General features: G+C 29.5%; 8 protein-coding genes across 8 annotated transcripts in view; 2 read left to right on the forward strand and 6 right to left on the reverse strand.

Moving 5' to 3' along the window:
* Window positions 1-11,070, reverse strand: part of LOC112682175 — an 85,535-nt gene extending 74,465 nt beyond the window's left edge. Inside the window, exon 1 of the mRNA XM_025552695.1 lies at window positions 10,121-11,070. Coding sequence (XP_025408480.1) covers window positions 10,121-10,494 — 374 coding nt within the window. The 5' untranslated portion in view covers window positions 10,495-11,070. The remainder of the gene's footprint in view (window positions 1-10,120) is intronic.
* Window positions 11,071-38,852: 27,782 nt separating this feature from the next.
* Window positions 38,853-39,573, forward strand: LOC112682034. Its single transcript, XM_025552488.1, has 2 exons — window positions 38,853-39,293; window positions 39,374-39,573. The coding sequence occupies exons 1-2, from the start codon at window positions 38,853-38,855 to the stop codon at window positions 39,515-39,517; spliced, it is 585 nt and encodes a 194-aa protein (XP_025408273.1). The 3' UTR covers window positions 39,518-39,573.
* Window positions 39,574-41,982: 2,409 nt separating this feature from the next.
* On the reverse strand, window positions 41,983-48,522 carry LOC112681948 (ubiquitin carboxyl-terminal hydrolase 1). Its single transcript, XM_025552332.1, has 8 exons — window positions 47,988-48,522; window positions 47,130-47,279; window positions 45,066-45,310; window positions 44,793-44,998; window positions 44,412-44,719; window positions 44,083-44,343; window positions 42,957-43,137; window positions 41,983-42,901 (listed from the first exon to the last, which is right to left on the reverse strand). The coding sequence occupies exons 2-8, from the start codon at window positions 47,266-47,268 to the stop codon at window positions 42,286-42,288; spliced, it is 1,956 nt and encodes a 651-aa protein (XP_025408117.1). The 5' UTR covers window positions 47,269-47,279; window positions 47,988-48,522; the 3' UTR covers window positions 41,983-42,285.
* Window positions 46,534-47,223, reverse strand: LOC112681952. Its single transcript, XM_025552335.1, has one exon. It carries the CDS (start codon window positions 46,944-46,946, stop codon window positions 46,656-46,658), a length of 291 nt encoding a protein of 96 aa, XP_025408120.1. The 5' UTR covers window positions 46,947-47,223; the 3' UTR covers window positions 46,534-46,655.
* A 99-nt stretch (window positions 48,523-48,621) lies between the features above and the next one.
* On the forward strand, window positions 48,622-50,037 carry LOC112681950 (60S ribosomal protein L35a). The gene is made up of 4 exons (XM_025552334.1): window positions 48,622-48,724; window positions 48,877-49,155; window positions 49,394-49,552; window positions 49,937-50,037. The coding sequence occupies exons 2-4, from the start codon at window positions 48,877-48,879 to the stop codon at window positions 49,958-49,960; spliced, it is 462 nt and encodes a 153-aa protein (XP_025408119.1). The 5' UTR covers window positions 48,622-48,724; the 3' UTR covers window positions 49,961-50,037.
* LOC112681949 lies at window positions 50,016-51,052 on the reverse strand. Its single transcript, XM_025552333.1, has 3 exons — window positions 50,687-51,052; window positions 50,394-50,622; window positions 50,016-50,317 (listed from the first exon to the last, which is right to left on the reverse strand). The coding sequence occupies exons 1-3, from the start codon at window positions 50,816-50,818 to the stop codon at window positions 50,079-50,081; spliced, it is 600 nt and encodes a 199-aa protein (XP_025408118.1). The 5' UTR covers window positions 50,819-51,052; the 3' UTR covers window positions 50,016-50,078.
* Window positions 51,053-53,361: 2,309 nt separating this feature from the next.
* LOC112682065 (V-type proton ATPase subunit F) lies at window positions 53,362-54,294 on the reverse strand. Its single transcript, XM_025552528.1, has 5 exons — window positions 54,132-54,294; window positions 53,883-53,964; window positions 53,738-53,820; window positions 53,549-53,671; window positions 53,362-53,474 (listed from the first exon to the last, which is right to left on the reverse strand). Exons 1-5 carry the CDS (start codon window positions 54,183-54,185, stop codon window positions 53,448-53,450), a joined length of 369 nt encoding a protein of 122 aa, XP_025408313.1. The 5' UTR covers window positions 54,186-54,294; the 3' UTR covers window positions 53,362-53,447.
* A 2,817-nt stretch (window positions 54,295-57,111) lies between these two features.
* LOC112681966 (pinin) lies at window positions 57,112-58,474 on the reverse strand. The gene has a single exon (XM_025552361.1). The coding sequence runs from the start codon at window positions 58,238-58,240 to the stop codon at window positions 57,170-57,172; it is 1,071 nt and encodes a 356-aa protein (XP_025408146.1). The 5' UTR covers window positions 58,241-58,474; the 3' UTR covers window positions 57,112-57,169.
* Between the last annotated feature and the right edge of the window lie 2,998 nt (window positions 58,475-61,472).

Consider the following 61,472-nt stretch of genomic DNA (forward strand, 5'->3'; position numbering starts at 1 on the left):
TTGTTGACCTTGGTTTTTCTTTAAGCACATCTTCGTGTAATAATATTCCAACACGTATTTTTTTTTTTTTTATTTATTCATCTCGTCCTTAGTATTTGTACGAGCATCTTCTAGCATTGTTATTCTATGCAAAACATGACATATGAATGTATATATATATATATATATTTTATCTTTTTTTTTCCGGTGACCATCCTAATGAAACCATTTCATACCTTAGTCACGTACATTGACACTCTCTATTTCTCGAACATTATTCCCCGTATATAAGCAATATTCCGTTTTATGAGTATAATATACTTTGCAGTTTACTTGGATACTTATGGCAAAAGCGGTTGTAAAAACTATCCGGCGGTAACATTATTATACTGTTAAACTAACTAATCAAAAAGTAAATATGCAAACAAATTGTTTTTAGGATCGTAATAAAAACACGGTATAATCAAGAATCGTAATAGTCCAAATGGCAAATATATTTGAATTAATATTATTTTTCTCTAACCCAACTGCCTATTTGCAAGCGCTTACATAAAAATATCTACGTTAAGTTAAAAAAAATCACACCACATTTCATATTTTTCATTTTATTTTTCATTAAACTCGAATATTTTAAGCTATAATCACCAAAAAATTTCTATTCAAAAATTATTTTATAATATAATTCGTTTCTTTGTTCATTTTAACTTGAACCGTTAACGGAACTTCGTGGGAATAATAATTACCATTGAATATTTTGCTTGTTATACTTTCCATTTCATCATATTATATCCTATTGTTGCTTAATGATTATTGTATTTGTTCACAACAAAATATAATAATACTAAACTATTATGTAGTGAGTATTTGTAAACCAGATCTAATATATCGGTTATTATACAAGTGCGTGTGTGAGGTCGTTAAGACTAGGAACAGGAAGATAATATTATTTTTTTTTCCTTCACTTATACACATAGATTTGCAGGTATTGCACACCATTAGAATTTAATGGGTAACAGCATTCAGCTATATACATTAAGCACTAGTCTGACCCCCTTCCTGTTTGAATTAGTTTTCAGTTTGATTAATTATACTTTAAAAACTCACGATTGAAACCTGATTACAGCGGACAATATTACCTAACGGGTCTCAAAAGCATAATGGTAAGTTTTTTATTTCTCATTCACTCAATCCTACAAACGCGGTTATTGGTTTTTAAATATATAGGTACAAACAAAATCGGCACATTTATAGTGTTTAAGCAGAAATGCGATTATAAAATAAATGGATCACAGGATTCGCATGGAGGAGTGCCGTATCGAAAATAGAAAACGCCCAATAACTCATCTACAATTGTCTGTAAACTTTTCAGTTCCAAATGAAAAGTAATGTATTTAAAGCGAGTAAAATAATGTACTACAATAATTGGCAAGAAAAATGGCAATCCCAAAACGTGTAGAATAATAATAAACCTAACTGGTCGATCAGAACATGATAAATAAAATCGAATTATAACAATTCCAAATACAAGAAGCAATTTTATGTAATTGCTTTATAAAATTTTAAAATTTTACTCGTCTTAGTCCTTGTTATTTATACTGGGTGTTTCTGGAATGGATGAGAACACTAGTATACGTAACTGTGATGACCCAAAGTAGATTTTTTTGAAATTTTTTTCAATCTCCAAAATCTTGGCTTATTCAATTTATTTTTAGTATATAAAGCTGTTTTAATTACTTATGTGTCTTAACTGACAAAAAACTACTATCACCACTGTTTATTTTTAAGTGTTTTCATACGAAACGATGTGTCACACGACTTTTTTTTTTTTTTGTAATGTCTCGATTCGTATGAGAATTTTGCAAAAAATACAACTTAAGAGTTTATTTTTATATTTAAGGTAATGTACTAAAAATAAACTGAATAAACCAAGATTTTAAAGATTGAAAACAATTTTCAAAAAATCTACTTTGGGCCATCACAGCGAGTATACGTATTCTAGTGTCCTCATCCATTTCAGAAACACTTTATATAATTCATTACTAGGTATCGACAGATGTATATTTGGAAACTTGACAATGTTGTCCGACAATTACAGCAAAATATTCCGATATTATTTATTATTTACCCGTTTTATAAAGACAAATTACACACCTAGTTAATCAGTCCAGTAATTTTGTGTTTTATATTTTTTTTTTTCTAAAACCCAAGGTTTTCTTGCCATCGTCCTCGACGGATAATTTTACTTCCCCAATGATTGATTATAAAGAATTGCAATGTAAACTGTTATTTATTTTTACTGGTTTTTAGTTATTAGATCTGGGTCACTGATGCAAATAAATGCATTTTATTAATTGAGCTTACACCTAGTTTTGATGGTTAATATTATATAACCATAACCTTTTCAATCAACCGAGAATTTTTCCACGTACTTTCATATACGTTTTACCATAAAATTAAGCGCAAATTTCAAGATATTTGTCAACTACCGCAAATAATTTTTATATAAAAACAAATTATGTAAATACTTTATATTATACCCGATATTTTACTGCATTCGAAAACGTTTGCATGTACATAACGCACGCGTTTCATTGAACGAACTGTTTGTGAAATTTAAAAAAATAAAAACAAGCTTATCATATAATATACGTAAACACGAGGACTTCCTCGTACTTTTCCAGAACCAATGATCTATTTGTTGTTCCCCAAATATTGTATTAATTTTCGTTCAAATTCCAAAATTTTAAAACTTTTCTATTATTCTAAATTAAATGTTCAGTATTTGTTTATTTGTGAAATAATTAATTTTACCAACAATCTCTGTATTTGAAATTATTTTCATTGCATTTAAATCGCGTTTATCGGTCTTCGACCTGCAAAATCAATCAATAAATAAATAACGTATTACACAACCGTGGATATTATTTTTCACCGATCTCGCGGTGTACCCATACCGTTCGGATTATTTTTATTTTCTTTCATGCAGACGGTTATTGTTATAATACTACATTAGGACGGCGTCCTATCGACGAATGAACTGTAATTCGTACGGTTCGATCGTACTACGCGGATCATGATTATTTTCTCGCCCCGAACAACGCCTGTATTCGTACGGTTTCTTCACGTCCTGCCGACCACCGGTAAATGTAATCGTATTCGTTACGAGACGTGCGAGAACGGAAACCAAAATAAATCTTATTCGCAATCACACATCAATCGGACCTGTGAGTTTATTAATACTGTAACACACTACGGCGTAACCGCGTTCAACGCACTCGGTTGCGCGGTCCGGTACAACACAATACGTACGCGGCCCGCAGTCGTAATCCACCTGTCTACGTCGGCAGCGACGTTATGTAAACCGCGTGCATTAAAACATCTATTATCGCGTGTGCGCTATTAATCGGCACTCTTCTGAAGCCACCGCGGGTCGGTGCATTATTCCGCTGCCCGGGTCGACGTGTCGGTCGTGTGACCGCCGGGAACGAAACGAACGTCTGTTGGTGCTGCGGTTCTCAAACTGCGGTCCGCGGAGCAGCCTCGGGGCTTCGCGGGACGGAGGGCTCCGCGCGGACACGGCCGAATCCGATCGAACCGGGACACAACCGTAAGTCACGTTTGTACGACATGAACAGTACGGAGGATTGTTGTTGTTACGGTAATATCGGAGAAGACCCTGACGGGTGTGATAAAATATCGGACTACGTCAACGTTCTACGACGTATCGGTTGAAATTGGCGTTTCCGGTTTTCGGTGTTCCGCGGGTTGTCGAGCGTCTCCGCACGGGCTCGGCGAACGGAAACGAATCCGCGGTCCGTCGGGTATGCCGTAATGAACGCGAGACGTGCGCGCCCGACCAGTATGTGCGCACCGGCCGGTAATGATATCCAACTCGGCCCGCGGCGCGCCCGTCACGCGAGACCCGCGATGCCATCGTGTTTGGCACGCGACAAACTTTCGACCGGAATATAAAACATACGCGTACCGGTTGGGTTTATTTATTTTTTTTTTTTTTTTTCGAAACACCGAACACGATAAAAACTTTTTATCCGTTTGCTATTCAGCTCCGCGAATCGATGTATCGGAGGAAAAATACTAGGACGAAACGCAAAAGTTTTTCCGAAAATTTTGTTTAAATCGAAGAGTTCAATCCAATGCCTAAGGTCTTATTCGAATATTTTCGTCTTCAGACTTTTAGGGTTTGAGGATTTGCGCCCATTATTTTAATACTGGCTGTCGGTACGAAGACGAATTTGTACCTACTGAATTACTGATGAGAACAAATAAAAATGTTGGACAACACTGGACTGTACAAACGTTTAGCATATATAATACGTTGTATATTATACACGTCGATGGAGTTCATTATACGTGTGTACTGTGTAACTGTTACGCAACTTTTTTTTTTTTAACCGACCAAGTATATCCTTAGCTGTAAAGACAATAAATAATTTAAAATATAAATATATTTTGTAGCTTAATACAGTTGAACATATTGTTAGTTTGGTTTTGAAACTAATCTTATTGATGTTATTATCTGAATTCGAGTTCAATCTCAAAACTATAAAACGATACCGACAGCAAATCAGTGAATTCGTGAAATTTCTTTGGATTCGCGCAAAGGAGTTTCGTTTTTCGACATCGGAAATCTCTAAGTCAGTCCGTCAAACACTCCGATGCAAAAAAACGATTTAGAACACTGATTCAGGGTTTTAATTTAAACTTGGTGTTCTTTTGTTTTTCTTTTCGTCTCTCAAAAGTTCGATGTTAAGCTGTTATGTCATTATTACCATTACATTAACAATTAATCGTTTCGATTTTCGGCATCAATACTCTAATATTATAACATAATGTAATACATAATATTATACCGCAACGTTGGTTCACACCTCTTTGTAGATCAAGGTGAGATAAGACTAGAACGAAAAATATACGTAGTAGAAGTATAAATGTGTGTGTGTATGTATGTATGTATTTATGTATATATATATAGCATATACATGACTTCGTCTCCATCACGGACTTAAGACACCGAGGTGATTTATTATGTTTTAATAACAACTCGACGTAGAACACGGTTATCCGATGACCCGATTGAACCTGAGCCAACAGTGCGCGCGCGCGTTATGTGTACCGGCGGAGAGCATGTGTTTTGTTGCAAAAACTGGACAGACAGGTAGACGCCAACAGCGATGCCGCCGTCGCCACCGCCGTGTCGCGTTACAAGTGCACCGCGCACTGTATTCAATCGCGAAGATCCCGAGCATTCGACGACCAACATTAATGTTATTATAACGACGTAATACCTTTTTTCTCGTCCCTTGTGTTTCCTGGTCCACCTCGAGCCCTGTGGAAAATCAATCGCTTTCGAATAACGTCGTACAAAACACTCAGCGCATCAACTTTCCGAACGGTTAAACAATCCGGAGGAAAAAATCCCATCGGAACATGTACACGTATCGGCCTGATTCAATAAAATATATTTGCTAGTACATTTTTTTTTTTTTTTTTTTGTTCACTCTTTAGAAAGCTTAAGTAAAAAATTTAATTTATTTTGTCACAGTTTTTAATTTATTATAAAACGACCGACTGATATACAAACTATTCGCTATAATTTAAAGGCGAGAGCGGAGAAAAATATTTGAGTACGATAAATAATCTGTATACAAACGCAATGATTTGTGTAGGATATTACATATATTGATTTGTTTTTATTTATTACGAAATTAATATTTTTGAAGAGGCCCAGTTAATCTAGAAATCGGCATTTAGTTCTAATTTATCACTTGGCTTTCACCAACAATCGGGCTAATGTAATAAAAACAAAATTAAAATGTACGTATTACATGTGTATCATCTTGTTTTACCATTTTCTCATTCAGCATATAATACTATGGGCAACCGGTTAAACTGGTCGTGGATAGAGGTTAGATATATATGTCTAAAACATTTTTTTTTGTTTTTTGGAAAAATGACTAATGCTCCAGCAGCTAAAAGTTTCAAAACAAAACATAATTTATTAAATTTGTATCATTAAGAACTTAATTTGCACATATTTATTTATTACAATGAATACATTTTTTTTTCTTCAAATTTTAGGATGTTTGAATTATATCGCGTTGAATTATAATACTACACACAAATATTAATACGTTTAATATTCTCACATAGTTATTCAAAACCAAGTATCTCCAAAGGTACATAAGGTTCATTTGTTAAAAAAATAGAACTGAAATATCTGATTTAATAACTATTAATGTCAGTCGATCGATATAATATACACAATACGATCCAAAGATGCATTAATTATACTCGGATAACGAGATATTAATATTTTACACACCGTGTATGACATAATCTAACTGACGTGTCGGTAGATTATACTCACTACGCATTATAGGAAGGTCAATAGTTTAATTACATATACAACCAATACTTTTTCTGTGCACAACATAAGCTCGAATAAATAATTATTATAACCTACATTTAAAAAAAAAATAATAATAAACCATGACTTATAAATACGTACCGTATGAATATTTTACGAATGTAAATCAAAATTTACAAGAGAACATCTAACACGCAAATAGCAAACTTTAACTAAGATACATTATTATAATTGTACACGACTACATATATACCTATAAGATATTGAGTTTTTAGTTAGTCATAAAAAATACGCCTTAAAAACACTTCATTGGATTTTTATTATTTCGCTATTCTAATAATGATTTTTTCTTATACATTTGCTCGCAGATAACTAAAATGAATAAAACTGTTGTTTAAAAGTTCAGTCAACGTCAGATAATTAAGGAAATGTTTCATGCCCTGTGGGCGTACTTTAATTAACACAGGTGGCATTTAAAACTAGAAGGGAACAATAATCAACAAGCTAATAGTGAAAGGTTAAATATATATATATAAATATATAATTTCCAAAAGTGTTTTTGAAACAGATTTTCGAAATCATAAACGTAGATATACACCGAGTTTGACAAATTATTAATAGTTCCTACATAACCGCACCACTGTATTTACACACAGTTTCATAACACACAACGGTATAATACGTGTATATAGATTATATAGTTGCTGATGATACTCGAATGCTCGCTCGCTATAAATCTTTAAACGGATTTAAAGTTGATCAAGTATTATTTTTTTTTCATACTTCAATCACGTGTGCCTACCAAATATATGCGAATATTTCCCCATCCGAAAGATCAATGTCAGATGAATTAAATATACGAGAGAAATCGATGTTTTTATATAAAATAAATCAATTTATTGAGTTATAACGTATAGTGGCGACCCGAACGGTTGTATATTTAAACATATTTATTTATGTGTTCAGATGGATTGAAAGTTAAAAAAAAAAGACAAACATATTACTCCCCAGGCGTTAGAAATATTTATTAATTATGTCCAAGGTGAAAAAATCACGGTTTTCGCGCCGGAGACGAATGTCCTACGTCTTTGGTTAGGAGGTTCCAAAACGGTCGTTTGCTCATTACCCGACGGCACGCGGAACGTGTAACCATATGGTGCTGCAACAGCAGCATCTGACACCTTGGGCTTCACTAACGATTCATTATGCGTTACAATATGGATTGCATCGGATGTTATTTACATTTTCTCGGCACCACATTGCAGTGATGTACGCACGCCCCAACAATGATCCGTAGTCGTGTTCGCCTCATGACGAAAACCGTTCGAATTAAGGGATTACGCCACCGTATTTGTATCGTGTATTCACATAGTACGATCAATATGTATTTTTTCTAAATTAATTTTCACTTCTAAACTTCGTGCTGCGTACGACGCATATGCCTCTCTCCATCGGTTCACTAAACTACCGTTTGCACACATCTGTCGGGATTTCTTGTCGATTATATTTATTAAAAAATACCATTATATTAACTGCTGTATGAGCGATGATAATACTAATCCCGGTTTTAGATTTTAGTTTTTGTATTATATATTTACATTATGACTACTTAATATAATGTTTAACGAAATTTTAGAAAATACTCGTATATTATTGAAAATATTTTTTTTTTTAAATTGTTTCAAATAAAACCGTATAAAAGACTAAAAAAATTTTAACTCATATTATTTCGTAGAATCTTTAAATGCATAAAATAAAAAAAAATCATGTGACATATAGTTCTTTTATTTGAAATTTGAACATTAGTAATTGTTTCTTTTGGAAAACTCTTACATGTTAATAATGGGTACTTTGATGGATTAAAAATACAAACTTAAAACTAATAAGAACGATGCCCGATTCTTTTAGAATCATTTAAGTATTTAAATATTTATATTGTATAAAAAAAATACGTTTTAAACTATCAAAACATTAAATCAGTTATATTGATATGTAAAATATATTAAAAACAATACCTAAAAATGTTTATAATATATATTTATTCATGATATAAATACATGTTTTCAATTAAATTTAAACATGTTTATCAATTCGTTCATTTTTGAACACATATTTTAAAAATATAATACTAACTATATGCTTAATATATATTTATATAGTATTTTTCATTGATATTTTATTTTTAATCTAATAACATTTTTAGTAAAAATAGGATAGACTTGAACATAGTTGTACTGAAAGTTTTAGAACAAAATCATACCAAGTAAATACATTATTCATAGTATATTTTTTCTATTGTACCGCATTAAAATGTTGACGCGTTCGAAAGCATATACTTCGTTATAATGTTCGTAACTATAATGCCCATAAAGAAAAGTATGTGTAATGGAATTTCATCTCATATAATATATTGTTATATTGTATGTCGAATTTTTTTCATTGGTCAAAGAAACTACTATTTTTTTCTTCTTTACTTCCGGCAAAGTCTGATCAAGAACTTAACGCTTTGAAACCCTCTCTCCTCTGTGCCTGACTACACGAATACAGCAGAGTACGTTTTAAATATACCTGACCTATCCTAAATCACTTTTAAAGATCTATTAGATAGGTGCTATTTGTTTGGACCGTTTATAACTCGTCGTCAGCGATATGTACCGTCGTTAACAACATAAATATACTCCAGTTTCAAATTGCCAACAAAAACATTTCTAGTCTCAAAAAAACAAAATTTTAAATTATAGTATTTACTATTTTCGCATTAAATTAATTAAATATAATATAACAAAAAGCATTAATTATTTTATTTTTATATCACTCATGTGCCTACTTAATTCAATAATTTTTGTTTTACTTATCCTTTACTTAATTCTAAAATCAACGTTTATAGACTTTTTTGATTCGTTATTAGGGTAAATAATTAAAACTATACCAAATTAATTGTATAAAATACTTTCAATATTTCAAATCTTATTAAATATACGAGTATTTATTATATTAGCGTAATATAAATAGTCAGCTAATAAATGTATGCAACTTAAAAAAAAAAAACTGTAAAATTAATAAAAGTTAAATATTTTTTATCAAATATCGTATAGTTCATATTATAGAACCAGTAAAAATAATTTGAACATAACTAGAAGATCTACGCGTATACTTAAACATATGATTGCGGTAACGCAATTAGTGACGGACAATGGAAACAAGCGAAACATCCAATGAGTCAAACATTTATTTCTGATATTTACCCGATTTCTTATCTTTCCAAAATGAATTTTTGTTCAATTACTATGAAGATTGCAGTATTAAAATATAATATAATACAAATTTCAATTAATTTTTTTTAGGTAAAGAATTATAATTATAAATCTCTTTTCTTGTAAAAACAAACTGCATTTAAATAATATGGTTATGGCTTTTCAAAAATCTGCACCTGTGCTTTTTTTTTTTTTTAATTACTACACATGACACTAAGTAAAAGTATATGCTTCATAGTAAATATATAAATAAAATATATGAGTATCAGTACGGTACAGACCGATTTATTTATTTATACATTTTTTTTATTTTTTACTCTAATCACGAATTCTAATTGAAACAAAAATGTGTCAGATGGAAACTATCGGGTACAAGGGGCCTATGGTCGTATGCGTTCCGTTGTAAAATAAATGCTAGACGTTTGGCCGCCGGTCGTCCGTCACTGGACGCGGTTACGTCCGGTACACATGATATTGTCGCACGTAATGTCTGACTCACCTGGCTCTGAGTCGTTCGGATCTCGTCTGGTTTCGGGCCGCGGTGTGGTTGGATGCCGAGCTGCTGGTCGAGAACGACGTGAACCCAGCGGCCGCGGCTGCAGCGGCGTTGGCGGCGGAGGTCGGGACCGCCGCAGGGGTCGGCGACGCCTGCACGGACGCCGGGAAGACCACTGCACCGCCGGTAGTCCTGTTGGCGGCCGGGCCACCAGCGACCACGCCACCGGCCCGGACATGCACGGTCACCGGCAGAGGGCCGGAAGTGCGCACCGCCCTGTAACCGGACGCGGTCGGCACGGCGGCCAACAGCAGCGGCACCAGCAACAGAAGCAGCGACCGCGGTGGCCGTGTCGTCGTCGTTTTGATCGCGTTCATCGCAGAGGTCGGCGTCGCAGTCGCAGCTGCGGTAGCGGTCGCGGTCGCGGTCGTCGTCGTCGTCGTCGTCGTCGTCGTCGTCAGTCAACGAGATTCAGTGGCGGCGGTTGCCCGACGCGTGCATAATAACGGCGCAAGACCGGGCGGAAAATCGAGAGACGACCGGAGACGACAGCGGTTGTACGAGTAGGGCACGGGAGACGAACGCGAGACGAAGAAAGGAAAGGAAAAAAAAAAAAAAAACCAACGAAAAAATCCTCGCGGGCAACGACGGTCGTACGGTCGGCGGTCGAGAACGAACGAACGAAACAACGATTACGACCGGCAGAACGAGAAAAACAAAATAATATCACAGAACGAGCGAAAAACCACCGGCGGGTTCGGGTAATGGCGGTGTTTAAAAAAAAAAAAAAAAAAAAAAACGATATCATATACGATTCGGTTTATCGGCGCGCGATAACGCACGGTTGCGGATCGATGATAAGTGGCCGCGTGTGTTCGGCGCGTGTTCCGTGTGGATATCGTGTATGACGATTGTCCGGCGCGCGACTGACGGGTGCCTTCACGCGCGGACTGCGCGCACACACGCGCCCGGCCGCCGCCGAGCGTACACGCGGCCCGCCGCCAGTGGATACGGTTTTACTTTCACCGTGCGTTAGGCTAGAAAAATCGCGTCGCCCGTCTCGTACCGGTAACAATAAGAAATGATAAAAAAAAAAAAACTGTTTACCACCGTAACGCGTGCGACTGCGGGAACCCCTCGACGGCGGCTGCCGCGGACGACCTCGGGTCCCGGTGAGCCGGGGTGCGACTGCACCGATCGGCCGCCTCTCCGGGGTGAAAAAAAAATCTTATCGGTGTACGATTCGTTACGAATAATCTCGGTTTTCGGCGAGGGTTAACGACGAGTGTGTGTGTGTGTGTGTGATTAATACGTTTTGAGATTACACGTTTAAGTAGTTTTTCGGTTTGAATCGTCGTTCGATGTGACCGCACGTTTTCGACGTAACGTTTTAAGCCGTCAACGAATTCCAAGCCCTTAGCCGTCGATGCTTTACACCCCCCTGACGCCGCAACAAAACCCGTGACGATGGATACCACTGTTTACCGGAGTATATGCCTCGGGATTTCGCTCGAAAATCTGCTGCGTCTTCGGATATCGATGTATAATTTGGTCGGAAGACAATATCCGTTTGAAAATGTTTGTCTGTTCTTTGAGATCTTCGTTGATATCGAAAAATACTATTTGATGATTATACCGGTTTTCGAACGCGACTAATTTTTAATCCGTTCAGATGTACTCGAATGTTTGAGAATTTCTTTTATCATACGACGCGCACGTAATTAAATATGTGTCTATGCTTAAATATAATATCATGCACTGATCATAACGTGAACTTTTTTCTCATTATTTTTTTTTTTTTACCTCCACCGTACGTGAGACGTCGTATATAAATGTTTATAATTATTTTTTTCTTTTTTCTTAGAACGATTCATGATTGCACGCATCTCACGTCTCATCAGTCCATCTCCCGACCACCGCACGAGATATTTCCTTAAAGTAGTAAAAATATTGTAGCCACGGTTCGTACAATAACTTATACCAGTATAAATTATAATTAATATGACATAATCATTTCCAAAATGTATAACTGTTTTTACATGGAAGTTAAAGAATTGCGTGTATGAAAATGCACGAGTTCAATGATAAGGATCGCGGTTTATCTGTATAGGTATACTCGTAAAAGAAAGTTCTGTAATTCAACTGAAACAAATCATGAAATAGAGATATTGAGATAAATGGTTAACATTTTTCTGTTACGTTTGTATAATTAATTTATAAAACTTAACAACATACAATCTATTAACGGGCGTCTAATAAAAATGACCGAGACATGGTTCCGGCACCTACTATCACCAATGAACGGTTCAGGGTGAAGTAAATATAGATTCGTATACGTATCTGGTGTCTGTACATCACTCGTAATTTTTTCGTATTCGTAAAATGTATTATTATTAGTGCTGTCGTACATTTAAACTGTAATACTTCGGAATGTAATAAAATTAATTCGAAACATTAAACGCTTAAAGAATTCAAGAATTCTATATTTCTTGGCAAACTATACGATTTAGTTTTAGATATTCTTCGACGAAATGGGTTTTTAATTTCTGTAACCGTTAATTTTATACTACGCGCGCTATAAAATTAGTCTCATCATTTTTATCAATACGACAAAGAGGGTGTATAACATAATCACTATGTTTTCCAAATTAATAAATTTAATTACTATTTTTTCTTACACGTTGTTCATCATCCTCAACTTCAATAGCGTATCTATCCCTTGAAAATCGACCGTCCAGTATCTTGTTATAACACGGGACAAACGACTAACCTGGTGGTCCTATTTATCATATAAACTTCAACAAGCCTATCAAATCCAAGCAATCCTGTGTCCTATTTTAAACAGAAAATCAGTTTTAGAGAAAAAAAATTCTCCTTACTTATTTATAAGAAAAGTCTGCGCACTTTGCTTTCTTTTGTTCGCCTAATTTGGGGAAAATGTGCATTTACTCAATTAAAAAAACTTCAAATATTTCAAAATAAGACCTTAAGAACAATAACAAATTCTCCATGGTTCGTAAGGAACCGAAATATTCACAAAGACTTCAATATTCCATATCCTCAAGATCACATTAAAAAATCTGACCAATGGCTTCTTCTTGTCTATTCAGAAGTCAATAGGATCTATGCACTATCATCTCAACATAGGACCACCGATCCAACGCCGTCTTCGACGTGGACGTCCTCACCACTTACTTGTTTAAACAAACACTTAGTGTTAAGCCACCGAAATAACATTGTCGCTACTCCGTAATAATTAGATTATAATTATAATTATTATAATAATTTCGTTTATCGCACTTAGCAAAAATAAACATGTACTTACTATTTTCATCACTAGATGTATATAAAGTAAGCTAAAAAAATCTTATTGTATAAATCAAAAAAAATATATATGTATTCTTATATAATTTGTGACATGATAAATAAATTATAAACCTCAAAAATTAATAAATAAATTTCGAATTGATGTTTATTACTATTTTATTGCGTGTATTTCAAGATTATTCAGTCCACAAAATTATACGTAATACTGTAAGAAATAAGGACTAACAACGACCTAACATTAAAATTGCATACTCGGTACGCCGTGCTATACAAACTTGATGCGTTAAACTAATAAAAACCTATTACATATCAATGAAAATAAATATTGTTCTAACACTAGAACAATAAAACATAAATAAGTTTTGAATTTACTATACGTTTTATAACAATTAAAAAAATCTCTAAAATATTATATCAGTAGTTATTTTACTATTTATGCAAATTCTTACAATTAGAGTATTCTAATTTGAACGATATATAAAAAAAAAAATTAATTATTTTATTTTAATAATCAACCATTGTTGACTGTCAATCAGATACATGAAATGACCTTATATTTATTTTAATCAAAATTTACTTTAAAATATTAAATTACATAAGCCGATTGATTTGTCTACCTCATTATGATGTACAGTAATTAGTAATCCATTAATTTATTTGTATGAAAAGTTAATTAGTATTTAATTATATTTAACACATGTATAGAACAATTATCGATACATTAAAAAAATATAATATCATACAAAAGATATATCCTTGACATAAAAAAAATATAAACAAAAGTTAAACACTAATATAATTTTTATAAGGCCACTTGGCAATTATTGGTGGTAAAAATAATATGAGTTTCAATCGTTAAATTGTATTAAATTATAATTTTTACCATATGGTGAATTATTTAGACCTTAAAATAGTTAACACGCAGGTAAAATAACTTTTATTTATTTCATATGACATTTGGTGAAAAAACATAACTAACTAAGATAACTACAAGATAACTACAGCTCCACAAATACAATATGTATAACAAAATCAACTTTGTTAACACTGTAATGAAATTATCGAACAAATTAAAATTTCATAAGTACGCATTATTATATAATTTTAATCTTACCTCCTCAATGTGAATATTTTGGAAACTAGTGACTCATTTAAGTTTAAATTACTACAGCATATCCAGGGATGGACTGTTCAGGAAGGCAAAGCACCTCCCAGGCCTTCGAGAGTGTCATATTAATAAAAATTATATATACTCGCATAAAAATGTAGTGATAAAATATAATAGTAAAATACCATTCAATTACTATTAGAATATCTGAAAATATAATAATGTTATTATGGGTTTTAAAGGTCAATTAAACACTAATAATATTATTTATTAATAATATTATTATGTATTATATATTATAATATAATATATATACAATTTATAATATATTATTATTTATTATTTATTAACTAAAAATATTTATTAGTTGAAATATTATAACAATATTTCCAGTTACTTTTACCTCCCCCCCCTATACTTCTCGATACCCAGTCAGCTTCTGAGTATAATACGAATACTTAATCAGAGGGTTGAAATTATTCTAAAACAGATAAATTCATATGATAAACTGGGATAAAACTAAATTTTATCAAATACCGAAAAATTTCAATGCAGGCTAGATACCGAAAAAAAAAACACTAAAATTCATAGATCTATTATGAATATTCATTACCATGATTTAAATCACAGATGAAGATTCAGTAAATGAATTAACTACGAATAACAAAAAAATGGTATAGTTTTCAAATATTAAGTAATAATACTGCATGTATGGTCACAATATCTTATGATAAATATATTAAATACATAAACACTTTCATAAATAAGTATGAGTCAAAATAATAGGTATGAATTGAATATTTTCAACGTTGAATACTTAACTATAATATTTTCAATAAAGCGAATAATAATATTAACATAACGTATGTATTTACGTAAGTACTGTTAAAAATAAAACACGAGTTAACCTACCTATTATTGTCTTCTTACATAAATTAATATCCCCAAAGAAATAAATTATGTTTAGAAAGTTAAAAAACTGTGTTACATTTTTTGACACCAAACATAAAGAACTATCTATATTAATTAATATGATTATATGATTATATTTTAAAAGTATTTACACAGTTATGATTTAACTACTAAATATTAGTTAATGTTTTCTATTTTTAACCAATATTATTTTATACTAATTAAACATTTAATAAATATATATTATCACGTGAAAATTATTTTCTATTGCGGATAAGTTAATATAACTATATAGGTATCCTTTCACAATTACTATTAAATATTTTTATAAAAAAATATGTTTTGTATTCAAGTATAAAATGAGCTATGAGAGTATTTTTTTTAATTATCAACTATTTAATGTATTTTCGATCATTTTCTGAAGTAAAAATTATTTTTAAGTTATATGTTGAAACTTATTTACCATATTATACCTATTCAAGTTACATGTAATAGTACATTTAAATAACATGCTAAAATTCTAATATCATGGGACTTAAATAATCAAGAAATAAAATAAAATTCATAACATATGTTAAATTTATATTATTTTATTTATTTTTCTATTTTCTATATTTTTTGTTTTTATACTCTAAATTATAAGAAATCTACAGGTTTATATATCATGATTATTTCTTTTCTCTTTTTTATTTTACGTTTAATTTTAATGTTTCACTAGACAGTGGACACTTATTTTTACTTAATATTATATGATTAATAATTTTAAACAATACAACATGTAATTTATACACTAGTAATTAATTATACTCATGTACACATAATAACTCCTGGGCCTCCACACGAGAATACTCAGTGAGGCCCAGTATTGTTATCTTGAGAAATAAATTAATAATAATAATAATAATAATAATAATATTAATATGTGTATAATTGGTCATAAATCCGACACTTCATTTTTATTATAAATATCAAGTACCTACATTTTAAATTTATTTTTAACGCTCATTTTATTATTGTTTAAACTGTAAACTGTCGTACTTATTAATTCAAAAACTTATTAGATAACTACCATCCATATAAGAAATGTATTATTTGATAATAAAATATTGGTGAATATTTGAACGAAATCGTAATATTACCCATAAAAAAAAACTATAAACAGTTCTTAATTACTATCTGTCAACGCCGTGGCGACTCTTACGACTGTGGCAGTTAACCGCCAAAACTCGTGTTTGGTTGCGGGACCAATTGAATGACGGGATATTGAAGACCGATCGTACGATTCGACGATAATGATTGAAAAACAACAACAAGGCATACAATGGATGCGCGTTGCGCTCAATAATAATAATAATAATAATAATGTACAAATATTGAATTTATGAGGCGCCTCAGAATAATAATAAATTAACAAAAATGTATAATATAAAAGACCAGTAGCTCATTCGTTGATCATAGACTTTTTACGATGATAATTATGATAATAATAATAATTAGCGATTTGACTATTACCTGATGATGGAAATTATGGACATTATTCTTGACACTATGAGATGGGAGTTGTAGACAAGCAATGATGAAACAGCACACACGAACCGGGCAACAACACGAACGTACCCGTCGTTTTGAACAGCGACGACGAAGGCGCACACACGTTAATTAATTACGGTGGCGGCGAGTACGCGCTCATGTTGAATGTAACGACGACGACGAAAAGGCGTACACACGTTGATTAGCAGAAAAACAAAACGCGACCGCAAGTTAAAAAAAACGTACACGAGTCAAAGCATCACCACGACGCGAAGAAAAGTAATAGACAAAAAATAGAAAAATTAATTTTTTTTTTTTTTGTTCTTTATTTGGTTTAAACAATCTATACAAATTAGCTTAAGTGTTAACAAAATTAGGGTTACAGCGAGAAAACATGAAGGAGAAGCCGCCCACTGGCGACACTCCAGGTCAGAGTCGTAAGGTTAAATTATAGAAGTAGGTCGCGGCACCACTTTCTTTTCAATCTTTTGGGAGAGTTTCCGGGCATTGGATTGGTTAGATTTTTAGCTAGGATGTTAGGATGGTCGAAAAGAGAGTTGTGGTAACGAGAGTATGATTTGGTAGTATTTGATTTTGTATTTGGTATTTTTATTTAGTATAATTTAGTATATGATAAAGCTATAGAATAGAAAGATAACTTCTTCGATAGAAGCGAAGAAGAAACCATTAGGGCAGTGATAGAATGGCAACCAGAAGGGAAGAGACTTCGAGGCAGACCAAGGAAGAGATGGCTTGACATAATAGAAGAGGACCTTAAAACTGTGGGAGTAAAAGAATGGAAGGAAATTATACAAGATCGAGAAAAATGGAGGGACATAGTGTTGGCGGCAAAAATTCTAATAGAATTATATGGAGTGATTATGATGATGATAAAGCTATCCTTTCAACCCACGAAAATCCTATCATTACCTTTATGCAACTTCAATCTCATCTCTCTCGTTTGGAATCCTGGTGTCAAAATTGGAAAGTCAAAATAAATGAAACAAAATCCTGCCACATCACTTTTACCCTTAAACATCAAATTTGCCCTCAAATTTCTTTTAACAACATCACAATTCCAACCTCACCAATCACAAAATACCTTGGCATATATTTTGACAAAACACAAAACTGGGCCCATCATACTCATAACATCAAAATTAAACTAAACTCTCGTCTTCGTTCCCTTAATTTTTTTTTAACGCAAAATCAAAACTTTACACTTCACACTAAACTAAACGTATACAAAACTCTCCTTAAGCCCATTTGAATGTACGACATACAAATATAGGGCTTTGCCAAAAAGTCACATATAAACAAAATTCAAATAACCCAAAATAAATTGTTTCGTTTAATAACAAAGACTCCTTTCTATGTATCCAACTATACCTTACACTCAGACCTAAAAATGAACACTGTGTTCGAAACCGAAAAATGAATTGAAAACGAAAAGTGGCGAGTCACCGCTGTATCAGCCCCCATCGGTGTTGTCGCGCAAGATAATCGGTGAGACTCGAAGGCCGGACTGTGATAGGCGGCGGCAGAGGGATCGGGATGGACCGATAACAAGCCTCCTTGGACACGCTAATCATGTGGCACGAGTGCCGGTGGTTAACATATTCGACTCGAACACTATGATTAAAAACAATTTAATAAATAACAATGGACATTTTTTTGGTTAAACCCATTTTATTTTTATTTACTATGATGATTGATAAAAAAGCAAATACCTTCGTTCTGTAGAATATTTGTAGAAATTTAATTGAATAAATCAATTTACAATAACTATATATAGTTTGTAGATCAATTTTTAAAAATATTTTCAAACAGAATTATGAAGATTGTAAGAAAAGATAATTGATATTTCTCAAATGATACATACAATAGAGTAGTGGTCAAATAATTTTTTAGCATCGAAAAGAAAGCGATTGCCCCGAGGATACCATCATCAAATCCCCATCAATTAGAGTGATTCATATTTGATGAAACACATACTGTACAGGTTCGTATAGATACGTTATGATTATTATTATTGATATTGCAAAAAAAAATATATATATAATAAAATCGCAAACAACTAGGAAACCACAGCATTGGTATTAAAGTGACTGAGGTTATGAACACATGATTGAATTGAAAACCTATAGTCTATCATTATCACAATCGCAATATTATATATTATTTTCTTTGAGCAGCACTTTCTATACTTAACCGATAAACAATATAATACTCTAAATCTAGTTACGACATGCATATTTTGGATTATCGATCAAATGGCACGAATCTGCAGGCGAAATTTCACGCATTCACAGCAATTTTATAACATGATTAATAAAGAATGATGTTTATTAAAACAATTATACCTAATTTCATTTACGTGAATTAAACTATCATTGTTATAACAATTATTGTAGACTGCAATAAATAGACTAACCCAAGAGACTCGTTAACTGATGGAATTAGAATTATCGTTTAAAGTATTTCTAAGTACTCTTTGAAAATATTATAGTACTTTATTCGCATTAACGGAAAATAAACAAAATAACGAATAAAATAAAAATAAAAACATTTTACACACTTAGTTGATGCGTATTGGTTTCATTTTTAACTTGATTATATAATGAATATAAGTTAGAACAATTATATTCGTTCATTTAGCCTCTGATTTTTCATGTTCATAATATCGACCTAACGTTCAATCAATGTAATAAATATTTCACCACGCATTTATAATTAATACGACAATAAAGACTAGAATTAAAAAAAAATAGTATCATATGAAAAATAAAACATACATTCTAATCAATTTCATATCTAAGTAGTTTTATGTAAATTGATTTTAAAACTATTCATCGAGTAAAATATACAGTATAGGCTTGGCTATTTATTTTTTTTTAATTAATAATCAACAGTTGCTTTAAAAATTGTCAAAGATAAAAATCTAACTTTTGAATAATCGCGCTGTTGATTTAAAAATTATTTTTGTGAGTTTTAAAAACTAATTTCTTTATACCTCTAAGCGTATTTTTACAACGTATAAGTACATGGTGCACTAATTAATTATTATTTAACATGTTGTCTATCAGTCTACTCCAATCGTTGGATTTGATCTAACATATGTTCCATAGTAAATTGGTGTATTTGAAACTCTGTACGGAAAATGTATGTACACATAAATTAATGATTTTGTAACCGTATATAATAACGCGCGAATGTAGGTCTGAATATAAGGTAGGATGTTAGCCTACGCGATGAATGGGAGTTGTTACCGTGAGTTTAGTTCACACTTAGCACGATGATACTCTGCAGGCTCTGTTTGTAGTGCCTATACGGTGTAAAACTGCTAGAATTAGTTAAAGTCAAATACTGTATTTTATAATTTAATATAATGAATGAGTCGTGTTGTTGAATTATAATTAAGTTACACTCGAAGCTTTCTCCGATGTAATGAATAATTACCGTTACCAGTCATTAGCAAAACGGTCAATATAAATTATTATAAACCGTATACAATCCACAAAAATACCAATTATTTACGTCCCTCGTTGTCGGTAACCATAGAAGATGGTCTACGTTCCTACCATAGATCTATCACTTTTATATTTACAATTTATCAACAATCGTAGCTTTAAATTATTAAATACTCTCCGGAAATAATCACAGTATATTTCTCTTCTTGGTTTCTATCACATGTCATTTACTGCGTTTCAAAATTAAAATCTATACCGGTATTTTTCGAACGCTGAGCGAAGAGAATGAGTTATTGATTTTACAATTCTGTTCATGTTTTTATTTCGATGCGACCGTAGTAGTCCGTTAGTTTAATCATCCTTACAGTCAAGCATAGGTTGTGCTTGAAACATAATTTCTCAATAGATTTTTAAGAAGAGTTTGAAAAATTGCAAAAACCCAATAACATATTTCATAGCGATATGAAAATTTTTAGATGTACTGAACTCCCCATAAAATAAATGTACGATAATCTATATATTTAACAATTAAAATACCACATGTATTACAATAACTTCCGGTGTGGTAAACGAAGCAAAACATGTTTGCTCAACACGTACAGTCATTACCATCTAAAAGTCAATCTGTTTAATCTATTTTGACATAAACTTACATGAGTTCATTGCCAAATGTCTCATAAGTAAAAATAATTCAACATAATGTATTTAACGAAATTAATTTCCAATCAAAAAAATACCCATACCCAGTTTTTATTATTTTATAATGTTATATTTCACAATTTCGATCTCTTATACTAATTTGAGTGTCAGTCGTGGCATAATGAATGCAACATATATAATTATTTTGGTAGACATAATATTAATAATAATTTATTATACTGATTACGAGCAATACTTACTTATATAATATCATGTTTATGATGTTAACATATTCATCTTTTTTATTTTTAGCATAATAGCATTAGTAAGAAATACAAAAAATACTGCGATAAATTGACCTCTGACATGCAATGAGAAAATAATTGTTAAGATTAATTCGTATAGGTAACCTATATAGATATATATAATATATAATATAATATATATATATTTCAGATTAAAGCATGATAAATTGTAAAATCGGATGAAACTATTATCACCCATATTCTTATTAAAACTCAATATTGTCTGAATTCATTTTATTTTGTTAATTTTACTTTGTATTTTGCAACGATTGAAAATTTTAAATATTCTCCAGTGATATTTTAAGTATAAAATATTATTTATTCATCATTTTCGTCGACATATTTTACTTTCTGATTGATTAGCTACATTGTAGATTTATATACAAGTCTTTTTTGATTATCGAGATTGTTACAATATGATAACGAATATGGTTATGTATACATCAACATTAAACATATAATTTAGTGTTTATTTTTTAAATTAAAAATACTTTCACAGTATGTTTCTACTGCGCTAAAGCATAGTATAAAAGTGTAAAAGTATACTTTTATAAATTATGTCTAAAAAAAAATAAAATTTTTTTTTTTTACAAAATAGCTCAATTACAATTTTCAATTTTAAATTTTACAGTTTTTTATTTTTTAGATATTAAATTAACTAGCCATGATGTATAAATATATTATTACATCAACAATTAATAACTCTGAGGTTCAGACTTACACTATATAAAAAATACGGTTAAACAAATGTAATAGTTATAAACTATAGATTTATTTATAATGAAACGCAAAAATAAATATTATATACTATACATAAAAGTAAATTATACATATCCTATCCGTTCAGTGCATATTCGTATATTTCATAACAATCGATTAGTGTGTTTGCCCAAATGTATAATACCTGTGTGTTAATTTTGTAAAAAATCTTTTCATAAAAAAAAAAATAAACACAATAAGATACGTGCACCTGAAGCAGAAAAGAAAGATTGTGCGAATCATATCAGTTAATTACTTTTTTATTATAATATTACAAACAATACAATATGTTTGGCGAAGGTTGAGAAATATAGTCGAACCGCTCAAAGCAAAAGAAACTTACAAAATATGAAATGTAAGAAAAAATTCAAGTATCTGGTATAGACATGTTCACAATAAAGAAAAATAGTTGTTTAATAATACGTTTATTCAACAATTTCCGACTGAACGTGCAATTTCTTAAATTAATATTGCATATGAATATTTTACCAACATGGGAAGTATGTTTTTTTTTCTATTATTTTCTATTTAATGCGCACCTTCACCTTGATATACTCGTACTTAAAAATTTAACAAACTTGTATGTAATATAAATTCACTCTAACAAAACTATCTCACGCGTTTGGCTTTCGAAGCATTAATGTAAAATGTTGATTATTATGAAAAATACATACTTTGACCAGTAACAATAGACGCGATTTATACTTAAGCGGTTAATACCTGTTAATAAAAAAGGTTTGGTTAGTTAAAAACAACTCTGATTAAACATCGTTACGAAAAGACATAGGATTTATAAGCTACGACAATGATTAAACATGCGTGACGTGAAACAATAACCTAAATAGATAAAGTTTTGATAAATAAAAAAATGTTTATTTTTTTTTTTTTTTGCATATTTAGATGCGAGTTCTTGAAGTGTGTAGACTGCAGTAGAAATCACAGAAATGTGTTTTGATGTGGTCGAACGCACAAGACATTTTAAATAATCATATATAATACCATATATAATATATATTCTATGAGAGTCGATTCTCAGAGGTGAAATATATTTTTAGTAGATCGTGACCAAAAAAAGTTTAGCCATCCCTGATGTATATAAAACACGCATTGAACGTCATAATCGAAATAATTTACAGTATTATTGAACACGAGACCGGTTAATCCAATTTAACCTTATTGATCATACATGTTCTACATAAATATTGTCGAAAAACGATCGTCGGTAGATAAAAAATACAACGCTATACATTTCATCGATCATATAGCGTAATACTTGTTCAATAAAATCAAGGAGAAAATATACGTTATGTTTTTTCTTTATGTAAAACCGTTAAACATGGAAGTCTATTTTGTTCGCGAGCGCACCTATATATATATATAAATTGTATTGATCATTTCACGCGGTCGTTCTACTTTTCCAAACCGTACGACGTTTCGTCATCACTTGGAGGTGCAACAGTCGCAAACCGTTTAGATTTGAAATAATATGATTAATCGAGTAGCATATATATGCAGCGATCCATCCGTTACATCTGTGTAATGCTATACGTGCAATGCGACCACAGTGGAGGAGTATAAAAGGGCAAATATCAAGAAACGCAGATATACTTACGCCCATCTTTAATACCTCCGATCTGAACTTGTAATTATTTGAATTGATGAACCATTAATCCGATGATATATATATTTTTATCAAAATATGTGCAGAAAGACTTACATGATTGTTTGAAATGTTTAAGATTTCGCTAAAAAACTGAAAGATAATATCGTTTTAACAATCGTTACATACAGTGACACCATTGAGAAAAAATTAATATCTAATTTTCATTAATCATCCATTCCCTCTCCTCCTCTTCCTCCTCAATAAAAGCTAGTATCTTTTGAATGGCTAGAAATATAAGCGAACTGATGTATAAGTAATTAAATGGTGTATCTAATGATTTTTTCATCGTACATGTTTTAGCAAAAATTGCACGGTTATCCTCATTGTGATTTTCTATATTCTGAATGTAAAAATTATAACTTATAAGATAATGGTACAAAATTAATTAGTATTTAAAAAAATATACAAAATATTTTGTTTGTAGAATATTTGAAATATAATATAATATTTATAATTATTGTATAACTGTTAAATATTTTTATAGCCTGCCTAAGGATTCTTAAGACCTGGGGCCAATTAACTCGTGGGTCCCTCGATCATCACAATATTATACGAGTATGATATAAAAACACACCAAGTTTGCAAAATATTGATTAATATAGTTTCCCATACCTCAATCAACCAAAATCATATAAATCCATCGAATTATACAGTTTGATCAGATTAAAATAAAAAAATATTTACCCTAATTTTTGGTAGGTAAATATACTTGTGGGTAAATACCCAGTAAAACCCAAAAACGGAGTGAAGTTGTTTCGTTTCCCCTCTGTTAACGGCCCTGAATATTTTAACCTTCAACGAAAAGTAATTAGGAACAAAATAATAACCTGGCAACATAGCTCACTCATTAAATTCCAGGACACTGAGCATCACTTCTCATTTCTCTGCATCATTTCTCCCAAATAACTACACCGCTGGATAGGCAACGAATTGGATGCAACTATTTTGATCTTACACTTACAAACATATAAAGTTATACCCTGAGTCAGAAATTAGTAAAAAAGAAAAAGAGCGGGTAAATTACAACTATTTTTGTGGATCACATGTGAATAAGATCACTGATTAATATCTATAAATATTTTAACTGTACGTTCGCTTGTATTTACAAGCCACTTACAACGCCGTCGGAAATGATTACACTAAAAATATTATTATAACACCAATGCATCTACGAATCGAAACTCGGTAAGTATATAATAACACGTATGTAATGTATTTATACTTATTTATATGTTTAAATCTTGTGTGTAGTATAGGTTGAGTATTTATACATTATATTATATTCGTTCGTTCGATGGGGTAAGAACGTTTCGTTGATACACCGCGAGCCATATATTATATCGATGACCGAATAACGTTTTAAACACAATTCCGGCGGCGGAGATCGTTAATCGGCCTATAATTGCAAGAGTGTGCGATCCAGTTCTACGTACATAATATTATTTGCTATACATCTGATCATCTCAAGGACTGTGCGCGGTGAGAGGATCGAAATAATATTATGCGAATGTATATTTTTCCTTCGATTGAATCGGAATTTGTTTCGAAACGTTAAAGACATCGAAAACAACGTAACGTTTCTTCTATTTATTTACCGTATTGTCAGTTAACATAATATACTATGTGTAAGAAAAATTACGACGATTTATGTTCGAATATTGTTGCATTTATAACTATTTTTTTATTCATCGGATTTGTTGGTAATTATATTTTGAGTAAATTCATTCCATGTTCGTTAGTATTTACATGTAAGTTACAGTTAAATTTTTGGTATTTTTTCGATTTTAATTAAATTTATTAATTTTCTATGATAATTCCTAATGTAATTTTTAGTATTAGATATTCTATATGTACTATATTTTATAACGTTTTTCTAACATTTTTAATACTTCCTTTAAAATAAATGACAGATGTTGTACTATTAATAAATTATTATACATAAGTGGTGATAAATGATGATGAAAAATTTACCTCGTTTATAATATACGTTATGATATTTGATTTTGCATATTTTTGAACATTTAAAGGGATATTTTGTTTCGTATTGGTATATTTGACAAATTGTTGGCATGCACAATTCGGGATTAAGATAATATGCAAATTGTATTGGTAAAAAATTTTAAATTTTATTCTTAAATTAAAAATGAGTTATTCCTAACTTATTTATGAACTGAATAAATACAAATAATTCAGCACGCCTACCTACGCATAATCGTACAACTTGTGTAATCACATACGTCAGCTTAAGCCAAACTAAAAAACTTTGTTACGGTCAGTTAAGTGATTTTTTTTTTTTTTTTTGCAGCACAGTGCAGTGCATATTTATTCGTTGTCGAGAACATAAAGGCACATTTTATCGAGTTAAAATTGTATTGCCACAAGTTTTAAATATAATACATAATAACCCTGACAATAAAAATTCGTACAGTAAATTGTTCGCTTTTTTTTTCTATTTACCACTTAAAAATTTGTGACATGTGCCTAATATTATTTACGAAATTATTTTAAGGGGTCGCAAAATTTGTGCAATTGTTGTGGTAAAATACGCACCGGGAACACACACAATATATCTATGTATAGCTTTGAGTTATACATTTTAATATATAAATTATATTTTATCATTTGAGTATTACGTGAAAAAAATTATTACTGTAATATCAAGAATGCGACTCCGTCAATAATAATGTAATATGCTGTCAGAGCATAGCCGACGTTTGTTTGAATATCATATTATCCCAAGGGCGATTAACCACGGATTAAAACATATATGTATATCCAAGATTCATAATAATACTAACGAGTGCGCTAAAGATTGAATCGTGAAATTTGTATCAACGGCTTGTAACGAGTTTAAATGGTGCGAACAAAATCATTTGACACATGTCCTAGATGGTTATACATGCAAGTGTATAATATTATGTGAGAACTATAATATGGCCATGTAGTGTAGATCAATAATATATATATATATATATTGACTAAAACTTTAGTCCAGTATTCGGAATATTCAAGTAATATGTGTGTAATAGATACGTACGAATGATTAAAATGAAAAAGTGTTTTTACTTAATTTCAATGTAAACAACTAAAAACCAACATCATTGTAATAAATGAACGAGTTTACAGATATACGCCACGCTGAGACAAAATTTTGAGTCCGGTTTTATTCACTATCACATAAACCACACCCAATTTAAATATAAGTATACACGCGTTTTGGTTACGGATTTAAGACCAATTACTTTTTATCAGCTCAGTCAATTTAACCGATATATAATCGTCAGTAATTTAGAATGTAGAACATTTATTGCTGATTAAATTAAAAGAAAATTACTATACAGTTGACCACAACAAATGTTAACTGTTTTCAATACATTAGCGATGGTATAAATATTTTAGTCACGTTTATTAAGCACTTAGGTATACTTTATGTGTGATAATCGTAAGTAAAACATATAATTACGATGAAAAAAAATTATATGAATTTAACCTAACCTAACCTATACCTGCAACAAAGTGCAACGACTAATACTCATTAGTGTTTCGAAAATATTATATATTTAACCGGAAAGGTTTTCTTAATTAAATATACCAAAATGTCTCGTTATCATAATGAAATGAATTAAACGAAGATATAATGCTATTTTAATTCAATGTAATTAATTCCACTTTATATTTTGTTTTGTTAAGTGCGATTATTACTTGCAATTGTGTTTTATTACGTAATGGAGATTAAAATTTTACGTTAAAATATATTAAATATTTTTTTATTTAGTTTTTCTTAAATATTAATATAATACTGTTATAAATTCTATTAAGACTGTTTTTGAAAACGTGTTTTTAATTATGGTATATTTTTAAGTTGACCATATTGAGATGGCAGATGACCTAATAAAATATAACACTATATATACATATATGTACACCATAAGTGTACCTATATGTAGGTACATATATATATTTTTATTAAATGTGTATATAATAACGCAACGTAATTTAAATGACCTTAGAAAAATACTTTTCGCCCGTAATAATAAATAATATACAAACGTCTTGATAGACGATGACGCAGCGGTTGAACTATATTAGTACGTAATACATACTCGTATATATCATTTCGAATCGTCGATGGAAAAAAAATAATTAACAACAACACTAGACAACTCAAATTATAGTGCGATATTTCCGAAATATATTTTACGAGATGTAATCTAAATACTATAAATATGTTAATAATTAACGTAAAAATGTTTCATCAACAACGCAAAATTACCAAATACGCATTTTTGTTGAAATTTATCAAAATATGCAATGGTAAAGGAAAATAAGTTAATATTTTAATTTTGAGACCTTTGACTTACATTTGTATCATTGTCTGCAATAAAATAAATGTTCAAAAAAATATATGTGAATCTTTCAACTTCCTAAGCCTAATTATTATTATTGTAACGCAAAGTAGTAAAGTTAGTATTGCAATGCTTTTGTTTTCTAACATTATTTTACAATCGAAACACTCATGTACTCTTATCGTATATAAAGCAGTGCATAAATACGTTTTATACAAAATATAACACCGCAGGGTTTTCGTGTTGCATACGTGTATAGTACGTGTGTGTGTATATAATTTAATACAACATTATGTGTTTGTAATCGCTGGTAGACCATCGATGTAAGAATAAACTTGTCGGTCAGCGGCGCAATAAACAATCTGTGAATGGTCGGAATAATTGTATAACACACGCTACGTGCACATCTTTCCATTAACCATAATCATAGTAATAATAATAACAATAATAATATCACGACTTTTATTACGATGTAGAATAAAAGGAAAACAAAAGAGACAAAAACAAATAAATAAAAAGAAGACACATTGTGCCCTGTAATTAAAACAAGAAGATTGCTCGCGACTAATTTGTTTTATTTTTGTTTTTTTTTTTTTTTATGTACCTGATTTGCATATAGGAAGACCATGGGTACGCGCACTAACGGTGTATTATACACGTCGTGTTATAAAGCAAATATTATTTATTTGTACACTCACATATACGCGTTAGGTCTATACCCGCCTACGTCGACGAACGGAATCGCTAAAAAGGTTTCGTGCTGTCGTGTGATTGTAAAATTAACACGCAGTAAATAATACGCATTATTAAATATGATATGCAAGTTATGTTATTCTAATTTGCCGTGAATTCGTGCCGAGAAGAGGGACAATGAATAAGCAGATGCCCGCGAAGGCGTCGAAATAATTTAGTAAAATTATTATTTAGGTACACACAACAAATCACAAATGCACGCACCCCGTGTAAAAAGTAGCGAGTACAACTGCAGTACACTTACACTGTGCATTTTATAGTTCTAAAAATATAAAACTCCATGACCACGACCCAGAGACGTACTTAGAGTTTTTCCGCCCCGGGTAAAGTCTTATTGCCACGCCTACACACGTTTTATACGATTTTTCAAGAAATATAATATTTATTATCCATGGATTTTACGCAGTAAAATTTTGATAATATTATCGTGAAAATAAAAATCGCATTGTGGTCACTATGCAAAATCTTAAAATATTAAAATTTTTTGATTGACGAATGAAAATGGATGATGGTATATAATTACAAAAAAATACTGCCGCCCCTTAATTACAAAAAAATTTGCCGCCCGGGGCATTAATTCCCCCCCCCCTAACACATCCCTATCATGACCGGCTTCAGAGTCAAAGATTTATATTTTACGCATAAATACGTAATACATGTACATTTGCTGTCAATCGGAGTGCGCAACATTCGGCAGGTTAGGACAGGACAGGTATTCGAAAGATAAATCATAATATGCATAATATACATACATACATATATATAATATAATATAATAATATTATATAGAAGAAGTATTATCATTTATGCTAAGTTCAACGAAAATACATGTACTAATTAGTTAATAGATCTACATCTTGTAGCTCCTATATATTGTAACTATTTGGGTTCAAATCTGTCAGGCGTCCCACAACAGCACAGTTTTTTTTTCTTATCAGTCAATTGTTAGATTCTGACGTAAAATTTTTTGGGCTAAATATAAGAGTAAATAATTTCCATAATTTCTTTAATTCTATAAACTAGTAATACCATTTTAATACCTTTTTAAAATATCGTTTAGGTCTCACTTTTCATCTTTTAAGATACTTTTCTTTAGAGCGTATTTAATGTCAGAAATAATGTCAACCAAGAAAAATTCATACTTTGAAATCAATACATTCCTAATCTCGTTTGAAATCTAAGAGACGGTCGAAAGTAATATAATAATGAATTAAAAACATGTTCAACCGAGTTGAATAAATAAGACATCATTTAGGTAACTATAATTTTTATTAATTTACTCTAGGGCATCAAGTATATAATTTAGATTACATCAAATATTATGTTTTAATGGTATTTAACTTTAACATAATAAGACTAACATAATAAGGTATAGTCGACTCAATTGAATTTAATTATAATATATGACACAATCTATTAATGAAATACAATTTCATTTTCACGAATTCCCCGAATACCTAAACGATTATTTTTCTCGCATAATCATCGATAAAATTGCAAAACGTGTACAAGTCAGTTAACATGAGTTTTAGTATACAATTATTACAGACCCCGGAATAACGTACTACGTACCTATTCTTGTAAATTTCCCAGTCACATATGTTACGTTTATAGGCCTTAATAACATGAAAAAATCAAATTTATGCAATACGTATGTACATAAAAAAATATGAACGACTTCATAATTTACTATATATTTTCGGAATATATGGATAGTTAATTTAATATGTCTATAATATATATTTAATATGTCTAAATGTTATAGTTCTAGTAATTAAATTGACTACCTATCAGAAAAAATGTAATAGGTATTTACAATCATACTTTGTACAACAAATTACAATTATGCTTCTTATAACTTCTACAAAAAAAAAAAAATATATCATCAACGGAGCTTGGGCGTTGTATGTTTTTATGTTTTATTACATTATTAATATTTAATTTTTTTCTGTGAGGACATAACAAAAGATAGTAAAAATCTTGTAAAAGCTGTGTATTAACAAATCAATCTATTATAAATTTGAATATAAATTGCTCTTTATAAATTACCTTTTTTCAAATTTGTTTTCCCAAAATTAATGTTAAATAAATTTAAATAATTATGGATTTTACCAAACATTCATAAAAGCTGTTGAGATTTTTATTAGTATAGACCACATATTTCACTTATATTGGATTAATTTCTTTAAATAAATATTGCACAATTCTCAGGTGACCACAAATGTAGTGTAAAAATAATTTTGCACGTATCTATTAATAAATAAAATGTATGCCTAAAATTAAATTAAATTTTTCATTTAAATAATTTGTTGCTTTCAATTTTCAATTTTTTTCCACTTAATCTAGTTAATCTAATTAATTACCTTGCAACCCCTCGTAGCTAAATCCTTTGAATACATTTATTCTCTAGTAAATTTATTTTAGATTTAATTGTACAGTTGAATTTTCAACAAAATAGTTATCGAGTGTAGTGAGTATAATTATTTTATTAAAATCTAAGGATAACCACTATATATAAATAGGTAGATACCTAAAATTAAATTTCTATAATTATGTAACTGCACATGAACACATGAATGTTTTTACATTACTTACAAATCAAATATTTTAAATAAAGCTCAGTATTTTAAATACTAACTATTAAGATTTAGATAGTTAAAAAGTAACTTAATTTGTTTTGTAATATTAATACACAAAAAAGTAAATAAAAATTATAAACTTGTAAAATAAACATGTTGTTAGATTAGAAAAATGTAATTTAATATCTAATAAAATCAGAAGCTAAATTGTATTTTACTAAACAATACACAATCAAGTCGGATTTTTCAGTTAAAAAGTTATTCACTAATTTTATATTAAAAATTATGTTATAAATTCAAATTATTTCGGAAACAAAATAAATGACATAAAAAAAAAAAACCTTAAACCCAATATTTGTTATTATTATTCAAAATTTTGTATTTCCTAATAAAATATAATTTTCGAATTGATTTTTAATTTATTTTAATTTTCTACAACTACAACATTAAATTGTAGTATAAAACATTTTAATTAGTAAAAATTATTTTTTCGATAAACTTATGTCTGTTATTACATCGTATACTATTATATATTATCTAATTAATTTATATTTAATCCCATGATACGAATATACTATCCATTCACCATAACTCGAACCTTGACTGCTTGAAATATTTTAAAAAAATCAAATAATATTTAGGTTATATTAAATATATTTTGATACTAAATAATCTTAATAACTAAAATTATTTTTCTCGCTTCTTTTTCCCATAGTAAATTTACTGCAGTTTAATTGTTTTTATTGTACATGCTTAAAAACACATAAACATAACTGTGATAATATGAACAGTAAAAAAAAAAATAATAATAATAATTAAAACACTTCGTCTGTGAATTCAATTTTAACTAGAAAATATAAAAAGCAGTATTTTAACGTTTTCTTGTGTATAACCTATAAGAATCACTGAATATCCAAAATAACTGTAAAAAGTAAAACATTTATAATGAGTTCAACACGTGTATTCAAACAAAAATAAAGCGTATTCTACTTAATTATAGTAAATTTCTCATGTATAAAAATTATAAAGCATTTATAGCTGTAAGTTTTTAATATTAATAAAATAAAAATGTTGTATGATAATAATAATTCTCACATCCATTGACGATTTCATTTGGCAGGTTTTCGAACAAAAATTTTGGTATATTCTATTTGGACACTTACTGTGAATATTTGAATATTTTCTGTTTTCTTTGTAACACTACGTGTAGATTTAAACAAATAATGATTTGTATAACCGTTTACCTTGAAATCTTATACTTTTATCATTAAAATGAAAACAATTACAATAACTTTTCCGTGTGCGCATATAACTTATATCAAAGCAGCAAAGTATAATAATTATATATATAAATAATTTAAACATAAAGCATAAGCCATTATTAATACTTACCAATTAGAAACATACGGGTACATGTTTATGAACATAATATTTATTATTCTGTTTTATAATTATGCTTGTACAATCAAAACAAACTATACACAAGTACATACTAATTGGGAACAAATAATAATTCATACGTGTAAAATCGTATAGATACTAGAGATCTGCACGGGCCGGGCCATAATATAAATATTGCGAGTTGGTTATGGGTTAGTAATATTTTTCCCATAACCAAGTAGTATTTTTCTTTGGGCCGGGCTAGTCAAAAATAAAACTACCCAATTTAATTGATAACACTATTTGATCAGTATTCGCAAAAAATTAACTAAATTATAAAAATTAATTTTTTCTTACCCCACTACTCGTTCACTAATAGTAGTCATTGTTAGTAAGTTAGTCAAAAGCTATTAATGATAAATCAAATGTTATTCTTATTATAATATAAGAGTACAATAATAATGAAAATTATTGATTATTACAAACATTTACGTTGTGTGTTAAATTTGGTATTTGTCGCAAAAATTCACGCCATAAATATTTATAGAAACAAAATCTCGTTTATAATTTATAAATTAATATTTTCGATATGCACTGTACGTATATGTCCGAGATCAACAATAATTTGCCACAATCATATTGTGTCGTGTCTTTTCGAATTGTGTCATGTCGTAAGAGTGTAAATAGTACTTTATTGTAACGAGAAAAATCGGTTTTCAATTTTGTAAAGAATTGTTCCTCTTCCGAGTCAGTTTTGCTGATAAAAACATTTTTCTATGTATTGTGAATTTTTGTATAAAACTGATTGCATAATCATAAAAATTTAATTAAACATTTGATTACATTCGGTTGGCCTGCACTTTAGAAACTACGACTACAGTGTTTAGCTGATTCGTTTTTCAATTTAGTAAAAAAAAAATTGAATTCGAGTTTGAATTCGATTTGAAATATTTCTAGGTCTGGAATGGTTTGGTTCGGTTTGGTAAAAATATAAAAGTTCGATGAAGTTCTGGTTCAAAAAATTATTTTTAAGTTCGGTTCAATTTCAGTTCAATTTCAAAAATCAGGGTTCGACCCATCACTAATATATATAAGAAAAAATAAACCAACTATAAAGAGTATATGAGTATACCTAATTAGTGCAAAATAAACAAATAGGGATGGTCGAAGAAAATGTGGTTACCATAACAATAAATATAAAACAAAATAAACAGTTGTATTATTATTGGTTTACCGGTTGTAAACATGAATTCCATTGAGTTACATTCAACGACCGATCACGTCCAAGTCTATTGTCTATAGATGATGATTATTAATTTGTAGTCATATGTGGTATATTTACGATCGATAAGAAGGCAGGACACAACCTTCGGTCGTTACTTATTCATCGTCGATTGCGGCCATAATAGAATGGATAGGATAAATATATGCCAGGCAAAATTTGAGTTTCGATGCAGTGTGTGTGAGTTACTTGTGATTTAATTATTTTTATTATTTTCTACCCCCACCACCCATATATGCACGCACTGTTAAAATAAATGGTTTGTTTAATTTTCATTTTTTTAATCAATATCAGATGCAATGATTAGGAGCAAAATAATCAATCTCCTTCAAGGTTTCCACAAGGACCACTAGGACACTAAAGTAAGGTATACCTTAAAGCCCTTACCTAAAGCCATAGAATACTATCTAGGTAAGGGCTTTTTGTATAATCTACAATATTTTTGAAACACACAAAAAATAATTTTATCAATTTAAAAAGAAGTTATTATATCATAATATGATATTAAATATTTAAAATTTTTATTTATTTTAATTATTGTGATTTTAATTATTTAAGGCTTATTAGGTTAAATAGATTTCAATAATATTTATGGTATTTATGGTAAACATTTCACAACAAAATTAACAAAATACGAGTTTTTTTTATAATTTACAAGTAAAATTTTTACCAACCGTACATTCGAATATAATAAATATATAATTTTTAATAATAAAAAAAACCTCATGAGAAAAATAATATTTTTAACACAATAAAATAAAATAATTTTTAATACTTAGATAAATGTAAATTAAACGTATAGTTGTCATTCGGCCAACCATTGGCGCAACCAGGTCTTAAATATTGGGGGAGGGCTGAAGCCCTACAGATAAATTTAGTCAATGTGAGCCATTGAGGGCTTCGCCCCCCCTACCCCCCCCCCCATTACCGCAGCCACAGAAAAATAATTATTAATTGAAATAAAAACAATCAATACAAAATAAACAATACTACATTATTAAATACATGTACCTACTTCTATGTAGTATGTTTTACATAAAATATGACATAACACCACTGCAATACTCCACCGTCATCTGTCACATTTATTAGATAACAATATTATTATTAATTATGTAGGATTGTAGGAATTACAAAATAAACTATAATAATAATATTTTATATTTATACAATTTACTTTTGAATAATTCTCTGTGTCATATACTCATATTATTTAGTATGTATCTCACTATCCCATGCTTAAATTATCATTCAATTTTAAATAATCAAAAAAAATTGGGCAGCTATAATAAATTTTGGGGCTAAGCCCCCTAAGTCCCTCCCTAGTTGCGCCAATGCGGCCAACATTGCCAATCGTCACAGCAATCCTGTGGATTGAAAGATTGCTTGACCGATAAATGACTTGTACTGATTGGTCAACCATGCTAACACATTCGTAGTCTCTGGACTTATAACTTTTATACTTACACTCCGAACGGTTCGTACGTAAAGATAATTATGATCTGCATATACTGTTAATCCCCCCCAGTTTTTCTATCAAATTTTATGGATCAATTCCATTACGATAAATTTAATTTTTATTGAACTTATGAACTACAGTTCCCTCCCCCAAAAAAAATAAAATAAAATAAAAAAATATTAAACTTAGTTGTGTCTACGATTAGTTGATCGGAAATAAATAAATACAAAAACAAATAGTTCAATGATTTAACACAATTATATGTGGCTACTGTAGTGGAATATAATATCTACTTTGATCAACCAAATGACGACGATTAGTATTTTATAATTATTATTATTGTATATTTTACAATAATGATAATACCGAACTGTGGGATGTGCTTGTAAGACTTTAACAGAACAGATATTACGAAAAAACAATTTTCAAATGCTCATTTTAATACAATTTAATGGACCAGCCGAAATAATTAATAATTTAATGGTCTTCGGCAGAACGTGATATCGGACACATTGGCAGATTTAAAGGTTCAAATGAAGTCAGCAAATCCGAAAGAGGGGCCTCAAAATAAATGTATCAGTAATATTCTTAGTCCCGTTTTACAAAGCTGCTCGCTACACTCGCATTTCCACGATAAGAAAATGGAAAATAATACATTAAAAAAAACGTGATGCAGCGAAATTGACAATAAATCATTGTTCATATACTCCTATAGTATTCATACTCAGAAATTATATAGAATTCCATAATCAATGTTAATAGTACTTCTAACTATATCTAAATTATTTTTTTATTAATAAAAATGGTAATTGTAAACTATATCTATTACAGTTTGTGTTATAATTTTTTTTTTTACAATTTAGGAAGGGGCCCCGACGGTGTTTACCGACTAAACGACCGTTAAATCCGCCACTGATCGGACACAAACAAAATCTAGGTATGTGTTATACGCATGCATAATATGCTGTAATAAACTTATATACTTGTAATAATAAACGTTTAATTATTAAATTTATAACTCGTACACATCAGTTGCAGAGACGCACTCGGATTTTTTTTCGCTTGCATGGTAATCAATTAATAGTACTAATTAATTACACCTACCTATGGCTACAATATTCTTTTTAATTTGTGTTACTCGAAATTTATTTCTTAAAATATTTAATTAATTTATTAGTTATGTAAAGTATTCACTTTTTTCTTACATATATGGATGCTATAACGACGTCAGCACGGTTAATACGGCTAACGCCGTAGGACTAAACGTCTATACACACCCATCGATTGGCGCCAAACAAAAGTTAAGTGATTACCATACAGCAGTCATATTAAAAAAACGGATGACGAACACCTGACTTCATGTAAACATAGCGTTGAGTTCCAAAACACCTATGAAAACAAAACAGACTCGCACGGGGTGGATTTATGGGAAGAGGCATCGTGGCGATCACCTCCCTTAAAATTGTTTTTCATCAGATTAATTTAATATTTTTGATATAGGTATAAATGCATACATATATAATAGTAATAATATTCCTATTCGCTCTCCCCTCTTAAACAAGCTCGAATCCACCCCAGGACACGAATTTGATCTTCGGATAGGTTGATGTTAAATTATGTGAATTATCCTTTAAAAGGTCGTTCCACCGCTACATCTCCGGAATCCAGATAATTTAAAGTCCGGATGAACAACTGAAATGTTTTATTGGCACAAAACCATGCTGATTATTTGACTTTTTGAGTACATATGATTTACTAAATATCATTCAACCTATACCAAGAACCGTATAAACAGAAATAAGTTGCGTAACAATAATGTATATTGACAATGATTTAGGAACGTATAATATCAATCACAGTAATTTTTTATTTTTTTTTTTTTATTGAATAAAAACAATTGGTAAAAATTCTAAACCTATATAATGAAAATGTGTTACCATACAGTATTAAAATTTTAAAATTATACCTGTACTGTGATCAATTTTTTTATTTTTGAAATTTTTTATTTAGTTTTTTAATATCCTATAAGAATTATATTTAGTCAACAATATCATAAGCGTGACTTAAGTTTAACCTCAGCCTAAATAATTAAATATCTTGCAGTCATAAATAATAACTAGTAATTTTGGAAAAATTCCGATTTCAGAAGCATTTTTTAACGTATATTTTTTCAGTATTTAGTGCACAATTATTGCATTCATATTTTATAGTCCTTTAATGTATTCATAACCTTATGAAAACTGCAGTGGCTCACTGGCAGCCATTGTTGTACAATAGCTAAAATTATCTAGATAATTCAAATCTTTATCTTATCTAGATAAAAAATAAAATTGACTTCTAATTTTCATCGAGATAACTCACATAGTATGTAACTAATAATTAATAACTATTGTACAATATTATCATTCAATGTAAAATAATTAAATAAGTGACTAAATTAGAAATCTTATTTGTAGTACTTTACTTGCAAAATAATGATTCTAAAATAATTTTACACGGCATTTGTTATTATTTATGACTTTATAGCATGGCCCATGCTGAACACGCTACCAGAATAGTTGCGACACCATTTAAATTATATTGTTTTAATTTAAAAATAAAAACACATTCTGTTCATTCGATCAAGTGCTATTAGCGCGTTTGTACGTAATCAGACAGTAGTGAGTGTGCCTAAGACTCATTTATTTTTTTCGTCTACGTATTGTTTTACTGTACATTAAGCCTCCTTATTGCGCCTATGGTCTAGCTATGGATGAAGCATATCGCACTGAAGTCGCGCACAGGGTCCCTAGAAAAAAAAAACGGCAACTCGATGATATTAAGAACGCAATAAAAAAAAAAGCAATAATCAAATTCCATTGTAGAGGAACATTCGTATCGGTTTGTTTTGCTGAACGAGAATTATCGTGTTCGAATTATATATCAGATTCAAACGAAACGGAGACGTGTGCCGTATTAATTAGTTTTCAATAATTTTTGTTTCTACGTAGTCGCCGTTCTTTGCTGATCGTTCTGCAACTTAACGCGCATACTATCATCGTTCCTCTGTCGCCCGTACATTTTAGGTTATAAATTTTTCCCTCCAAAATGTCGCTTATCTTTGAATAACATACGATCGTAACAACAAACAGGAATCAAAATGATCGGAGTTCAACGTTCTAGTGCGAAATCCTCGTCAACGTTTTAGATCGCAAAGTGTTTTGTCAGAAGAAGTAAAAGGAAAATGGAAAACGATTCGCCAAATTTGTTCGACAGCGAACCGATGACGGTGCAGTTGTCGGTTCCCGAAAAATCCACCGACGACGTCCTGGCCGAAATCCTAGAAGATGTACGCGGAGACGTAAACGAAGAAAATGATGTCGTCGACGGCACGATCGCGGACGGGGTTCGAGACGCTGTCGAATATCACACGGATGATGATGATGATGAAGATGATGATGAAAACCATGATGTCAACGACCGCAGCGCTGCGGACCAAGAGTTAGGTGATGACCAATCTGTTGACCAGTTGACCGAAACGGAACAAACTGATGGTTCACTGAATACCCAGGCAAAAAACGTGCACAAAGGATTACCTCCTGGCCGAGTGAAGCTCATAATGAAAATGGATCCCGACGTTAACATAGTCGCAGGGGATGCTGTGTATATACTTACAAAAGCAACAGTAAGTAACACCTATAGTTAACTTACGGATTATTATTCGGTAGATTTTAAGCACGTGAAATGTAAAATTATTGTTCTCAGGAAAGTTTTGTTGGACTGATAGTGCAACACTGTCACAAAGCAATGGTTGCTTCTAATAAAAAAACACTAAAAAAAAAACATATTGAAGCTGTGATAGAAGATAATGTACCTTTTGAATTCTTAGAAGGTGCATTAGATTGGTAACTATTAAATTTATAATTATATAAGCTCTTCATTTTTAATTATTGTATATTATGTATTGAAATAAAAATATGTACTCTAAATTTGTTTGCTGAATTAATAACGATTTATTAACACCTAGCCTTTTTTTTTAGTTTCATTGTGTATATTTGATTATTGATTACAGTGTATATGTTATTTTTGAATGAAAAAAAAATATATTACCATTTGGAAATGGTAGTCTTGAATCAATATTAAGATATAATTTATAAGTACAACAAAAAATATATAAATATATATAATAATAAATAATACAACACATAGGTAAACAGAAATAATTTTTGTTTTAATCACAATTTTAAGCCATAACAATAATATGCGACAATTAAATTAATGTACATAATAATTAAACTAAACTAAAATAAATAATATACTTTTTTAATACAAGCACAGGTATACACAGAAATAGTGGATTGAAAACCAAAAATACTTTGAGCCTGATTATATTTAAGGAAGACACAAAATTATTAATTATGTTAAAAAATGATATTCCAATAAAACAAAAATTAACAAACAAATAAAACCAATTTTACAGTGAGAAAAAATGAAAAAGCGAAAAATCATGAATTTAGTGCTTAAGTGAATAAATTGTATTGCTTATGATTCTTATGTTTTGTACAATTTTAGTTTAACTCTTAAATTATTTTAATGAAAATGTATAAATGTTATTTAGAATGACTAAACAGTGTCTACCTTAACAATATATATACCTTAAGAACAAAGTGATTGAATAAAGTAATATTTAAAATCATTGGTCATTATATCTTGGAAAAAGAACAGAATTTGCATATTATTTTATATGCAATTATAACTAATAACAGAAATTAAATATATATAATGCACAATTACACAATGTAATTTCTTCATCGGTCAAAATCTTAAATTTCAAATTTCTTGGTTACAGTAGTCATATTAATTTAGAATTCAAGTCAAAGTTTAATTAATTTATATAATTTTAGGGAAACTGCCAATAATCAATTGGTATCTAAACAGTCTATAGTAACAAAAATATCACATTTATTAAAAGCAAATAATAAATCATAAGGCTTCACAATAACATTTAAAAAAAAATAACTCAAGTAATATTTTAAAAAATATTCACAAAATACTTAATCATCCATATTAATGTATATAATTATAGTTAAATTAGTTTAATTTATGTTAAAAAAAATAATCCAATACTCACCAACATTTTAAAAATCTATAAATTAAAATGGTATGGAATAAAAATATATAACTTAATCTCAGTAAATCTTGCTTGTGAGTATGAAATTTTAGAAATGAAATCTAATGATATTTTATCAATAATGATGATGTTAAATATTATATATGTATAAACATCACTCTAAATAAGGTTACATAACTGATAACACAAAAATTACAAATTTAATTGATTGAAGGTAAAATATGAACAATGGCGTAATTGAGGAAAAACATAGGGAACCAAAAAAAAATTACAGAAACCTAATATCCATTTATCATTCCTTCTCATCCACTATCACACCACCTAAAAATTATACAAACAAAACTAAACATACAAAACAAAATAAAATATGCGGTAGCAAAAAAATATATTATTTAAAGATTATACCTTTTAAATATTTTAATTCTACATAAAAATGTCTGATAAAAAAAAAATACTAAATTTATCACCTCTGTAAGGCCGTTCCCATACCTCCTTACTATTACACCATTGTAAGTAAATAAAATAATATGTAACTTGCAAAAGTAACTTCATCAAGTTAGATCAGTTCTTAAAATTTACTGTTTGTGAAACCTTATAATTTTCTCCCATTAAAATGATCTGAAGGTTGAAGTAATAATATCCATTAATACATCTAATTTATTTACGTCAAAATTAACCACAGCCTTTTTTTTTTTTTAAAAACAAATAGTATTTTATAATTTGGCACAATTAAATAATTTTAGTAATATGGTTTTCACACTCATTGGATAATATTGTTATTGCTAACCTAGTAATTGTTGAAATATATTTAATATTTATTGAAGGCAATGTTAATAAAAAAAATAAAAATAAAATGTTATATCATTGATTTTTTCTAAGTTTCAATTATCTATAGTATTTTAAATTTTAAAATACATTTTATTGCTTTAGTATCAATAATCAATATATATTACTTTAATTAACAATGATTATTGTGGAATGCCATCTATATTCCTAATTATTATAATATTCAATAATCAATAATATAATTTGACTTAAAAATACAATTTTTAATAGTATTATGAAGTTATTGGCAGAGGCAGATTGGCCCACCGGGAATTCGGGTGTTTTTCCATTGGACTGGACTGCTACGTAGACTTGGTCATAATTTGACATCATTAACAATGATCATGCACCAATCTATTAACCATTTTCCCACTCTGAAATGTTTTTCCAATCTGCCCTTGATTATAATTCAAGTATAGTTAAAAATTTAAAATAATCGTATATTTATTTTATATAACAGTATAACACATGGTTGTCCTGATTGTATGTTATAAAGTGGATGTAGTTTAATGATTAAACAACTTATAATTCTAATAACATACCATTTACAAGACCCCAAGTATATTTAATTTAAAATATAAAAAGTTGGAGTGACAATGAGTGCACTTATAAGTTAGTCTTTGGTAAGGGTGCAAGCTATTAAAGTCCCACTATAATGTTTATCACGAAATGAACACCTCGGGGTTAATATAGTATGTAAAATATTTACATTTATGTTTAGTTATTCATTGTGGTTGACTTTAACGTAAAACAATAAATATGGAGTTAATGCAGAATTCTTGGACGATTTGGATTCTAAAATTTGTGTCAATTGTGCAACAGATATTGTTCTTACTGTTTCATCATCACATTCTAACCAAACACTGTCACCACTTTCTGAATTGTCTAATATGCGTAATCCACAACATTCTAGACTGCGACACAGTCGTCCAATGGAAGAAACTTTCCCTGAATCTATTGAATCACTTGATGGACTATTAGATGTCCCTGAAGATGAAGAAGTTTTTGGTGATATTTTTAAAAATCGAAAGAGACCATTTGATATAGATGACTTTTTGTAGTTTGCTGGCAAAGTACCATTGGGCGTAACAGAAAGGCTACCAGTTTTACGTCGATCACGAGGACAATTGATATATTCTTCAAGATTATCTTGAGCTTTCACATATGCAACATAATGCCCAGATGCAATTGTAGCCCCCAAATGCATTATTATAGCATACAACTGGTAGCTATGTGCTCGAGTTTGCTGTTGTGAATTCAGAGATAAACACTCTTCACAAAAACACTCAAGCGTTAAAGGTGTTGGCATGTGCTCGTTTACTTTTGACACAACAGCTCTAAAAAATTTATATATTTTAATATTAATATTGATTACTAAAATTTCTATATTACCTATAGTTGGTACAAAAACGCTTTAAATGTAATGTAAGTAATCGAGGTAAACTTTCATATCCAACACTTCTTTTAGCTTCGTTATATCGACAACATTGTTCACACCAATATTTATCAGTGTCTTGTAGATATTCTTCAGTGACAATTGCAGAATGATATAATTTGTTAACACTATCGTAATCTGAAATGAACATTAAATAAAATGTAATTTTATATTTGTAGATAAAAACATAAGTGTAGAATTTAATACATTTCACAGCCAAAAGTATAATAAAAAATATTTATTAGCAACTGATATCACTATTAACTGATGACTATTGACAACTATTATACTCTATTTAAGTTGAGAATACACCAAGTGGTAGATGATAACACATCATAACTGCACATGCTTCCAATAACATACCCATAACTCAACCCTACCGCTTAACTACCATCCGATGTTGTACATATGTACACCAGTGTATTCTGAATGGAAATGGGTCGATAGGCTGACAACTATCAAGCAGACAGTTCACTGGGCCAAGAAAATACAATATACAATTTATAAAATGTTTACACTAAACATAATGTTTTTATACTTGTGTTTATCAAATTCACTATGTAATCTAATAGACTGACTAAAGCAAAACACCACAAAAACCTGTTAATATTTATTAATTTCGATAAATGCTATATCTTTTGTATCCTATACACACTTGCAGTTGCAACAGCTATGTACTCAGGGTTATCAGATTATCCAAACCTACAATAACAATTATTATAATTATTATTTTCTACATTTTTAATTAATGAGTTTATAGAGTATATTTCTTATACAGTGAATTCAATAAGCACAAATTAAGAACATAGTGAATAATGTAAAATTGTATTTTATTATATTTTGTCGATCCAGTGGGCGTCAGCCTATTGGTTATCAGCCTCATATACTGTCCGCCAAATGGTTGTCAACCCAATGTCATAATACCATTCTTTACTTAGATAAAGTATAGTTTTAGTTGTATTCTATCTTCTAGTCGCTATAATTTAAATTAAAAAAATAACTAATAACAAGTTAAAAAGAATAAAAACAACCAATTTAAATAATTAATTAATAAATAAAAATTAATATGAATATACAACTAACCATACGGGTTGAATTCATACTCAGGTGATATATCTCCATTTGATAAACCATTAATAGGAACACATATATCGCAAAAACTTTCTTTTCGTTCTGTAACAAATTCACATTCTAAACATGTGGTTCGAAGTAGAGAAACACCTTGAAAATCATCGAACATTGATGTACTACTACTACTACTGCTACTGCCACTAGGAATACTCTCAGTTTCATCAGATTGAGCAGCATTTGCAGTTCCATTAACAACATACATTTGTTTGTCATCTAAAATAATTTAAGTGGTAAATTCTTCTCTATCTTACATAGTTTTAAGAGTAAAAAATTGTGCTTACCAACAAAATTTTCATTTTCTGGTAACATCTTATCATTAGCGATAGTAACACTAGGCGGAAGGCTGCCATTGACTGGTCGTGTTTTACTGTTAGATGCAATTTTTAATGATTTTCTTACTTGACCCGAAAACTTTTTCAATTTATTAGGTGCAGGTTGAATAACTGGTGGAGTAGGCGCAACAAAGCAATTTACTTGGGCAGAATGCTGCATCACTAATTTACATCCTTCTCTAATATTGTCCAACAAACATACAAGAAGTTCATGAGCATCATGTTGTTGATTGCCTTCAAATATCGGGTTCACATCTCTTTATGTAACAAAACAACATTAAAATTTAATAATGATTCATATTTTAGTAATATTAATACTTTTTACTTTACCTTAATGACTGCAAAAATACTTCTGGTTGATATGGATCTGAACTATCTTTAAGCTCAGAATTATGTAACGCTTCAAATACTTGGTGAAGACGTTCGGTAACTTGTATAATTTTCAGGTCATTCATACTTACATTTAATGAAGATTGAAAGTTCCACATTTTGCTACTAACAGAACTCGTACTTCGTCCGAGTGAAGAGCATTTTCCCTATTACCAAGAAAAAAAAATGTCAAAAACAAATTCTATCTAAATATAGTGATCTACACATGAGTACTTTAAGTCCATTTGTCGACCTTCCAGTGATCTCTTGTAATTCAGTAATTAGATGATGTAGATTATGTAAAAATGAAGGTGCAAATCTTAATGTGTAAAGAACGCTATTTAGAAAACAGGTATTGCCAAGATTACACAAAGTTGCCACTCCAGGAGTTCCATTGCTCTCACTGTCACAAGAACAATTGATTTGTTGCTGCTGCTGCTGCTGTTGTATTTGTTGTTGTTGCTTGATGTGCCGGATAACTTTAAATGAAATAAATACCTCTTAAATTATTTTCAACCACGTTTACATTTCAATGCAAGTAAAAATATCGTTGAAAAGGAATAAACTACTCGATTAATATTAAAATAACATAAATAAAACAAATTAATGCCTACTCAAACACTAGTAATTATTTTTAATTAAATTAAATAAAATAATGTTTTTTTTTTTTTAAAGAAGAAACAAAACCTTAAACTCTGTCAAAAAAAATGTATCTGTACATAGTAGATCAAGTTTTTATTCTAAAGCCCTTACAGAAACTCATCCAATATATATATAAATGATAAAATATTAGTAATTTATAATAAAACTATATAAATAAATTATTAAAAACTACTAGAACATATTGTTATAAACATTGCAAATAATTTTAGTAAAAAAAAAAAAACTGACTAACTTTAAGTTTAAAATATATCACCTGGTAAACTGTCATGCCATCCATCCTTCTAATATAAGCTATATATTGGATTCATATTGGAGATTAATTTATCAATTTCATCAATTTTGAAAATAATCATCATAATAGACATATTGAATTAAAAACCCAATAAATTTATTACTAATAAATTTAATTTAAATGATATAAAAAAATTAGTTATTATTATTAAATATTTTAGCAAAATAAAAATAAAATCATAATTTCATAGAAAAATGAATTGACTTTGTCAATAGCTATATTATACTAATTTGGATTTAAAACATTTAAAACCAAATAATTTATTAAATATAATATAACTCTACATTTTTTTAACAAAATATTATATTAATTAATGGTTTTATTTTTTGATTCTCAATAGATGTAATTATATTTTAAAATATAATTAAGTTTATTATGTAATTAAACTAATAACTTAATTAAAATTATATTATTTTCTTATAACCACATAACACTATGAAGATTTAGTATTTTACCATATGCAACAAAAAATATCTACTAAAATATATGTAAGTAAATAGTTCATGTAATACATGGGAAAGTTTTTAAATAGTTATAAGTAAAGGATTTTCTATTAAGACTTTAACAGAAAATAAGTATAAATAAAAAAATACTAAATGGGATTTTTAATAAGTTTATTTATTAAAAATAAAAATATTTACTATCCAATCCACAAAATTATAAGATAAGTTTTTAGATATCACATGATCATTTAATAAATTATCAATAATTAAAAATATTATTGGAATTTAAATAATAAACTATATTTAATTAAATTATAATATTGAATTTTATAAGAAATGCTTAATATCTAGATGGAAATTACAACTATTTTTGACTATCACTAATACTAAGAAATGATGGAAATAAAATATTTCAATTATTAATAACTATTGATCTTTTTTGTCATCAATAAATTCTTTTTCATCTTCATGACCACCACCGTCATCAACTTTATCAACAGGTTCATTAAATGCTTGTTTTACATAACTATAAATAATTAATTGTACAATAATAACAGCAAATATAACCGATATAGCAATAACTTTATATCCTTGGATGTTCAAAATTTGACCGAGAAAATATTTCATGGTGAAAAATCCAACAAACGGAAGAGTAAACATAAGAAAACTATAACCTAATAAAAACCACATTACGTGGCTTTCAAAATCGGGTTCCATAGTTAAGACTTATGATCCACTTACAAAAATGTAATAATACAGACTAAATGAACAATTATTAATTATTAACTAATAAGATAAATGACTGAACGTGAACAATTGTAAGAAATACCAATTCAAAGCAAATTAAAATAAAATTATGATTTAAAATTTACAAAACTTGATTGGAAAAACTTCAGTTACCAGGCTGATCAAGCGGTGATGCCATCGGATTAAGTTGGGAGCGTGCATAGGATTTAGATTGTAGTTGCCTGGATGCTGATAAACACAACTTCTTGCGTGGTGGCTGTTCAGCTGTCTCTGCTGACGATAAAACTGTCATTTTTCTTAACCCTAAAATAAAAATGATTAGTTAATGAAAAAAAATCAATCGAAACCACAGAAAAATAATTTTTCTAGAAATAATAATAAATTTATAACTAATCTTTTTATAAATATTTTTTTCTTTACAATATAGGTATAAAAATAAGGCATCAGTAGGTATAGTATTAACGTAAAAGTTGTAGTTTTTTTTTAAATACATGACTGAACTTTTCAGGTTAAATGAATTTCAAAGCTACATGTATGTATTATGTTCAAGAAATCAATTAATTTGACTTATTTTAAAATATATCGGCATGAACAGTTTTGTAGATATATAATACAACTAAAATATGCCCATTCAGCATTAGTATAGCACTCAAAATTAACCCATCAAGTCTTTCAGACAGCAGTGAACCGCTCAAAACATTTGAGTACCATACTCAGAAGAAGCCTATCTGAAGTGCATTCATAGACAAACGAATACAATGATCAAAGGAACGTTTATGTTTATTGAAAAAGACCATAATTGCAGATGCGTTCAGAAGACCACATATGTAACAGATGATGGTGTCGGAAAAGCCTGACGAACAAGGCCTAGAGACGGAATTGGACAAAAAGTACACCGCCCCGATAGTCGTACTACAAGGAGCAGAGAAATGGCTTCAGGCTAGCGAACACCGCCCAAACACGATAAGCAGTACCGGGTGGTTTGCCGCTGTCGCAGTCGGTTACACTCACCAATCGGACATAGGAGATTTCATGGAAATGACGTGCAAGCATAGAATAAGTCCACGGTCGATACGCACTACAGGGATCGTTTGATCCGTATACGTCGGACGGCGGCCGGGACGAACGTGAGCGCGGGCACAAAAGTCTACCGCGTTTCCGGTTGCCCTACTGCGGTGCGTGCGCGTGGAGCTTGCGGTTTCGTTCTCGCGTCCGGAATTCGACGAACGGGGCCGACGGGGCTACGAGCAGTGCGGATTACCACGGGCGCAGCGACATCACGGGTCGGTCCACCATTTTGTCGAATGTGTTAACAGCACCGCCAAGATGAGTCGGGAGTGTGACGCACGGCGCGCGTCGGCCGCGCGGGCGGGGACAGCGCCCGTGGAAGAGAAACAACTCAGAGTTTTCGCTAACTGTCCAGATCCCGTCAGCCTACCGGTGCTCGATTTTCGCAGACCAGCCGGTAGTTTCGTCACCGTTTTTCGCGAACCTTTGACTGTGATTTTACGCAGACCTTTCGCCGGCCCAGACACCGCTTAGACCGCGAGCGCCGCTTATCACGAAACATTTTACTCTTCCACGGTTAATCATCGTTCCCTCCCACCACTACCCGTCACGGCGCGATCGCAGTTCTTAGGTTATATTACGTTTGTTTATCATACAATAAATATTATCCTCTTTCCTCTGGTGAGTGTTCGAGGGACGTTTTCATTTTCGAATTTAACGTTTCCACGCGTATCCTTAAGGTATGTATTTCCTTATTGACTTATGTAAGGCAGCTCTAATCCGTCGGCCTCCGCGATCGTATTAATATCGACGGACCGTCGGCCGAGTCAACGGATTGAACCGGATTAAAATTCCCTACCGTGTTATTATTTTATGGCCCGACGTGTTGTAGATGCCGGAGGCGTCCGCTAAAAAATCCAGCAAATCGGCCGCAAAGGTCAAAACCACTGAGAAAGTCGTAGAGTCGGCCGACAAGGTGAAGAAGGTAGTCAAACAAAAGAGACGCCAGAAGAGGCCTTATGGACGTTTGTATGCCAGAGCCGTGTTCACAGGTTTCCGCAGAGGACTCCGTAACCAACATGAAAATACTGCTCTGCTCAAAGTAGACGGATGTGATTCCAAGTCTGACTCGTGGTTCTATGTTGGAAAACGTGTCGCTTATGTATACAGGGTAAGTATTATTTTTTTTTTTATATCGAATGAATCGAATTTACCTTTAATTTTTGTTGGTTTCAAAATTCAATATATAAACATTTAGGTACCATAGTTTATTTACTAGGTGCTCGTAAAGTACTTCCAATTTGCAAACAAATTTGTCTATATTTATTTAAATTGTTTTAACAGTTTTATAAAATAAGTATAATTTAAACGTTCTGATGAATATTTATACTTGTTTGTTGTTTGATTAGGCTAAAAGATTAGTTTCTGTACCTGGACGCCCAAAGAAGAAGTCCAAGGTCCGTGCTATTTGGGGCAAGGTAACCCGTCCTCATGGTGCCACTGGATCAGTACGAGCTAAATTTAAGACCAACCTTCCTGCTAAAGCTATGGGTCACCGCGTCAGGATTGTAAGTTTTTTTTTTTAACTTAAATGATTCTAAATTATGAATTATAGTTATTTCTATTCATATACAAGTGATTAACTAATTTTTGAGAGGAAAACATTTTTTTATTTATGAATTTGTATTATAATATAATGAATACATTATACACCAAAGTATTTTGGCTAACTACAAAAATTTTAACTTAAAAATCTGTATCTGTAGTATTCCATTAAGGTCTTTTTGAGTATTTTGATACCTTTTTAAAACGTAAAGTATCTTGAGCATAATATTCTGGTAGCAAATTAATGTATACAAGTATCTGTATGTCTTAACTATATTCAGTCAAATTCTGGATTTTATATATTTTTGAATCCATATGCTAATATATGTTTTATATTTTTGTTTCAGATGTTGTATCCTTCTCGTATATAAGCTCTTGTAACACAATTGACAATTTTAAGTTTAAAAAAAAAATAAAACAAAAAAAATTGTATAATTTTGTATACGTATTTATTTGCACAATTTATTTATGTTCCAACAAATCTTAATTCTAAGGTATAAATGTATAAATTGGACAATCTTTCCAACTTACTATTTTACTGGCCAATGGACTATAGCCATGTTTGACCAAAATAGCTGATAATCTTAAGGTTTCTGGTGCTGTGATGCCATTTTGACGTGTTACAACTACTGTCCACATGTGTAATGAGTCAAATCCTTTTTGTCCACAAAATGCCAGTATCATATGTTTATCTGGGTCTGCATCAATAACTGTTGCTTTTATATCTCCTTGGGAAAAACATAAATTATAATTTAGCTTCTGAATATTAAAAAAATTATTTTGATCTAGCAGCAAGTACTATACCTCCTAATGGACTTAAAATTGACCAAATTCCTACTTCTTCTTCCTTGGTTGGAAGTTCTATTACAGCGCTATGATCCCCAATCAAAAGTGGATTATCAATGTTCCATACTTGCCGTAACATGGTTTTATTGTATCGCAAAAGTTCACCATGTATACAAACACTATCTTCAATGAATTCTTCATTTTGTGATTCAATAACCATAATAGCCAAAAACCATTTCCCTAGCAACTAAAGTTGGAAGTTGAACAAATATCCATATAAAATATTTTTAATTATCAGCTAAAGTATTTACCTGGTCAATGTTGACTTTTGTAAATGGTTTAATATTTGGACAAGGCTTCAACTCTTGATCATCTTGAATCGGTCCACCTAATATGCATACTAAGATAGTAAACTTAAATGTTATAAATGTTAAATGCCCCATTTCTGTTGTGTAGTCTAGAAACGAATACAAGGAACGCAATTCAGTATGTGGTGAGTTAGACACTGTGAAACTGAGTGTAGGTGGTTTGAACTTTTCAAGATAAAATTTGACTCTTAAGTAGGTTAAATTTTTTCATCTTGTTTTATAAAAATTATCAAAAATTTGCACTTCCTGTGAAAATAAGCTGATAGCCAATTTTTTTCATGACATACTATCTATATATGTATGTGTGTAATTTAATGAGTTGTGTGATTGTGACTATGTAATTTAATTCTATTTTAGTATATATCCTTTAACCATTTAAATAAAATATTTAGTGTATTTAATTTTAAACTGATTTCATCTAAATCTTTATACAATTTTACTTAATTAAATATACATAAAATTATAATTCTAAAATTCAATTATATTTTGCCTCATTGGTATTTCATTATATATATATATATATATTAAATGAAACAAAAATTGTCTACATCCATATCATCTAATTTTCAGAGAAGTTGCCTTTATTTTAAATACATTGTAATAATTAAAAAAATTACTTGTATTGCACTGTAAGATGAATGAAATATTGGGATGCTTAACATAAGCTCTTAACTATTAATTTAGATTTATCGTTTCCTTTAATGTCTATTCTTTGCTTAAACTATTTATCCTTTAAAATTCTATCAATTTTACAATTTTGTAAATGTGATGTAAAAAAATACTTGCTAATTAATTAACTGAAACCAACTGTTGCTCTACTTTCTACATAATATTATTTACAAACCATACTTATATGTAAATTAAAGTTTAGAAATAATTACCATTTAGTTATAAGAATAATTCTTACTAAAATTAATAATAACATAAATCACAACTGAGAAATATACCATAAATTACCATGATTTAAGATTTATTGTATTGATAATCAACTTAAGAAATTAATAATAACTAGAGCCTGGATTTATATGCATTTACATATTTGTACTAAGTGTATGCACGTCTATGGAGGTTTGAGATGTCTACGATTCATATCTCATTAAATTTAAACACCAAATTTTATATTACATATTTTGCATATTTGTTCATAAGTGCATATAACATGCATATTTAATGAGTATTTAATAAATTAACTATTTTAATTTACAGTAAATTTTGTAATAATAGACATGATAGGTATTAAGTTTAAAAAATATTATTTTAAAAGTTTTGATTTTTTTTTTAAGTTTTCTATTAGTTTTCTGACAGTAGGTAAATTCAAATGATCTAAAATATTTATTTTTAGTTGTTTTGTTTTTATTAGTATACTCGTTTTTAAATTTTAGATAGATTTTAAATATGAAGCAGTGGATATTATCATATTTTTTGGTTTTGATAAAAGAAAATAAAATAAATATTAATTAATATACGCATTTTTAATTTATTCTCAAAGTAAAAATTCTAATCTTGTTGACAGCAAACTCGTCAATAACAGCTTATGGGTTATCCATAAATTTTCCACTTATTTTCCTTTCTAAATATTATTGGTTTTTTTCTAGAAAAAATCTGGGTAGGCTCGGGCCTACCTACTGGCTACGCCCCTGTTAATTCCCTCCCTCTTTTGTAAAAATAACTATTTCTGCAAACATATCATAGGTAAAAAGTAATTTTCAATATAAAATGTTTACATTCTGCCAAAATAGTATTATGCAAATATATTAGATTTAAATAATTATAGAAAACCATTTAAATTTAATTAATAATTAAATAATAATACTAGGATTAATTAACTACAATGTTTAATTATTAATCTTGGCTAAAAACTAGAAAAAAGTATTAATATTAGGATTGGTGAAAACAAGTATAAATAAGTAAAAAATTATAAGAATTATTTTAACACAATCAAACTTTATTAATTTATATCAATAATTGAATTCCAAAAGAATGTGATCCAAAGTAATGAAAAGTTAGATTTAAACAGTGGTAACTAACATCTGGCCAGGTTATTAATTTATAATTGAGGTTAAGTATTTGGTACACAATTTTGTACTTACCACTTAAGTATAATTGATTTTAAGTAGACAAAATTGTATATAATTTACTTGAAATATTTTTTGTTATACCCTTGTATTCGACTAGTATTAATCAACTAAAAATACATAATGTTGATCTTACTATTGTATATATTTTTATCAATTACTATGTATTCTCCTACATTTGTGTTTCATGTTAGTAATATGTTTAAAGTTGGAAATTACTATGTGTGTATATTTCCAAAATATTTATACATTTAAATCCAACTACACACCCATCATCCATAAAATGTTCACCTTGTTGCATGGCAACTAGAAATTACCAATACCTGCAGCAACTGTAATTCAAAGTGAAAAATTGCTTTTGTTATATTACTAAAATACTTAAATTACACACTTAGTAGTTTCTGCATCATATAGAAACCCCTTAATACATAATTTAAATATATTTAATAGCCATAGTTCATCTTATCTAATAAAAAATATTAAAACTTAATAAATAATACATTTTCTTTTTCATTGATCAGAATTTACGAATATATTTTTAATAAATAATTAGAAATGGAATGTTAAAATAAAAATGATCACTCTAACAACAAAAAACAAATGATAAAATAATTTGGTAATTGAATTTTTCATACGTCCTCTGGATTGAACATTCCCTACAAATTAAATATAATAATTATTTTATCTGTTTAACTAAATATACTAATAAAAACCAGACAATAATACATACTTTAGCACGACGCAAAATTGAATCTTTACTAGCGTCATAAGGATGATCCTTGGACGGAATTTCAAGAACTGCTGGAATTGGCTGTGTGTGACCATCAATTACATGACGAATTATTTCGGCCACCTAATATAAAAAATACAATTACATTTTTCTGTATAACACATTACTTATTGATATAACATCACTTACATTTTGGTTTATGAGTATAATGTCAATGTCATCCCGTTTAATAAATCCTTTGAAGCACTCTTCAATATCAATCACCGCCGTGTCTACATATCAATTAAAATATGATAAAATAATATAACAAATGCAAGCACAATGCGATAATTACTTTTGTCAACAACCATGAAGTTTGAGTGTCTATGTTTGTTGATTTCGCCAATTCCGCCCAATAAGAAACCAACACAGGTGTCCTATAATTAAAATGAATTTTATAAATATAGGCGAAATGCATTTTTAGTTTTTGAAATAAAACCAAAAATATTGACATGGTAATATCGAAAAGGGCGGGTCTCCTCGGTATTTTAATTGTTATACACAATAATTACCATCAACGTATGTGAATATACTTTATACTCACTTCGTCTCCAATCACGGCCAAAAGTTTACCCTTTACTGCTGAGTGTAGAGCCATTATTAATATTTTACTCGTTTAGTTCGGTCGGTTAAGAATGGATTGTTACGTATCTTCAGAGTTATTAATAAATTGTAATCTACACTCAGCGTGAGCTGTGAAGACAACGCTCTTATCATGTTTTCATTTTAAAATGATAACAAAACGAAAAAACATATGTTTTAATTACACCGATCATGGCCTTAGAAGCACTATATATATATGTATGTATGTATATCTTTAATCGTGTTCAGAAGATATCTTTTAAGACCGTGTTGCCGATTATGACAAGGTTTAAAACCTCATGATTGTAATATAATATCACCTAATACTATAAATTATCATTTATTTGGTATTACGGTTTGGGAAATTCGTTGCTCGTTAGGTTTAAGATTGTGTAGGCCATATTCACAAATGTATAAAACAATATTATATTTATTATTATATTTTATTTATCTGTGTAGGTACCCAATTGTATAATATAATTTGCATTCGCTGTTAATGAGGTTCATTTTTTGTCCCCCCCAATTCTTCTAGTCAATCAAACGAGTAGTGATGGTTTGGCCGATTTTTTTAAATTACAAATTGTAACTACCACGAATATTAATAATTTTTACATAGTTTGAATGAAAATTATTTAATAGTAAAATATTTTAAACGACTTATTACGTATAACTATCATCAGAGCAGTGGCGGCGCGAAATATTTTACTTCATGAGTCCTGTTACGATTTTACCCACCCACACACCCACCTAAAAAGAAATTTAAAGGTAGCTTGTAAAAAGAGATCCCCCTCTCTAAGATGCATATTTACGAATACCCACTCGATACCCAATGGTCAATACCCACCCACTAACTTGAGTCTAGGAACTCAAAAATCTGCCGTCACTGTATTCAGGGTAGTGCCTTTTTGAAATTCACCTAATAGTTACCCATTTTATCAAAACGGTGCATAAAAAATTAAACATTAAACCACCAAAACAGCATTCGTCAATATAATGATTGAAGAAATATGTATATTTGGTATTCAAATATTTAAAATAAAAATTTCATACAACATTGAATATATATTTAATTTTACCTGTTGAATATGAAATATATAATAAAAATGTATTAACATTCTAAAACAAATATTTAAAAATTAATGAAAATTTAAAATTGTATAAACATAGGTATTATACTTTATTGAGTGTTTAAAAATGTAAAACTAATGTATATTCAAAATTTATCAAATATTAAAATTTTTTTAAAATATTTATTGAATAAATATATCAATGCTGTGTTGGTACAAACCATTAATAACATAACTGATTATAATTAAGTACCAATATTCATAATCGACAGTACGATACATATGATCTGACTTATTGGAACAATGTTAAAATAAATGAATAAAGAATAAATATGTGAATTAACTGTATAATGCAAGTATCATTAAATTAAAACTATAAAAGAGGTATCAACATTACATTTATATAATAATCAATGGATATTTATTATCATCAGAGATAATATCTAATATATTATATTAAACAATTGTTTCATACATCTGTGATTATCATTGAGTAATACAGTTAACCAGTGCTCAATTTGGCAAAATTAAAAACATCTGTAATCTCTATTCTATGATTAAAGAGTTTATTTAAAAAAAAAAAAGAGCGACCCCAAAACTTGTTAAGCGTTATAATGTAATAATATTATGAGATGGTAAAATTTCTGAAAATTAGTTTAGATACTCTGGTTACACCCTCAGGACGAGCACTGCAGTAACATTAAAATTCTAAATATTAGCTAGAGTACTATAAGTTTAATTGTCTACATAGTAATTGATACACATCTATAAAACCATTTATTTTTTTAAGAAACATAAAATTGATGTTTTAAAAATTACAAATTTTATTTTATAATCAAATTGATGAGTAAAAACTTGTTCATAAAACATGATAATGGATACCTAATAATAATTATTTTAAACAGTGTTAGCTTTAAGCTCATAAAATACTATATATTCAATATATATATACCTTTGTAAGTATAAGTATTCTAAAATTTTTAAAATTTATACTTCCTATAATTATTCAAAATTAAAATTTGAAATGTTTGTATATTAGTGATAACATCAGTCAATAATAATAAGTTGTTCAAAGATAACAAAATAAATAAAATTACAGTAAGTGCTTATAATATATGGTATAGAAGTCATAATGAATAACTATCACTCTAATATAATTCTATTGTTTTTATTAATATTAAAACCATCTGCTTTTGGAATTAAATATTATTAAATTATAGCAGCTTGCACAATAAAAAAAAAATAATAATAATAGTACATTCACACAAAATTATATAGTTTCAAGTACAATTTTTATATTAGGTATGATCAGGTTTAATGAATTATCAATAATGTTCATAATTTAATATAGCATATAATGAATAATGTAATAAATATTCAAAAAGTAGGATTGTTACTTTACTCGAGGAAAAAGTTGTGAACTGCTGATTTTTAATTTTATATATATATTAATAAGCCAATTCTTGTAAATTTGTCATAAAAAATAAAAAATGAAAATTGCAGAAAGATATTTTTTGTTAAACAAATGGTTTAAATGTGTTTGCTGTGTTTAAATCTACATTAAGAAATAACTCCACAAAAATAAAAATTTTTTAAAGTCACACAAGTATAGATTTAATTAATTATATAAACAAGAACTTATAATATAAGGTGTTTAAATTAAGATAAACTCAAAGACTAACACTTAAGAATAATTACATATTAATTTTACACAGAAATAACTAAAATGGCTTATATTCATTTCACAAATTTTTGAAATATATTCAAATACCATAAATAAATGGATTAAAAAAGTGTAATCTACAAATAAATTAAATTACCTCAATTCATGTTTGTATGTATTATTTAAAATAATGTTAAAAATATTAAAACAGTATTTATAATAAAATATACAAAATATTGAGGTAATTTAAATTTGTCACAAAAATTGTTTTTAATCATAATTAAAAGTTCCATTATCCTGATGCCTTTCATAAACATCAACATCTGCATCCTCTTCTTCGTCTGCTGCTCTTACTTCACCTTCTTCCACTCTATCTTCATATTCCATTTGATCATTATCAGGTTGTAACAACTTGTCTATTTGACTTTCAACCATATTCCTCTTCTTTCCTAAAATATTGCTCAAGTATGTACGTGTCTTTTCCAATTTTTTTTCAGTCTTTTCATTATGTATTTTAGGCAAGTAAAATACAGAAGGATCATATTCCGTTTTGATAAAATTCATAGTACAATTTATTTGACGTTCAAATACTTCAAAATTTCTTACCAACCCCATTTTAATTTCTATATTTTTTATGTCTCTTTGCTGTTGTTTTCTTTGCATAAATAATTCTCGTTTTTTCAGGACTAATGATTCTTTTTCTTTCAATGCTTCTTCTTCGAGTCTCCTCTCGATTTTAGCTTTTTTCTCTTCTTTATCTTTTAATTGAGTTTCTTCTTTCTTAAACTTTTGTAAAGTACCTAATAATGATCCAAACATACGTCTATTTCGTTCTTTTGTTACTTGATCACCTGATTGAGCAGCTAAAACTTCAGTACGAGATTTCATGATTTTAGATGACAACATGACCTGAGATTGAAGTGCTTTTTTTGGTGCAGGATCATCATCCAAATCATCGTCTTCTTCATACTCTTCTTTTATGGGTTTTTGGTGTTCATCTGCTACAATACTCCCTAAGCGATCTTTGGCCGATATCCTAGCTGAATTATGTCCATTTTTAAAATTTTTCGCTGTTTCATTGTTGTTAACAAAAACCTTACGGTTTTGACTGTCATTTCTAAAAGACTTATTGTTGTCACGTAATCTCTTGACGTCTTTTTTTAACTGATCTCTAAATTGAGGTTTTTGGTCTCCTTGCTGCAATCTCTTATTGAATTTACCATGGTTATGTTCATCAAACACATCACGGCCAGTAATTTTTTTCAACGTTTCGTGAACGTCATTTAACCCTTGGCGTTTTTTTACCAAGTGTTCTTGCAAACGATCCAAAAGTGTAGTCATGTTTAAACTTGCAATCCCGTTAACAACCAAGCAGATAACTGAATTGCTTTTTCGTGCCGTACCAATACAATTTCAATAAATATTAATTACCTGTTAGACCACGGTCGTTATACCAAAAACATTAAATAAAAACAAAAGAAACTAATATTTAATTGCACAATTCAAAAGTCGAAAAAAACATAAATTGACTAGACGTCTGTCAAAATGAAAACAAACTCGTGAAACTCTTTGAATATTTCGTCTGTTATCTTAATATTGTCAGAGCGTGTGTTTATCTATTATAGTTTTGGTACCAGGTAACTTGGTATTATTATAAAATATGTTTAGTAATGATTTCTAGATTAAGAGGATAATATTTGAAATATCCCGCGTTTAAATATAAATCATTTACTTCTAAAAATGAATTCCTTCTACCATCACTTCATGAATGCAATTTCAGATATAAACACCAAATACAACAAAATTAACATTGGCTTATAGAAAATACACGGAATTTTACGATTAAGCACCTCTGACATTTTAAGTCCCATTGTTTCTATAATTGCCCTCACCTTTTAGCTGTAGATTTTTAAAACAGCATTATGATTTATGTAATCAAATCAAATTATTTATTATTATATTCAATCATTTTTTCTCGATTATAATTTTATTTTTCCATAATTTGACGAGATTTTCTTTGCCTATTACTTCGTATTTTTATGCATGTTTCAGGCTGAATATTTTTTAGAATATCAATAAAGTAGTAATTATTTAGATGACTAGCGATAAATAGAATATTTAATTTAGAGTGAAATGCCTCATAAATTTTGGTTGTCCGATTTGTCGTTGATGCATATTCAGCCCAACGATTTGGAAGTAAACTTGCATCTGTTGTATTGTAAGTTTTCGATATGTATTCTATAATTTTATTAATTCGTTCATCTTCAATAAGTGAAATGGATAATAAATAATTTTGAAAGAATTCTTGTACCTCAACTGGATGTAAGAAAGGCAACCCATTAATATACTTTAAAAGTTGACTAGATTTGAAATCGTATTGTTCTAAGACTTTCAGAGAATAATTAGAGGGGACACAATTCACCTGGCTGTATATTAACATTTTATTTATGGGACGCAATTCACCGAACCCGGAAATATCTATGACCGGTGTGGCGTCATCATTATTTGTACTATAATCATTACGATTCAAAGAAACGACAAAAAATAAGATTTTTATTTATCATCAAAGCCACGTTTAAAGGGGGGCAGGGGGGCAATTGCCCCGAGATGGCAAATCTTTTGATTTTTGATGGGATGGCAAATTTTTGAGGATCAACATAAAATAAAAAATATATAATTATATAATTTTAGTATGACTGTATAACTATATACATAAACTATATAATAAACTATATTATTTCTATTACGTATATAATATTTTTTATTCTGAATTGTAATTTTCTTAAGGGTGGCATAATTTAATTTGCCCCGGAGCGGCTACATAGCTTAACGCGACACTTTTAATCATCAATTACTTTAAATTGTTATATAATTAACTATATAGTATATACTGACGGTCTATAACTTATCCGTATTATTCATATTTTATTTTCGTATGGACTAAAATTCATAATTTATAATTTTGAGAAAATAAATTTGGAATTTAAATAAGGTATTATAAAGGATTTATATACGCATATGAAGTCTATAACATACTTTATTTAATATTGTGAAATATCTTCTAAAATCCATAAATTTAAACTTGTGACATTTCTCGACTATTTCTATACATCGTATTGTCGAACCCTATGTTCACGGTCGCCAACCTATGACCGAGATTCGGAAATCAGAGTACATAGGATTTTGTGAAGGAATTTTTAGTAAGTATAAAAAAAAAAAAAACAATTATAATTAGATGGTATTGGTATAATTTATTTGTGGAAAAAGCTCGGAAGGGCGTCAAACTCCATCCAAGAAAAAAAATAAAATAAATAAATAACACAAAACTCACAAAACAGAACAGAAATATAATAAGTGTCCGCCGTTCACTATGACATCTTTGTATAATGTTTAACTATACCAGCCAATATATGAAATAATAATAATTCTACATACATTTTATACATAATTGTTTCATTATGGTTCGGACCATAACGCCGCGGGAGGTAATGAACTGCTCTGCTCCATGTTGAGTTTATAAAACAACACTAATAATAAAAAAATGTATGTTGAGGTTCCGGCTTGCTCATCGGACGGAGAGTGATATTTCTAAATCATTACGAGCCCTCCGATTATCATGGGACTTTGCCCAATGATATTCTTAATTATTATAATCAAACGAGTGCAGTACGTTGTGCCTTGTAAGAATGTCGGCGACAAGAGGTGTACACTACATATACAATACAAATACAGAACAAGAGTATATTTGTAGCGTATATTTGTTATATTTGTATATTTGTACAATAAATACCACGCCAAAGAAAACATCTCGGATAAATCAATCTAACCACGAACAAATTCATACTCTAAGTAATTTTATAATATTATTTAACATTATATTATACTAAGAGTATTATATTATTATTAGGAAATTAAGCACCATATTCTTGAGAAGTTGTTCTTTTTACGAAACTAAACGAACTAAAAAAAAAAATTACCGGATAAAGAATTGAAAATTTTACAAGCGTTTGAATTTTTTATTTTGACAAAACCAAAGGTTTCCGCGATTTCGATTTTACGATGTTAGCTATTTCATTATAACTCAAAAAATAATAATACGATGGTGTTAAGATTTGTATAGAACACTTATAATATGACCATTTTATAAGTATGTTGTAAATTTCAAAAATTTCGAAAATTTTTATAGTATTTATAGGTATTTGAAATTACCTAAAATGAGGATGAAGACTATGCTTTTTTATTTAGGTTGATCTTGTATTATTTATTAATTAATAATTAGTTAATTTTAGCCTTATTTCTGGTCAAATATGAAATAGTAAATACGTCTAGGTACACTGCAGACTCGAAAAATAAATTAAAATTGAATAAAAAAACATACTATGTACCTTTCTCGTTTCACTCAAAATCCAAAAAGCATAAAAATTTAAATATTTATAAATATTAAATAGTATAAACTAAGTCAAAATATTGATCCACCAAAATTAGTGAGGTATTCCATTCGTGATTTGTATCCGTTTTAATATTTTTTGTTTTTTTTTCGTTAGTGACCGTTGTATATGCTTGTATCTCCTAT

This window comes from Sipha flava, unplaced genomic scaffold, assembly GCF_003268045.1.
Source record: "Sipha flava isolate LNK unplaced genomic scaffold, YSA_version1 1_pilon_pilon, whole genome shotgun sequence".
Taxonomy (NCBI): Eukaryota; Metazoa; Arthropoda; class Insecta; order Hemiptera; family Aphididae; genus Sipha; species Sipha flava.

Excerpts from the sequence above, each read along its gene's own strand:
- LOC112682034 (XM_025552488.1), top strand. The coding sequence starts at position 38,853 with ATGGAAAACGATTCGCCAAATTTGTTCGACAGCGAACCGATGACGGTG. Across the intron at positions 39,294-39,373 it reads ATATACTTACAAAAGCAACA|GAAAGTTTTGTTGGACTGAT; the intron begins GTAAGTAACACC and ends TATTGTTCTCAG.
- LOC112681952 (XM_025552335.1), bottom strand. The coding sequence starts at position 46,946 with ATGGAACCCGATTTTGAAAGCCACGTAATGTGGTTTTTATTAGGTTAT.
- LOC112681948 (XM_025552332.1), bottom strand. The coding sequence starts at position 47,268 with ATGACAGTTTTATCGTCAGCAGAGACAGCTGAACAGCCACCACGCAAG. Across the intron at positions 44,999-45,065 it reads GGTCGACAAATGGACTTAAA|GGAAAATGCTCTTCACTCGG; the intron begins GTACTCATGTGT and ends TCTTGGTAATAG. Across the intron at positions 44,720-44,792 it reads GTATTTTTGCAGTCATTAAG|AGATGTGAACCCGATATTTG; the intron begins GTAAAGTAAAAA and ends TGTTACATAAAG.
- LOC112681950 (XM_025552334.1), top strand. The coding sequence starts at position 48,877 with ATGCCGGAGGCGTCCGCTAAAAAATCCAGCAAATCGGCCGCAAAGGTC. Across the intron at positions 49,156-49,393 it reads GTGTCGCTTATGTATACAGG|GCTAAAAGATTAGTTTCTGT; the intron begins GTAAGTATTATT and ends TTGTTTGATTAG. Across the intron at positions 49,553-49,936 it reads TGGGTCACCGCGTCAGGATT|ATGTTGTATCCTTCTCGTAT; the intron begins GTAAGTTTTTTT and ends TTTTTGTTTCAG.
- LOC112681949 (XM_025552333.1), bottom strand. The coding sequence starts at position 50,818 with ATGGGGCATTTAACATTTATAACATTTAAGTTTACTATCTTAGTATGC. Across the intron at positions 50,623-50,686 it reads CAAAAGTCAACATTGACCAG|TTGCTAGGGAAATGGTTTTT; the intron begins GTAAATACTTTA and ends TTCCAACTTTAG. Across the intron at positions 50,318-50,393 it reads AATTTTAAGTCCATTAGGAG|GAGATATAAAAGCAACAGTT; the intron begins GTATAGTACTTG and ends GTTTTTCCCAAG.
- LOC112682065 (XM_025552528.1), bottom strand. The coding sequence starts at position 54,185 with ATGGCTCTACACTCAGCAGTAAAGGGTAAACTTTTGGCCGTGATTGGA. Across the intron at positions 53,965-54,131 it reads TGGCCGTGATTGGAGACGAA|GACACCTGTGTTGGTTTCTT; the intron begins GTGAGTATAAAG and ends TTTTAATTATAG. Across the intron at positions 53,672-53,737 it reads TTATACTCATAAACCAAAAT|GTGGCCGAAATAATTCGTCA; the intron begins GTAAGTGATGTT and ends TTTTTATATTAG.
- LOC112681966 (XM_025552361.1), bottom strand. The coding sequence starts at position 58,240 with ATGACTACACTTTTGGATCGTTTGCAAGAACACTTGGTAAAAAAACGC.